Here is a 69,495-nt window from a genome sequence, read left to right on the forward strand (position 1 = left end):
GACTAGCTTATTTTATGATTTCTTCATTTCAGAGACATAATAAAAATGTAAAGCACAACAAGAAGTTCCAAGGTCAGTCCTTGTTTGCTGAGTGAAGATGTTTAGAAAATATTTTGGATAAAACATCTGCAGCGAAATTCTGCGGTCATTCATGCTGAAAGATATTCAGCTCTTCTTTGTTTTCAGTTTGGAATTAAGTGTCATATCCAGGAGGGAAAAAAGGAAGGACTGAATCACATTCATCCCACATTTTCTGGGATGCCTGGATAGCTGGAGAGTGGTGGATGGTCTGGGTGAGCAGGTGCTGCACAGGCATAAATTGCCTGTGAAAATAAATGTTGTAGGAGTCCAGTCCAGCCAAAATGCAAGATGTAGAGGTGTTGGGGTGTTGTTTTTTTGTTGTGTTTTTTTTTTTTTTTCCCTCAAAATGGAACTGTTTCCCTTTTGGAAATAGCTTGGATCTTTCCAGTGGGAATGTCAGGTGCAACTTTTGAAAGCTTTAGTTCTTCACCTTGTCTCAATTTGTTGTTGCATTTCATGAGAAAAATTCAGAGAAAATGCAGAAGACATTTTGGCCACGTAAGAAGCCTTAAGCTGTTCAGAAGAAGATGCTAAGGGAAGTGGTGAAGGGACAACTCCTGTCTCCTCTCCTTAATCCTGTCAGCCTTGGGATTTCAACATGGGCTGCTGAGGTAGGAGCATCATCTTGATTTGGAGCTCGGGTGCAGGGGGGTCGAACAGATGTAGCAGCCTGGGTTCAGCAGAGATTGTTTAAAGCAGTCATAACATGACAAGCTTTTAATTCTGGGGGTGCCCCACGTTTGCTTTCAAGCTGAGAGGCTGCAGAGATCAGGGAGGGTCAGGAATGGCTGGAGGAGGAAAAAGGAGTGTGCTGTCCAGAGCCTTGAATTTCCCTCATCCACCATCCACACAGAGCTGGGCTTCACCAGAGATACCTCTCCTTACTTTCTCTGTTTGCACAGCTGGGTTTGAAGCACGCTCTTGTAGCACATATGTTCAGAACAAATATTATCCCTATCCATCCTCCCCCTGATATTCCTCGTGTGCAGGATCAGCAGCTTGCAGCCCGCACCTCGAATCCTGCAAGGTGCTGAAGCCACTCTGAGAAACACGGCCTTGAAACACATCCTTCCCCAGGCCAGCCACCAGGACAGTGGGAATGGGGGCTGGAAGGTGCCTTCAGCCAGGCTGTGGATGCTGAGAGAGCTTTCAGTGTGCAGGGAGGAACAGCAAGGTGTGACAGGGCTGGCTTTGTGCAGCTCATTACGCTCCCGTCGCCGATTTCTAAACGGAGTCCTGGCGCTGAGACAGACCAGGTTTGCTTTCACTAAAAACAGAGGGGTGGGTTTTTTATTTTTCTTGTGCCAAAGTATGTAACTTTAGATGGTCATCTCTGTGCCTGGTCACCTCTGAGATTTTTTTATTTTTTTCTGCTGACATTCACCTTGATAAGCTACAAAGAGGTAAAAACTACAGTGGCTTGCTGTGTCTTGACTAGTGTCTTGCTTTGATAGAAATCCTCAGGGTAAAAAAAAAAACACCTTTGCAGAGAAAGCAAAGGCTGAAGTGGCTTTCATGAAGCAGGCTTAGTTCCCCTGGAGGACTGACATCCCCATTTTTGAGGCCTAATTGCATGAAGTCCCCTGTGATAATTTCTTAGACAGCGATGAAAAGCAGCTGGAGCCAGCCTCTGGCGTTGAGGGGTACGAGCCCAGCGGGTCGGATAGCATCTTGATAGGGCAACAAAGAGATCCAAAGCCTCCGACAACAGCGATCCTGTCGGATGTGGTTAAAGCCTTTCTTCGTCCATTGCTGACACAGATCCCCGGGGGTGATCAATATTAAAATGCTTCCCTGGAAGGTGTGTTTCCTGTGCAATTTGGGACGATATTGTGATGATAAGGGAGTGCTTTTGTATTAAGGGGCTGTCAGTTTGGAGCGGAGGCAGTGTTTGTAAGGGTCTGACACGAGTGTGATGACATCAGCCTGGCCACACAGGGTGATGGCAAGGACCCATCAGCAGCACCTGCCTTTGTGTGGAGGGACCACAGACCAGGCTCCCTGCAGCAGGAACCTGAAGGTTTTGTGCTCCTGGCTCCCCTTTTTTTCTCCATATTTCAGGATCAGGCAAGGCTGTGCTTGCTCCCTGTGTGTTGCCCTGCTCCCAGGGTTCCCCTTCCTTGCTTTCCCAGTGATCCAGTGTCCCAGCCCCTGGGCTCAGCCCGTAGCAGCGTGTGGGGTATTGATTTCTGTTCCACAGAACGATAGCCTTCAAAGGATGGCTGGGCATAATGAGCTGGGCAGCTGCCAATAGCTCCGTGTCACCAGCAGCTTGTGACTCTCTGTGTGTCAAAGCTCTGCTGCCCCTCAGTACTTCAGATGGCTTTGTGTCTGTAAGAGCAGGCACAATGTCTCAGCTTCTTGGGGTGTGCCTACATCTTCTGAACCCTTTTTGAAGCTATTTCTGCATTTGATTTGGCAGCCTAAAGCCCACAGAAGGGAAGAACATAGGTTTGGAGGCACACAACCCCTACGTTTAACTTGGACATCACAGCCCCCTCATAAACCCTAAGGAACAAGCGGTTCTGAAGGCGCTCTTCAGTACTGATTTATCATTTTCTGCAGCATCAGCATCACTTTGAAGAACAAGGGGCTTTGTAATGTAGTTGTACATTATTCCTATATAAGCATCCAAGTTCTTCATGGGAGCACGCGGTCGCTCAGGATGCTTCATAATTTTTTCCTTCTCACATTTTTCAGCTGTGCAATAAAATATTTGTGAATATCCAGGAATGAGGGTCCATACAGAAGGCATTGACATGCACCAGGCTCACATGAAAACCATCTTATGACCTGCAGGAAGGAGGAAAAGAAGGTAGGAATGAGTCTCAGTGTTTCCTGAACCTATGTGGTGGTTTTGAAACTCCTGAAAAGGTTTTAAACATAGTAATTTTGCTTCTTGAATCCTCTTCACTCTCAGTAGTGTTGTTTCTGTTTAAGTACTTGATAGGCTGCTTGATGTTGAACTGGTAGCATCAGGTCCTACAGGATTCCAAAAGCAGCTGTCCCAAAGTGTGAAGTTCCACTGGTAACTCAGAGAAGACCTCCATGACCAAATGTATGCAAGGGATTAGAAACCTCACTGGCCTCTTGCTGGTGAGAACAGGCTTATGTCATCCCAGATACTTTTTGAGAGTAAATAAATGGCTTTGTTTTACATTATTTGAGAGAAACCCAACAGGAAATTTGCTCTGTTGACTTCAGTGACCTCAAAAACACTCGTAGCCATTTAATCTGGCTCGCTCAAGTTCTGCATGGATTTGTTATGGGGATGTAAATGCCGGTTGAAATCTTACAAAGATAAGTTTTTTAAAGTGGGAAGGCCAAGAGACTGCAGTTCAGTGACTAAACAGAGAGGAATCTTTATTTCTGGATCCACGCTGGGATTTCTACCTCACTGCTCCTCCAGGCTGAATGCAGCAAATCCTTGAAGGTAAGGCAGGGCGTGGTGGTCCTTTGACAAAACAAGTCCTGAGATACCATCTGCATATCCCTGTCTGCTTAAATTAGCTCATGCAGAACTAACAGTGGTCGTATGACTCAGGTATGAAGTAAATACCAGTCACTGCTGAATGTTGATCTCTGGAGCACAGGAATTGTTTGTGGCATGATGACCTGCCCTGAACTCATGGGCAATCCCAGGAGTTATTGATAGTTACAGCCCAAACACAGTGAGCAGCACTTTTTGCTCCATGCAAGCACACTGTGAGACCAGTGCTGAGTCCCAGGAACCGCCCTAAATCCATCTTTGGTTTGCTCTGACCTCCCAGCATGTCCAGGGCACAAGGAACTATTCTGGAGCAACTGGCCATGGGCACCAGATGTTTGCCCTAACATGGCTGGCCATGCCTGCTACCCAAACACCTGTCTGTGCTAATTAGTACTTCATGCTACATCCTGAAGGATGAGCCAAAATGTCTTGATAGCCTGGGAAAGCCCCCAAAGTGTGTGTAGTGTCTGTTTTGCAAGACCAATCATCATGTGTGGGCCTCTTGCTCAACAATGGACTGCTCGGTGAAGGTCTTGCAGAGCAGTTGGAAGGGCCTTTTGCCCTCTCCTTTATCCATCTGGCCATTCATAGCTGGTTGGGGGATCCAGAGGATTTAGAGGGAGTGGCAGAAGTGGCAGCTGGCCTGGTGGCAATGCTGCTGTCTCCTGGTTCCCTGCAATAACCCATAAATTACCCTCCCTCACTTCTGGAGCCAGCGGTGGGTGTGTGCTGATTACAGCGCTGTGCTTGACTCATCACTGCAGCCTGGCTTCAAAACCAAATGTATCTTTTTCTTTTGCATGTCAAGAGCATGATTAAGTCCTCCTGTTTCTGTGCAAGAGCCTGGAGCAGCTGCCTCCGTTCTCCTCTGGCTGGACTGTGTTTCTCAGGATACAGGAGGGATGCCAAGGAAGCAATGTCTCTCCTGGGAGAAGGTTGGATGAATCACGTTAAGGGAGCTCCAGCAGAAAGTTTCACCCGCAAAGGGTGGGGAACAGCAGCTGATCTAGACCAAACGATGACTTAACCTCGAAAATTAAGACGTTGTTCCTTTAATTTTTGACTTGCCGGAAAACTGAAAACATTTCCATGACAATATTTCCGTGAAACCCAACTCTTTTTTTCGGCAGAAATCCTTTCTTCTGCCCAAAGTCTGCCTGTTGGAATGCTCCCCACCAGCTCTATTGGTGGGCTGGGAATTTTCCAGGACTAGCCTGAAGTTTCAATCAAGGAGTTGTTTGGTGTTTTTTGGTTTGTTTATTTGTTTGCTTTTAAGGCAGCCAAGCAAAACAACTGCTGGCAAGAACTTTAGTACCTGATTTCATCCCTATAAAATTCTCTGCAAAGTGAGAAGGCATTTGCTTTTAAAACTGAATTTCCTCTGCTGCTCCAAGTAAGAGTTAATAAAGGACTTAGAGGTGTTTGTTTCATTTTGGTGCCTAATCGGTTCTCAATTTGTTTCAGCTGTGCCATGTTAAATTTATCCCATGACCCTGTAATTACAATCTGTCTTTCCATCCCTTAAATAGCCACTCTGTCTTTTCAAGCATTATTTTGGTTCACCTTCCTGGCATCCAGTTCTAAGTAAATATTTTAAGCTCCGAGGAGCGTGGCTCTCTGCTTTCCACTCTCCTGGCTTCCTTGAGGACAGCATGGGCTCCACCAATTTCCACTGATGGGCTTCAGATCAGCTCCAGATTTCTTTCTGGCCTTTCATTCTGGTGGAGAACCACTTTTTGGCTATTTAGAGAGAGGAAAGGAGCCTCAGGGAATCTCCTTTTTCTCTTTGATGATGGAAAACAGGCACTTTCTTTATCTTTTATGCCTTGGTGCAGCTGAAAGGTGCTGGAGCAGACCCTGGAAAGGGAAGATCCTGCAGAAAGAGGAGAGGATGAGCCCATCCTTCCTGGAAAGGGTGGAGCAGGGTGGCATCTGGCTCTTCAGGATGTCATGGAACACCACCCATCAGATCCTGGGGATGACTTCAGGATGGAACACCACCAAAGGATGACATTTGACTTGGATTTTTAAAGTTCTAGGCAGAGCTTCTGCTCCGGGTCTGGTTGGTAACTGAGTTCGTAATTTTGGCTTTCCCTGCTTGGCCACAAGCAGTGTGCTTTGAAATGGGACGATTCATGAGGCAGTACTGGAGTTTTTCCCACCTCCTTCTCCTTAGTGCCTTCCCTTTCCTGCATTTCTTGTGCTCCTTCAGGCTTTATTGCACTGGTCAGGAAAGATGGATTTGAAATAGCCGCAGCTTTACTTTGAAGACTGCTGCATTAAAAAGAGCTGCTTAACTCCCTTTCTGTCAAGCTTATGATACTAAAATCAATAATTCTCCCCCTTTTCCAACTGGTTTTACTGGTGTGAGCTGTGGAGAAGGGACTCGCCGTGACTGCAATGCACTTGGCACCTGAGCAGAGAAAGGGCAGGTCATGGATAAAGACTGGACAGTTCTTCTCCTTGCTGCGACCTCTCCTGATGGCTCAAAAATTCCCAGGGTTGGTTTTATTCATTTTTTTGCTGTTCTAAGTGGAACTGACTTACAAAAGGTAGTGTTAAGATGGTTCTGCAAGCACAGAGGGGTTAAGCAGTTCAGCAACTGTGATGATGGGTGTTCTTTTGGGAAGGAAAGATGTGTCCATTAAAAAATACTTGCAGAGCAAATTCTCACCAGCTAGGTGAGGAGTGATTTTACAAGGACATGTAAGAAGGGCCAAGGGGCAATGGCTTCCCACTGCCAGAGGGCAGGATTAGATGGGATATTGGGAAGGAATTGTTCCCTATGAGGGTGGGGACGTCCTGGCACAGGGTGCCCAGAGAAGCTGTGGCTGTCCCTGGATCCCTGGAAGTGTCCAAAGCCAGGCTGGACAGGGCTTGGAGTGGCCTGGGATGGTGGAAGGTGTCCCTGCCTGTGGCAGAGGGTGGGAGCTGCATGGGCTTTAAGGTCCCTTCCAACCATTCCACGACTGTGCCAGAGCTCTCCAAGATGAGCAGTGGCAACTACCTGCAAAGCCCCCGTGGAGAGACTGATCTGTGCCCTTCTTCTCTCTGGAGAGAGACAAGTAAAGCCCTTCCCAGCATTGGTTTCTTCAAGATGGCATTGCCTGGCTGTGAATATTCATGTGCAGCTTGTTTCTGCAGCAAAAGTGTGAGCAGGGCTGTGGTGCTGCTAATTGCAAGTGAAAGTGTTAATTTTCACACAGTTGTAAAAGAAATCCCAATTCCTGAAGATTTCGCTTGAGTCAGGGGTGAAGTTCCTGTCACTTTTAAAAGGCACAGATGGGAAATGATGAGTTGGAATATTCAGGCCCCTCTTAAAATACTTTATTCCATCAGAAAGATTCCCAGGCTCTCTCAGCACGTTACTTTGTCAAACTCACCTTTTTTTTTTCCCTGAGAGAGGTTGGAGTCTCGACTTATTATTCAACTTTCTATTGCAGCTTTGTTTAGTGGAGTTTATACATTCTTAGATCAAACATTATACAGTCTGACCAGGAATCATGCAATCACAGTGGGAGATGGGGAAGAAACAGCATAATTTATTTTATAAACAAAGGCATCATCCACATTAAAGTACCAGTTGGTTAATAAAATGGGTTTTAATGCAATAAAAAAAAATAAATATGCAGCTTTCCCTGAGCTGTGTTTAGAAATAGTTGCACTCAAATGAGGAATGTGGTGCTCATGTCTTCCCACAGAGACTGCCTTCAACTCCTGAAAGCAGCTACCCTGGCTGGTTTTGTCTGGGAAGGCTGGAGGGATTTGACCAGCTCCTTATTGTAAAATGGAGTGGATAATGAATGCCAGCAGAAGGACTAAACTCCATTTAATATTTATCCAGAGATGAACCAGCTGCTCTAGGTTGGAAATGGGCAAAAGCTCCCGCTAGGAGAGCTTGGCAGGGACAGAAGAAGATGATGTCCAAGCACCACTAGATGTTGTCATTACCCACAGCTTGTTCTGGAGGATGCATTCATTAGATCCTCATGGGACAGCTTTGCAGGTAAAGTTGGAACTTTGGAAAAAGGGCCAAATTGCTGTGCTTGGGCTGCTGGGTGGGCAGAGGATCCTCCTCAGTGTTTGCTGGACAACTGCTCTTGTTGAGGAGCTGGAAAATTTGCTGAGTGGGGTTTGTGTTGTGGGCAAAGAGCTGGTGGATCAAACTGCTGCTTCTGGAGCTGAGGCCTGGGAAGGAGGAGAGCTGGGGGGATGTTCACTTTTTCTGAGGATGTATTGCAGTGTGGGTAGGGATCTGGGAATTATCAGCTGGATCAAAACTTGCTTTATCCAACAAACATTTTGACAGCTCCTGGAAGAGCAGAAAGGCTAACTTCAGTGAAGGCAGTGGTACAGTGAGCCAGGAGAAGACTTCATCCTGGAGCTGCAGTGAGTACAACCTGGACTGTAAACCAAAAGCTGCAGAGAGTTATTACACACACGTGCACACAACAGAGCTCAGAGCCCGGCCACTGAGACCCTTCCTTGGGGATCCATATAAAATACCTCTCACAAAAGCTGCCCTGTGTGGAAGCAGAGGAACTACTGCTAGTGACGTTAAAAATGATTCAAAATGATTAAAAAAAAAAAAAAAAAAAAAAATCCCACAACCCCTTTTCCACACACATCCAAGTGGTGTAACTCTTATCTTGCTGCCAGTCTGTTGGAGATACCAGCACAGCTAAACAGCACACACCATACAGGACACTAAAAACGCTGCCTGGGAAGGGCTTTTCAGTCGCTTCTCTGAACTGTGCCAATGTAAAAAATGTCCCCTTTGTCGTGGTGGTGAATGAATCCTCTTGTTCCCCTTTTTCCCTGGATTTATGTTAACCCTGGCTTTCAGCCGAGTTTGATCTGCTCACTTTATTGTATTGCAAACAGTAGTCAATGGCTCTTCAGCTTGAGATCGCCTGGATTTATTTTCAGGTCAAGTCAACTCTCCTTGACCCAAGTCTGAACCAAAATACATTCCCAGAAGATTCCCCCACAGGATATGGGATCCAAAGACAGAGTGACATTGTAATGAGTTCAAGGTTTTGGCTCAGTACAACAGAGCCCCTGTTGGTGCAGGGAAGGCACTGGGCAATCCTTATTTCAGCAGATTTTGTCACCCATCAGTCACTTCCCTTCACTGAGCAGTATCACACCATGCAACCCCAGGATGGTTTGGATTGGAAGGGACCTTAAACGTCATTTTGATTCGTAAGCAGGGACATCTTCTATTAGACCAGCCCAAACACACTGCTGGTGCTCGTGGTCTGCAGGGGAGCCAGTCCTTATGGATGTGTTTGCGTGGCTCTGACATGATGCCTGCGTGGAATTTGCTGTGCAGGCTTTAAGCAACTGATGAGATGGTCGGCATTCTTTTGATATTTTTTTGTAAGGAAAAGTGGGATGTGTTTTGGGGACTGCCTGGCGCAGCGGCAGAACCAGCTGATACTGTCATGAAGTGTAAAACACTGCTTTGAAGATTTGGGAATGAACTCATGGATTTAGCCTGGGTGATAAATCTTCCTTCAAAATAAGGCAGCCTTATGTTTGGTACAAAAGACTGTTTATTTCTTCTACGGGAGAAAAAAAAAAAAAAAGAAAGAAAAGAAATGGTGTAATCAGCTAGGATTAACTTTCCAGGGGCCCTGGACAGAAACTGAAGCCCATATTGCTTCCTTCTCATGCTCGCATTGGATAAGCTGAGAAGTTTAAAACCTCTCTGGCTTCCTATGGTTTTAGGCTATGAGTTGCTGCCTGTGTGCCTTGAACCTAAAGCCATTGCTAAGGACCCCAGCAGCAGAAATTAAATGTCCAAGTGTTTGGCTGGTATGAACTGCCTGTTTCAACTAGGAGCCTGGCCCAGGTGTGGAAAAAAATAGGGCTTTATTCCTGCTTTCCACCTCCAAGAGGTATTGAATCCACATGGCAAATACACAACTAAGGTCCATCTGCCTTAATGCTGCATTGAGTCTTTGTGGTTCAGGTGCACCGCCTTTGTTGTTCTGCCTGCTCGTGGTTAATGTTTCATCAGCCCTTTTTTAGTTTATCTTTTTATTTTATCTCATGTAATTAGCTAGGAACAGCCCCGTGTGCGGTTTGGTGATGCTTCAGATTTCACACCTTGTTGGGATGGATGCTGTGAAAGCTGTCAGTGAGAGAGCGGGGCAAAGGGAAGGAGGAGAGTGGGAAGTCCTGCAGGAGCTTGGATGTGTGAGCGCTCTTGGACAGAGTGGTCTATGCAGTCTGAGTGATAAGCAAATCCCATCTTTTCTGATGGGTCAGGTTGGGTTATCTGTGCCTGAGCTGGCTGAGAGTGTGACGGGGTCAAACAGGCATCGATTGTTTTATGGCGCAAGAGCTGCTCAGAGGTCCCTGTTATCTTGTGTGGGGAGCTTAAACTGTCCTCTCCCCTTGTTCCTCTGGAATAAACTCCTTTGGATGCTGAGGTAGCACAGGGGAAGGCCATGAGCACGAGCAGTTACCATACACTGAGCTGTGTGTTTGCTGAAAACCTTCCTGCAGCTATTCCCTGAGGATTTTTCTACAATCCCCAGGTTTCTCCCGAGGAAAGATATGTTCCAGGAGACAGGTAGGGAAGAAAAAAGAGAGCAGGGATGCTCCTCCTTACAAGATTTGTGTGGACAGGGGCCTGCAGCCAGTCCCATCCCACACTGTGGAAGCTGCCTTTGTGAGGAGACCTTGCTGTGTGCAAGGTGTCTGCCAGGAAAGGTCTGTCGGGGGAGACAGGACTTTATTTGCCTCCATATGATGGAATTTAGGCAGGAGATGGGGCTGGATCTGCAGCAGGGGCATCTGGCACGTGCCACTGGAGCCTCCTGGAGAATGGAGACCAGGCATGTAGGGAGCCTAGGCTGGGAAGCAGCTGGAGCAGGGCTTTGGAGAACCCATGTTTTGCAGTTGCCTACTGAGTTCTCCCCAAATCCTGCGTGTCTGGCTGGACTGAGAGCCAAGAGAGCTCAGCAATTCCCACTGCTGAGTCAGAAGCAATCCAGGAGATGACCAGACAGTTCCCAACCACCAAACATCAAATGAAAGCAGCTGTAATGTCTTTGTCTTCTCACCTGTGCTGGTGGGCAAACAGTGACTGTTCACAGTAAAAAATTACCCTTTGTGTTCACTTACTTAACATTTTCAAGGAGTTGTGGCTAAATGGAGGTGACCTTCACTCTCAGCTCCCATGCATGGGCTTAGCTCCAAGAACTGCAGTCAAACCATGCTGACTTTCAGCAGCTGGGACTTGGGCCCTGCGTTTAATGTCCCTTCCTCGGTGCTCACGCACTCGGTTTTCCTTGCCAAGATTATATTTGCTTTCCTTCCTCAAGGACTGCTCTAAATATCAGACTTTAAAACAATATGTCTTTTTTCCCCTGCAGAGAACAATATGATATGCCACCGTTGAATTAATATGTTCATGAGAAGTGAATATAATCTCCCCAGTAGATCCCCTTTCCAAAAGATTTATGATTTAATGAATTTTTTATTTCTTACCGGCCTGTAACATTTAGTTGTTTTACACCTAGAAGGGCTCTTTCCCATGGAAGCAAGCGAAGGTGGGGGGGATCCCATCATCCTAATTCCAGCTCCTTGCTTTCCTCTCTCTGTCCCCAGCCTGTCACTTGCTGCTGATGCAGATTTCCATAGCATGGCTCCTGTCAAAACCTACCCTTGCCATGTTCACATCTCGCTGCTAATCTGAGAGTGCGCTGTGAGGACAGGAGAAGTTTTTGAATAATGTTTACGTAAAAATCAACGTCTCTGAAAAAATCTTCTCTGCTGCCTGCTTAGCTGCTCCGGGCAGGATTTCTGGCTCAGGGTTTGATGTTATCCTCCTCATGGTCACATTCTGGCATGCTCTCAAATAAATGGCAGTAATGCCTCTGACAGCAGATTATGAAGCAGCAAATAACATTCATTGGTAACACCTTTATTTAGTGGAAAGGGCAAGATGGAAATGAACTGTGAAGGGGAGACCCATCTTCTATAATTACTGGCTACACAGGTCATATTCCTAATTCCACCACCAATTGATTTCTCCTGAAAGCTCTCATTGCATTGAAAATAGCAAATTGATTGCTCTCCTCAGTGAATCCTGCTGGGATTGTTGCTGTATTATTGCTAGGCTTTCGGAAAGCTGGCTGGGATTGACAGAAAATGCCCTGCCATGCAGGTGGACAAGACCTTAACCCTTTCTCCTGCTGTGTCTCTCTCCTTCATCCCTGGGGGTGTCCAGGGAATGCTTGGATGTGGCACTCCATGCTCTGGGCTGGGTGACAAGGTGGGGATCAGTCACAGGCTGGACTCGATCTTGGAAGCATTTTCCAACCAAAACGATTCTGTGAATCTGTCTTTGGGGGAACAAAGCCAGAGAATGGTTAAAAGCCTGGGTGGCCCAGCTGAAGAAGGCCACGTGAAGCACCGTGTGCTTTGAGTTGTCTCTCTGAATCAGAGCTGCTCACCGTCACTTGTCAGGAGGCGAGAGCTGATGGCAGCGTCCCCGGGCCGGACGGGGCCTGGAAAACACAGATCTCTCCCGGCAGCTTTTCGCAAAGCTTTCAGCGTGTGCTGCCTCAAATCACAGATGCTGGAGGCCTGTGACAGTCTAAGGAAGCTCAGCTTTGTGCTGGAAAATCTTCCTCTTCAATTTGGTCCTTATTGTTGTGGTGCTGAAGCTGAAATTGCAACCTTTGGAGCTGCAGCAGAGAGAGAAACCAGACCCCGAGCAGCTTTTTGCAATAAAAATATAATATCTCATGAATCTTTGAACTAACAGGTGGGTGATGTGGAGGAGGAAGTCCTGAGCTGTGATTTCTCTTTTATTGCTTGGTTTAGTGGTTTAGGCTAGGCTAGGGGAAGCAGGAGCCTTGCCCTAGGATGGGTTGTGGTTGCCCTGGCAGCCTCTCAGTGCATTTCTCTTCCTTTTTTCTCCACTTTTAAGATGTCAGCTTCTTTCTGCCACAATTTCTCTAGTGCTGGCTTTCCTGGCCCCTGAGCAGCTTCCTCAGCTTGGGGCACCTCTGGCTCGCTCCATCCTTGTGAAGAGGAGGACTCCGGTTTCCTGGAGCTGCCTATGAGCACAAGAACCTTTCCTGCCCTGCCGCTTCTCCCTGCTCTCTTCCCCTTGCTTTCCTCAGCGTGCGGCTGTTCCAGACCAGACAGGATGGAGCTGGACAGGAGACCAGCCCAGGGCTTCCCTGAGGCTGCTGACGCTGCTGGAGGCACCGTTTGGCATTAAATGACCTGATTGTTCCCTGCTGTTATGGGAAGTGAAGCCGGACCGCACTGTGGCCGCTGCCTGCTGGAAATGCACCGCTTGTTTCCTTTCTGCTGCCGTTTCAGAGGTGACTCCTGATGCAGTCATCTATTTATTCCTTTTGTTAGCGCAGGGGCTCGATCCTCCATCCATCCATCCATCCATCCATCCTGGCAGCGACGCAGCGAGGAACGTGACTGGGAGGGGACAGAGCACTGGTTGCCTTGGCAGACGGAGGAAGCGGGCGCTGCGTGTTCATCCTGCAGGAAGCTGGGCTTCACCTTGGGACACCTCATGGATCACAGCCTGCCTTCCTCCAGAGCTGTCCTGAGCTTTGTCATGGCCGGGTGGGTGTTTGCCCTCCTGGCACCGCTCTGTGTCTGTGCGTGAGGCTGCTCCCACCTCGCTCCTGCTGCACGCAAACCCTCCCTTGTGTGATTGGAGAAATGTTTCCCTTTGTCCCATTCTAATCCTTGCTGCTTGATCAAAATGCTCCCCCACCCAATACAACCTGCACTTTGCCTTCTTGGCCTTCTCTCTCACTCCCAAACCTGTGTCTTCCCAGCACTCAAAGCTGCCAGCTTGAGTTTTTTACTTTTTATTTTTAATTTCTCTGTTGATTTGAGTAAGCAGGGCTAGGTGTCAGCTTCCATCTGCCTCCCAGCTGGAAAGGAAAGCCTTAAGAGAAAGGGAGGGTGCTTTCAGACTCTGTTTTCAAAGTCAATAGGGAAAGGCTGTGAGGACTGGGAGAAATTCAGGATTTTTTTCTCTCCTCTAGCCCCATTAGTAAAAACTTGTGCTTTTGAAGAAAAAAAAAAAAACAAACATATTGCTGTAGTTCAGACAGTTCAACAAAATATAAATGCAAACGGAAGCAGTTAAATAATGATCTGTCTTTCAGTGCTGCATTTTGCCCAACACTGATATGTTGCCTCAGACTCCTCCATAACAGGGTGAAAACTGCAGTTTTGCTTTCCTAAATCATAAAATGGTTTGGGTTGGAAGGGGCCTTCGAGATCATCCCATTCCACCCCTGCCATGGGCAGGGTCACCTTCCAATATCCCAGGTTGCTCCAAGCCCCCTCCAACCTGACCTTGGAGACTTCCAGGGATCCAGGGGCAGCTACAGCTTCTCTGGGCACCCTGTGCCAGGGCCTCACCACCCTCAAGGGGAAGGATTTCTTCCCAATACCCCATCTAACCTGGCAGTGAGAAGCTATTTCCCCTTATCCAAAGCCCCTCTTCAGCTCTATTGGAACCCCTTCAGGCAATGGAAGGCGCTTTAAGGTTTCCCCAGAACGTTCTGTTTTCCAGGCTGAACAATCCCAATTCTCCCAGCCTGTCTCATTTCAGTGAGTGATGGATCACCTTAACAGCTGCATCTCCAAGGAGTTGCTGGCCACAGCAACTGCAATCTGTGATCACATATCTTGGATCACCTGCTTGGATTGGTGGCAGATACCAATTAATCATGGCAAGCAGGCAGCACCTGGACCTTTTGCTGATTTCATCTGTGGTTCCCAGCTCTGCCGGCTCTATTCTAGGGAGGTGGGTTTGCATCGTGCAGGTTTTTAATGCCTGAACACCAAGCAAAATCTAATTTTTGTAACAAAAAGGGACTTGGCTCTGGCTCTCCTGTGAGGAACGTGCTCCCTTTAAAATGATACCTGAAAGGAGGAACATGGAGAGGGCAGCAAGGACTCTGCCCTTGGCAAAGTGCAGCAGAGGGGAGGTTGCCTGGGACTCCTGGACATACAGCAGCTTTGTGGTCCCAGGTGCTGGCTGGTATTTTTGGAGAGCTGTGGAAGACTTTGCACTTTTTGGTGTTATTTTCTGGCACACCAAGTAAGGCAAAACCACTCCACTTGCTTCTTTGGCCAAGTGACCAGAGTGCTGCTAGAGTGCCTTTAGTTTTGTTTGGTTTTTGGTTTGTTCTAGTTTTTTTTTTTTTCCCCTAGGATTTTCAGAGCCTGATTTAGCCAAGTTCTTCAGTCCATGCTTATTTTTAAACCTAATCCTGTCGCTCTCTGACATCACCGTACTTCAATCCCACCAACATCCATGGACTTGGGCAAGCGCTCAGAATTCAAGTGGATGCTGAAACACATTGCTCACCGACAGCTGTGAAGTTGGGAGGATCTCATCCAGGGAGAGTGGGGGTCAGGAAAGGAGATGAGGCACCTTACAGCCCACCCATGGGATGGTGGGAGACGCATCCCTCTGCTCTTGTTCCCTGACAACCAAAACAGAAAGGACCCCAAAGTCCATCCAGTGCCACCCCCTGCCATGGGCAGGGACACCTTCCACTGTCCCAGGCTGCTCCAAGCCTCCTCCGATCTGATCTGGAACATTTCCAGGGATGGGGCAGTCACAGCTTCTTTGTGCCAGAGCCTCATCACCCTACCAGGGAAGATTTTTCTCCCAATATCCCATCTATACCTACTCTCTTTCAGTTTGAAGCCATTCCCCCCGCTCTGTTAATTGCCTGCGGATATAGGATTACGTGTTTTCTGGGGGCAGGTTCAAGGGCTGAACTTTAGCTCTGTATCTTCCCAAAAGTCCTGGTTCAAAGGCGCCAGCTGAGCTGTATGTCGTGGCTGGGCAGTGGCTCAGCCATGCTGAGGTGATTGAGGAGCTGTAGGGCTCAGTGGGAAGCTTTGGGGGCCAAGCTTGGTTTCTTGTTAGTTTTCCTTGCCCTTGGGGAGGGAGCAGAAGTAAGGATCTTCTGCCTCCCCTTGCCTTGTCTACCTCAACACTTTATTGTGGCAGGGAAAAAAACAAATCAAAATAGAAAACAACTAGACACGTGCTGTTTATTTTTTTTCCCTCTTACATATTTTCTGCTTTTTCACCTTTTGAAATATTTTTTATCTCCCTGTTTCCTCTGTTTTTTCTTCTGTGTTTTTTTTTTTCTCTCCTTTTTCTCTTTTTCCCTCCTTTTTTCTCTTTTCCCTCTTTTGTCACTTCTCTTTTTCCACTTTTCATTTTTCTCTTTTTCACCTTCTCTTTTACTATTTTTTCACTTTTCTCTCTTTGACCTTCTTTTTCTGCTTTCTTTTCTCTACTTTTTTTTTCCTTCTCTTCTTTTTCCCTCCCTTTTTCCATTTTCACTTTTTCTTTCCTCTCCTTTTCTTGTAATTCCTTTTTTTCTATTTTCTTCTTTTCCTCTCTTTTCCTCCTTCCCCCTCTTTTTCTCTCCTTTTTTCCTCCCTCTATTTCTTCTCCTTTTTCTTTTTCCTCTTTTCTTCTGCTTTTTCCCTCCTTTTCCCTCATTTTCCCTCTCATTTTCCCTTCTTTTTCCTCCATTTCTCTTTTCCTTTTTCCTCTTCTGCTTTATCTCTCCTCCCCCCTTTTCTCTCCCCCCCACTTCTCTCCTTTTCCCTCTTCTTTTTCTCCCCTTTTCCCTCCCTCTATTTCTTTTTCTCCCTTTTTCTCTTTTTCTTAGGATTTTTCTCTCATTTTCCCTCCATTTCTCTTTTTCTCCTTTATCTTCTGCCTTTTCTCTTCTTTTCCCTCTTTTTCTCTCCTATTTCCTCCTCTGCTTCTCTCTTTTCCTCTCCCTCTCATTTCCCCTCTTTTCCTCGTTCCCATCTCTCTCTTTCTCCCCCCTTTCCCCTCCTTATCTCTCCCCGCTGTCCCGCTATCACCTCCTCTCCTGCCCCGTGTGTCCGCACCCCTGGCTCCCGCTCCCGGACACCCGGCGGGGCCGATCCGAGCCGGGGCTGGCCCGAGCCGATCTGCGGCCGTCCCGGGGCTGGGCCGTGCTGATCTGCGCCCGTACCGGGGCTGGGCTGGTGGGGTTTGGGGCCGTGCAGGGGCTGGGCCGACCGAGCCGGGGCCGCCGGAGCCGCCCCCGGGAGGCGGGCTCCCCTCACGGCCGATATAAGGCGGCGGCGGCGGCGGGGCCGCGCTCACTCGCTCCTCAGCGCTGCCGCCGGGCCCCGAGGTAAGGGCGGCACCGGGGGAGCCCCGCCGGGGCTGCGGGACCCGCGGCGGTCGCACCGCGGCCGGCCCGGTTCCCCTGAGCGCTCGCAGCCTCCCCCGGCTCCCTCGCGTCCCTCTGGGCTCGCACTGGGTGGGGGGAGCCTCTTCTTGCTCCCGCCTGGATTTCCCGTGGCGGGAGGGTCTGGGGGAGCTTGGAGAGGTCACCGCTCCCCTGTGGGTGCCCCTGCATGCCCGGGTGCGGTCCTCGGCTCCCTTCTTTCCCCCGCGGTTGTTGTTTGTTTCTTCAGCTCGGAACTGCGGGTGAGTTTGAATGTGCCGGGCTCGGTCTCGCAAAGCCCCTTGCGGGCATGGGTGTCCTCTTGCGGTGGCCGCCTCCTCATGCTGGAGAGGCACGGGAAAGGTGAAGACGTGCCAGTGACAGCCCGCTCTGCAACTCTGACTTTTCCTGGCACGGCTCATCTCCTTCTCCGTTTGGGATGGGCAAAGCCCAGCTTGCCCACACCCCTGAGCAGTCGGGAGGCAGTCTGAGTGCGGGCAGGAGCGGGCTGTGGGATGCTCTGGGAAGCTCCCCAAATTGTTGAGGGCTTGGGCGCTGCCGTGCCGTGCCGGGCTGCCCTCCCAGGCAGGGATACCGGTGCCTGTTTACTTTGACACAGCCTGCAGCGGGTCCTGGGCAGGAGATGGGACGGGGAGGGTGCAATCCTGCGGGCTGCATCAGCTGCAGGGACAGTTCCGGGTGTCTGGAGCAGCATTTTGGGTTCATCTTCTTTCCTTCATGTCCTAACTCCTGTAAATAGTAGCGGCTGGACTCAGCACACGTGCCTGCCAGGTGAAAGGGGTGATGGCCTGCAGGAGTTTTGCAGTGTCGTGGACACAAATTACAGTCCCAGCTTCCTTCACGGGTTTTTCGGGTGCTGTGCTGTCTGCAGAGAGCGCTGAAGGTGTTTTGTTAGGAGCACGGAGTGGCTTTATTGAGTTTGTCTGGTGGGCTTCCCCCCGTAGCTCCCAGCTAATCTGGGTGGGAGTCGGAGCTCGGGTTACAGCAGCTAATCCCAGACTACAGCCCGGTTTGTGGGGCTGTAATCTGTGAGCACAGCCCTCCTCCCCGGCGGGACCTGGAGCCTGGGAGGCCGGCTGGGTTTCGGATTTTTATTGCCGCACTGGGGCTGCGAAAGGCGCAGGCAGATGGATGCACGTGTGTGCAGCAGCCGTGCTCTCGGAGTGCAGGCGGGCTGGGATCGGGCCGAGCATCCTTCGTGCTCCCTAACATCCCCAGGGTGGCTCTGAGCCAGCAGCTGGATTGTGTGTCCCCAGCACCGGCATGAGCCCCAGCCTCAGGGGCTCTCTGCTGCCCTGTTGCTGCCTCTCTGTCGGAATCTGACACCCTTCAGCCAGGTTTGAGTTTCTTCTTCATGAGGTATGTGCTGGAGGCTTGCTGGTGCTGTGTGATCACTGTCCTGTCCCGAATTGGGGTCTTGGGATGTGGAGTGAGCCTGTTCTTCTTGTTTTAGACCTCGTGCCTTTCCAGAGAAGCCCAGGGCCACCCATGCTACTTCTGTGGGGTAGCCGGGTGTTCCTCCTGCTGTGCTCCTCTTGCTGCCCCTAAATGCCAGCAGGAGCTGGTGTCCTGTGCCATGGAGCTGGAAGTTTTGTGGCTCTTAGGGAGTTTGCTTAAATTGCTGCGGGGTTTTGAGGTACAGAGACTTGAGGATGGTCCCTGTGCCTGAGAGGCTTGGGAAGTGTTTGTGCTGGGGATGAAGTGGGACCCTGGGTGAGGTCTGGCAGCAGCGCCATCCCTCTGTCCCACTTGCGGCCCTGGGATGAAGTGAACATCCAGGGGATGCATCCAGCCCTACTGCCTGCAGCACCAGGGTGGTGCTGACAGCGCTAGGGGGGCCTGTGTCTCAAGGGGTGGGGGGGAGATCAGCCCTTCTGCCCTGCATGGTGTGGGTTAAATCACTCTCTGCTTTTCCGAGATGAACACAGCATCGGCTGATGCAGGATGGAGAGCTGCCTCTGTCTCAGCTCCCTCCTTAGCCAGTGTTTTAGCAAAATCCGTGCTTAATTTGGTTTGACTCTCGGCTCCGTCTTTCATCAGGCCAGCAGGATGAAAGGCATAGGCCAGATCTCCTCACGGGGCCAATTTGGGCCTGTTTGTGGAAGATCTGATCTCCCCTGAATGTGTGCACGGCCCCCCTCATTGTTAGTGCCACCAGCTTCCCCTGTGCTGGGACAATAGTGCCTTGAGTCCTCTCGGGTAATCTCCCCCCTTATCTCCCTTCTCTTCCGTAGCCTCTGTCCCTGAGAGGCAGGAGGGTGGGAGCTTTGGGAAGAGCCAATTATGCAGATGGAGAAGGAGAGGTGCTGTGTCAACCGAGGTCCCTTTTTGGGGAGAGGGGGTGAGAAGAGGATGTTCAACGCATCTGAGCTCTTCCCTGCTTACCTCTCCTCTGTGCTCCTGGAAACCCTACCTAGAGATCCTGTGGTGGGGTCCAGGATATTTGGAGATCCCTTACTGCTTTCTGGTCACTTGACCACACTGGCTTTGCCCCAGGCTGGTCCCTCTCCTGGGGCTGCAGTCATGGGGTAGAGCAAGGTGACCATTGTTGGGGATGCTGAATGTGTCCATGGGTGGGCTGGCTGACCTGATGGTCCAGCTCAGGTGAAGCCATGAGGGAACAAAGATCCATCCCTTGGAAGTCACCTCTGCGGCTTTATTTTGGTGTCCAGTCCCAGGCTAGATCCTGTGTTCCAAAACTGGCCTGGCTGAAACGTGGTGGGCACAGGCCTGTGGCTGGGGGTGGTACTGAGGGTCCCAGGGAGGGGGGCAGCATTTTTGTGCCACCCCAAAAGCATAAGGGCAATTAGCAGACCCTCCTGGAGTTTTGTGTGAGCCGTTAAGGTCTAATGGGCCTTTTCTTTCTTCTAGTGAGGAAGTTAGCAAGTTGCTTTGTCCACTGCCTGCAGGTAGAAGAAAACACTGAAGAGGCAGCAAAAGTAGATATAGAAAAGCAAAAGGGTGGAAAGGAGGCAGTCCATGATGGGGGAGTGTTTTGAAATCAAACCACTCTTCTAAAAAGAAAACTTAAGCCCAGCAGATCTACACAGCAGTCAAGCTTGGAGGTTTTTTCTTTTCTCAATGCTGTGTAATAATTGTTAAATGCAGGGGATACTCTGTAAAATAGAATTCCATGGAAGGGGGGAAGGGAAGACAGAGCAGAATTTCAATTTAAGTTTGGATAGGGGTAAAAAGCCCCTTAGTTCCCCACTTCTACTTAATGCAGCTGTAGCTGGGCTTGACAAGATGCTGACCAGAGCCTGTGGTAAACGTTTTACGGTACCATGTATCAGCCAGATCAATTCTACTGTGCTTGAGGGAGTGCAGATAAAATGGCTTAAAGATTCCCCTGCTGAAAGTGATAGGACCATCATTTATGCCGGAGGAGACAGATTTAGTCGCCTGACATTTATTTGGCCACGGTGTACTTTGCAGATTTCACACCCGGGGACGACAGCCAACCTGATGATGTCAGATGTGAGCTGGAAGAGAAGGAGAAATCACACAAAATCTGCTGCAGCTCCTCTTTAGTCAAGCAGATGAGTTTTGCTAAGCATCTTGGTTGTTTTGCTCCACGGAGTGCTTTAATGGAAGGTGCCTGGCAAGAGCGGGATGTTACTAAAGCAGCGCGTCCCGGTATGACACGGCAGCAGAAATAGCTCTGTAATTTACGTCATTTCTTTCAATCCTGTTTTGCCTTTAGGTCATTTGAAGCCCAATCTGAGCGACCATGAGCGCGCTTGACTTGACTTCCATCCTGGATTTCCTGGAGACGGCCAACTTGACGGAGATCAACTGGACGTGCAACAACGGCGAGTGCATCACGGTGGACGCGACAACATGCCCCGGCACGCTCAACAAGAGCGCCCTGCTCTACACTCTGTCCTTCTTCTACATCTTCATCTTCGTCATAGGCCTGGTGGCCAACTCGGTGGTGGTGTGGGTCAACCTCCAGGCCAAAATGACCGGCTATGAAACCCACCTGTACATCTTCAACCTGGCCATCGCCGACCTGTGCGTGGTGATCACCCTTCCCGTGTGGGTCATCTCGCTCGTCCAGCACAACCAGTGGCACATGGGGGAAATCACGTGCAAGATAACTCACCTGATATTTTCCATCAACTTGTACAGCAGCATCTTCTTCCTGGCGTGCATGAGCGTAGACCGCTACCTCTCAGTCGCCTATTTCACCAACTCCAGCAGCCGCAAGAAGAAGATCATCCGCCGCTGCATCTGCATCCTGGTGTGGCTCCTGGCTTTCTCCGCGTCCCTCCCGGATACCTATTACCTCAAGACGGTCTCCTCCAGCAACGAGACCTACTGCAGGCCCGTTTACCCCGAAGAGAGCTTCAAGGAGTGGTTGATTGGCATGGAGCTCATCTCTGTGGTGCTGGGCTTCCTCATCCCCTTTCCCGTCATCGCCGTGTTTTATTTCCTCCTGGCCAAGAGCATCTCCGCCTCCAGCGACCAGGAGCGGAAGAGCAACGGGAAGATCATCTTCTCCTATGTCGTGGTGTTCCTGGTGTGCTGGCTGCCCTACCACGTGGCTGTCCTGCTGGACATCTTCTACAGCCTTCATTTCATCCCCTTCAGCTGCCAGATGGAGAACTTCCTCTACGCCACCCTCCACATCACTCAGTGTTTCTCCCTAGTCCACTGCTGTGTCAACCCCATCCTGTACAGCTTCATCAACCGCAACTACAGATACGAGCTCATGAAAGCCTTTATTTTCAAGTACTCTGCCAAAACTGGCCTCACCAAACTCATTGACGCCTCCAGAGTGTCAGAAGCAGAATACTCAGCTCTGGAGCAAAATGCCAAATGACTGCAACCCCAGAAAGAAACTTCACTGACTCTCTGAACTGATGTGGTTTTTTTGTGTGTTACGATTTGTTTGTTTGTTTGTTTTTTACCCCTTCCTTTCAATGTGCTTGTTATAAACGGGGCGTGAATTCCAGCCTACAAAAGAGAGAGGACAAAGTGTAATTTAAGAGTAGGATCAGTTGCAAAGTGGAAGTGGTACCAAAATGAAAACCTTTTCTCCTCCTAGCCCAGTGTGGACTCCTCAACAATGCTATGCAAATGGAAATGACTTCCTAGCAGACAAAGCCATTGTGTACCATAGATAACACGGATAAGCTTCTCCTTCCACGTCGTGATTCCCTCTTGTCTCCTTGTATATGTTGATATATATAGTGTGTGTTGTATTTAAAAGCTCAAGACTTTATTTTCTGCCTCTTGGTGTACCTTATACAAGTGTATTTGAAAGTTAAATATATTTTTTATCATGTATTTGAAGTATATTGCTGATGAGTGTATCCAGAGTGCTGTAGTCTGTGTGTTAGGTGGCCGTTTGGCTCCAGGAGGATGCTGATAAATAGGATGGAAATGATCTCTTGGGAGCATCCTCCCTGGCTGGCACACTTTACGGACCGTGGCTTTATGTGGTGTCACACCCACATGCTGGAGCATGAAATATATGTAGTGTAACATAGCTGCCATCATGTTAAAATTAACAGTATTGTCAGAGTCCTTAACTCCTACACCCCTGCTTCAACAGGCTGTATCCTCCTGCACAGAGTGAGTGATCTTACTGCTGAGAGTTGTCTCTATTTGTAAGTTATTTTTGTAAAATAAAGATCTGAGGAAAGAAAAAAACCCAAAACCTGTGCCTTCCAGTGGTTTGACTTGCTAGCCTTCTCAGGAAAAAACGAGCCAAAAAGGAGGAATCTCAAGGCCACCCTTTGGTGCAGGAGCAGACAGATAGGTCAGAATTTTCCTGGTGTTTGGTGGCCAGAAAGATCTGATGGAGGAATGGGAGATGGCACTGGAGCATGGTGGGGGGAGTGGGTCTGTGCTGGTGGGGAAGGTAGAACTGATGGATTTATAGGGTAAAAGCTGCTAGGAATGATGAAAAGCTGTGTTTGTAGCTTAGAAATAAACACAGGGAAGGAAAATACGGAAGTGTGCAGATGGAGCGGATATTTGGACTAATCCAGGTTCAGCCCTCTGTGGTTTTCGCTGGGGATGGAATTGGGGTGTTAGCAGTCCTGACAGCACTAAATCCCTTTTTATCTCTTCCTCCCTTTGTTGTGGATTTGCAGTGCCGTAGTGTCCGAGTGTGGGCAGGATCCAGGCGCTGTGGGATGCCTGAAGTGGAGCTTTAAGCAGCAGAGGACTTGAATCATGGTCGTGTTCACCTCAGGACAAGGTATTTAATGTTAAATCAGTGATGTCTCCCAGCCGTGTTTGCTGTTCCACTTAAATTCCTGTTCAATCCAAGCATGCCCTCATCGCTCTACAATCCCAAAAGCCAAAGCATTTGGGAATGACTCTATTTTGTGTCTTTCTACACATCCCATTACTGCCTCCTCACAGGTCGTCCTGTAAAAACAGACGTTAAGTCTGCCATCTCTTCCTTGTGCTGGTGTTGCTAAAAAAGCACCAGTCCGTTCCAAAATGGGGAGAAATCCCAAAAGAAAAAGGATTTCTGGTCTCAGGGAAGCTGTCAGGATGGAGTGCAGGCAAAGCTTTTTGTGCTGGTGCTTCTTGTACACTGTAAGTGTTTTGAGCTTCCTGTAAACCTTAAGGTGCTGCCGAACTGCAAGGAAAGTTCTCTCTTGTGCTGACACTTGAACGTGGTTAATGCTGAGAAATGAATCCCCTGCTTTAGCTGGGCGCTGCTTCCCTTCCCTCAGCATCCCTGTGTGCAGCTGTGTGTCCTCCCCAAAGGTGCTGGATACGGCTCTGGCATCCTGCTCCTGTCCACCTGTGGGGTGCTGCTCATTTTAGAGCAGCAGAACCGTTTCAGTTCAGGTTCTGTCTCAGGCAGTGGGTTGTTCTCACATGGTGCTGTAGCTTTACACTGGCAGAAACTCACAGATTTTTTTTTTTTTCTTTCGCTCTGCAGTTTGGTATTCACAGAGTGGCGTCAGCCCTGCACATAGCCCTGGTAGTGCTGAGTGTTGGGGAGATCCTGCAGAGCTGCTGCTCAAACCACACTGATAAAGTCTCCAGGCCTCTTCCTTGGGGAGGTGAATCGTGGTGTGATGGTGCCTTTTCCAAAAGCAGGGTCAGACAGGGAGCAGGGAAAGGTCAGGACCATGACCCTTGCTGTCAGTAGTGTGCATGCATGGATCCCTTCCAGCTCCTTGATGGGAAAACCTGGAGCTGAGGACTCACATTGTCCTTTGAAAGAACAAGTGGAGCCGGGAGGCAGCACCCACCACACCCGCAGTTTGGGAAGTGGGAACAATTCTCTCCAGGGATAGGCACTGCTGAGTGGCCCTGGGGTGGCCATGACTCTGTAGGAAGGGGGGTAGTGGGCAGGGGATGGGAAATGGGTGGAGGGCTGAACAATGCAGGGGGACAGGAGGGATGGAGTTTGTAGTTATGTGTTTCTCATTAGGACTTTGGTTTCGTGCTAAAAATTCTCAAAAATCAAACTGGCGGAGGTGTAATAGCTAAAAACTTGTCTCTGTTTAGGAAGCTTTTCTCCTGCGTGGCACAGTACCCCAGCGGGTGTTTGCACTGAGACCAAAGTGTGGATCTGGACTTCTTGGAAACTGAAATGAGGGAATTTATCAGCAGATAGCAGGTGAGTGAAAACAGGTGTCTTCTGTGATGTGACTGTGACTTAGAGGGATTGATGTGATGGCTGCTGTCACTTTGTTTGGCCAAAAGTCCTGAGCCTGGAACTTGGGGTGTTCAGGAAGAATTTCTTCATGGAAAAAGTTGTTCAGCATTGGAAGGGGCTGCCCAGGGGAGTGATGGAGTCCCTGTCCCTGGAGGTGTTCAAGGAAAGACTGGCAGTCAGTGCTCTGGGCTGGGTGACAAGGTAGAGATTAATCACAGGTTAATCTTGGTTGGAAAAGACCTCCCAGACCACCAAAATGATTCTTTGATTCTGTTTTATAAAGGCTTCTTCCTGTGCCTGGGGATCCCCCCCTGTTTCTCTGACACCTGCAGGTGTCCATGGGGATTAAGATCTTACCTTTTCCAGGAGGTCAAATTCCCTGTGTTAAGGCCTGGCTGGAAAAATGAGTACAAATCAAACGTAATCCATAACCTTGAGTGAGTCCTCCTGCTTAACTCTTGGGCTTTCTGGTGAAAGCATCTCCACGTGTCTCAGAGGCAGGCACTGAGCAAATAAAAAATACACCTGCTCCTGAGGAAGGCTTTATTTCTCTTCTTTCATGGAAATTGCAGTGCTGCTTTATTGATCCTTAAACACAGCTTTCCTTTTATGAGCCATAAGCGACGTTCAGGTGTAGCACGGTGACTTTAAATCAGCTCCTCTGGCTTTATGCAGATAATGTACTGTAAGAAACACCCAACTGGCCCCTTTCTCCTTGTGCTAATTCATGGTTTCAGTGACTTTAGGTACTCTCCTTTCACGAGTTCACTGAGCATAAAAGCCAGTTAAAATTCCTAAGAAACAAGAAATAACTCAGCTGTGAGCAATATTGAAGCACGTGGGGGCGGGAGCAGCGCTGCCAGAGCCCAGCTCTTAATTCTGTTCCTGAGAGTTTCTCCATGAGAAGAGTGGAGACTTTAAAAAGTGGAGGGGTGTGGGGCTGAGCAGGGCATGGTGTGGTGGGGATGGGTTTTGGGGGGAATTGGTGTGTGCAGAGCCCAGGGTTTGCTTTTAGCCTCCCTGCTCCATTAGGATATGTGGCTGAAGAGCATCTGAGCCAGAGTCTGCTCCGACTTACACCCCGGATTTACAGTAAGATAATGCTGCCGATTTAAAAGGAGCTCTCTGGGATTTATAGGGCTTTCTGTAAGCAGCATCAGGAATTTCAGCCATAATCCTGTGCAAATGTACGGCTGTGAGTGGTGATGTGTGCATCTGCATGGCTAATGCAGAGTAATACCCACGTCCAGCCAGAACTGAGAGATGAAATCACAGCAGCACAGCACAGGATAACCGTGGCAGTTTGCTCCCACAAAAGTACTTGCATTACAGGGTTATAATGGATTCAAACAAGGCTCCCAAAGATCCTGGCATGGATAAGCCAGCTGCAACTCTAAAACATGTGGCTGGCTTTCCAACACCCATTGTCACGAGAAAAACCAGCCTCCTTCCACTTTGGTAGTTGCTGTTTGAAAGCTTTTTTTTTTTTTTTTTTTAAATAGAAGTTTTGATATCTTTGTTTTTATTGTGGGAAATACATGCAGTGCGTAGTGCTGAGGAGACACCAACATCCCAGTGATGTGAATCCAGGGAGACCCCTCAATCCTAAAATACTGAGCAGGATGGCACTGGAGTGAGCATCAGAGTAAGGCTTTTTGGGGGTTTTTAACTTACTAAACAGGTACAGGAAAGCACTGGGAAACCAACCAGACCCTCTGCAGATGATGATTCTTGTCATCCTCTGGTTTGAAGCCAGCTCTGATGATGGATGGTGCCTCTTGCCTTTAGGTTAAGGGGGGAAAAAAACCCAAGCCCCTCTCGTGTTTGCTGTCTGTACAGTGCTATTTCCAGACTAAAGAAAAAGAGTTAAATTACATTTTAACAGAACAATACTGACAACAGCAAGGGTCAGCAAACTTTTACGTAAGGTCACCCTATCGATTGCAGCAGTGAAAGGAGAGACATCAAATACTTGGCCGTGAAAGGCTGAAAAGAAGTAAATTCAGCATGAGATATTGAAACCCAAGCCTCTTTCATATGTGGCAGAGCCTCTGACATAGCAGGTTTACTGTTCAAGCTGAGATATGTTGCCTTGCCAACATATATTCTGAGTTACCCAAGCAGATTTAATGTTTTTGCAGTGGTGACGTTTCCCTTTTATTTTTTTGGGGGGGACGCTTTTCTTTTTCTTTTCAAAAAAGAAAAAAAAATTGTTGCAGAAGATTTCAAACCTACCTAGGAAATGACCTTAATCAATTTAGTTCCACCGATGAGTATGAAAACTCAGATCTTTCTTTTTGCTTTCTCTGAACATTGTCTTGCCCGCATTGAGCAGGGTGACCGAGTCACAGCTTGAGGGAAAAGTGTGTTTTGTTTGTTGTTTTGTTGTGGGGTTTTTTTTCTCCATCCAAGTGGCAGCTCTGTTTTGTCCAAAAGGATTGACGTGACTGACAAGTGTTTTGAATTTCTAAGCTCTGAGGTCTCCAAATGCATGAAAAGCGAATGACACACACATAAAAATGTAAATCTTTGGAAAACAAGCACCAACTACACACAAAAAACATAACGATTCTGCAAAAGGGTGACAGACGCTGCATTCATTCTGGGCTTTTTTTTTTTCCCCTCCCTTTTCCTTTTTAATAAGCCAGTGTTTCTGGGCCACCTACAGGCACATTTGTGTCTCCTGCAGTGGGGAATCGGTGCACAATAAGGCAAAGTCATGGTTGTGCATCAGGGTGGGTATTTCTGCAGCTCCCATCATCAGCAGCTCGCCAGGATCTCTTCCCATCAGCTCCATGTCCATCAGGGTCACTCCCTGGATCTTGATCCAACGGGCCCATGACACCCCAATGTCCTCACCATTTGGGGTTTGGGCTGCTGGAGTCCCAGGGGAGTGAAGCCACAGGGCAGGACTGTTTCTCCCACCCTGAGCATCCCTGGCTGTGCTGTCCAAATGCTCCCGGAGCTCTGGCAGCTTTGGGGCTGTGCCCATTCCCTGGGGTGCCTGGGCAGTGCCAGCACCCTCTGGGGGAAGAAGCTGTTCCCAATATCCAGCCTGACCCTGCCCTGATGCAGCTCCATGGCATTCCCTCCTGTCACTGGTCACCACAGAGTGACCAGAAGGTGTGAGAGGGAAGGAAAGGCACATTTCTGGTCTCCCAAGCAGCAAGCTGGCTTCTCCCTTCTTCCAGGCATCCCATCGCAACCTTGCCTCACTGTCCTGGGCAAAGGCTGTTTGGCTCAGGGTTATCCGTGACAACCATATGGAGTTACTCTAGAGAGTATTTTTAACGATTTTTGCCTCCTGGTAACATATCTGAGACCAGAGCACCTGAATGTGACTCCACAGTGCAGCCCGGGAGCCCTCTGTGGCACGGCCCTGCTCCCTCCTGGCTCTCTTTTCCCTTGTGGCAGGATCCAAGATGTGGGAATGCTGCACTGTGTGGAGGAGGCTGAGCCCTTGATGACACAACCTGGAGCTCTTGTCCCCATCTCAGCCACCCTGTTCCAGGGCTGCCTGGAATCTCAAGGTCGTGCCTTTAGTGGGTGGCAGTTTTCTAAAGAGGAGTGCTGGTGGGGAGAGAGGTTTTCTTCCCGTTTCCCGTCCTGTCTGGCCTGGTGAATGCCACGTTTTGGTTGAGGGGTTTGAGAGAGCAAGGGAAGCAGTCAGCTGGAAAGGCCGATCCTGCAGCTTCCCCTCAGTTCAGCTCCAGTGCTTCCTCATGGCCGCTCTATGGGAAGTTGGCTGGCGCAGGAGAATCCATAGCTTCCCTTTGCACTCCATCCATAAAACACCGGAGTGTTTTGGATTCCTGCTTCCAGGAGAGAATGGCCCTCATTGTAGTCCTGGAGAATAAAACAGGAGAGGGAGAGGGAGACTCTTCCCGTGCACGCTCCGGCTGCCTTGGCTGAGAGGCAGCTTCGCTCACCCACGTTTGATTTCTGGCATTATTCGAGGCTTTCTAAACCTTGCCCGAGTTCTGTCTGTCTGTCTGTGGAGCAAATGCCAGGCATTCTTTGCTCAATCTAATTATGGGATGAGGGTGATTGAGCTTAGGAGATCCCTGGAAAAGGATGGAAAGTGGGTTTTTCTGTCAGCAGCCCTGGTAGTTTGCTGTCTTCCCTGGGCACCATCTCAGCTCCTTTGCACCTGGTGATCTCTTGGCCCTGCTTCTGCCAAAGATGCTTCAGGATGAGAGCCTGGATTTCAGGTTGGGAACTCCCCGACAGGTGAACACCCTGTGTGTCTGAGAGGGGTGACTGCTTGGCTCAGCCCCTGGGAGTCTGGATGCAAACCTGAAGTGCATTAAGCCTTCTGCAAGAGCAGAGAGTGGGGGATGTTCACACTTTGAAAAGCTTTCTGAGCTTTCCAGTGTCTGCTGCTTCCAGTCAGGCTGGAATCCAAAAGTGCAAAGGTCCTTGAAAGTGATTAATAAGGAACAAAAACCAGACCCTGGGACAGGTTCAGCTCCACGACAGCTCTGAAATGGTGGGCTTGCAGCTTTCCTCAGGTAGATTTGCTCTTGGAGCGCTGGAAATCCATTTTTCACTCTGCATTCACTTCCAGGTGCTGTTTGTATAAGAGTTAGGAATGTCTCCAGGTGTAAAATTTCCAGTGTCTGCTGGCATCCGTGTCTTATACTCCTTTATGTGTCCAGAAAGTCTGGTCCAGGCAGTTTGGGGAAGTGAAGGGGATTTACTTGCAGGGTGGGTAAGAGCTCCTGTACACGTGGCCTTCTCCCTGAGCTTCCCATGGATCTGGTGACAGTCTCTTTTCCCTGAAGTCAGTGAGGAATTCCAGGACACCTCTCTAGCCTGGATTTCTTTCTAGGAGGTTTCTTGATTCCCCTCTGCTCTGAGAGACCAGAGCTTGCTGCCTGTCGGGAAGGAGAGGCTCTTTCCCATTTGTGCCAAGGAATGTCTACACAGGAAAAGACGCCTTTGGAGGTGGTACAACCCCAAAGATGAGTTGTTGTCACATAGACTGTGAAAGGAAGCAATGTACAGCACCAGAAGTATCACTTGGGATCTCACAAATCCCTTCTCCTTTCCTTTGGTAAGTGACCAACCCTTTCCACTTTCCAAGCAGTTGGAATACGTCCACGTCGCCGGGGAGCTTAAAGCTGTCTCAGCTTGCAGGGTGATGGAAAAGGGAACTTTAAATGAACTGCAGGTTTGTGTTACACGTGTTGCATACGCTGTACCTTCCTGCAGGGAGTCGTCCTGAGCTGATTTAATCACCTTTCCCCTTCCACTGACAGCTGGAGTTGTGCATTAGAGGAAGATTGTAAAGGAGAACAGCTCAAAACAAGGCTCTGAGGTAACCCATCAAACCATTCCTGGTAGGAGAGGGATGGAGACAGCTGCTAGGGGAAGAGCAAAGCTGTTTGACTGTTTCCAGGACTTGTGGTTCACAGCTAAAGAAGGGGTTTTTTTCCCCTTTGATGCTCTAAGATATAAATTAGGCTGCTCTCTTAACCAGAAACACATTCAGTTCTGATTTTGAGTCAGCTGAGGTGTCATTTGAGCTTTATCATTTTGTGCAGCCTCTCTGGGTGCTCCTGTTGTTCATTTGCAAGGAATGAAGGTGAGAGCTTGGGTTTGGGGGAGCCAAGAAGCCCACATTGAAGTGGAAGGCTGTTTTTAGCAGCAGCATTTGCTCGATAGCCAGCACTGCATTCACTGGGATGGATAAAACTGATCAGGTGTTTTTCTGGATTGGCTTCACTGTTCTCTGTTTCCCGTGCTCTTGTTGCCCTCCTCCTGCAAACCTGAGGCTGGGAGAGCTCTTTTCCTCCGACTCCAGGAGCCTTATCTCTGCCTTCCAGCCAGGAACAGGGCCCTGTCCTATCTGGTGCTGCAGGCTCTGGGCGAGGCGGCCCCTGGAATCCAGCAGGGCTGGAACGAGCACCAAGCTCTCTGCTCATCTTTTCCAGGCCCTTTCCTGCTGGGGGATGTTTCTCTGGGGCCCTTGCTGCACGTGGCAAGGGGTGATGCTTTGTAAAAGCCATTTTGGGGCCAGTAAGTGCCTCAGGCCTCCCTGGTGCGCTGGTGGTCCCACTGCCAGCAGCATGGGTTTGTGAGAAGCAGTATCTCCTGTTAGATTATCCAACAGATTTGGGAAAAACCGGACAAGCCGCTCTTGAGGCTAAAAGCAGGTCTGTTTTCCCCCAGTTGTTGTGCAGTTGTGTCCCTGCTGGTTTTTCCAGGGGTGTCTGTGCCTCATGTGCTGATAAAAGCCGTGTGCTCCCCAGTGTTCCCGGAGGGATGTGCCTGCTTTGGCAGCAAGCCTTGAGCTGCTGGAGTCCAGCTCCTACTCCCTCTGTCTGGAAGCTCTTTGGTGGGTGATCCCAGCCCGGGTGGAGGCTTCCCATCCATATACAGCTGTTCACAAAGATGTGGAGGTCTCTTCTCTTGGCTGTCACTCCTGGAAGTGCCTTTCCCTCGTGGCTCCTGAGGGACAGGTTGCCCACAGCCCCTTCCAAACCAGGTTTGGCAGACTGAACCAGCTTTTTGTGAAACCCCTCCAAGAAAATTGAAGTCTCTTTTGGTTTACAGAGAAATCCACTGACTTTTTTATTCCTCCACCACCAGCAGCCTGTTGTTTCTGTGCAAGGCTAATACAGGTTAGTAATATGTCATGGGAAAAAGTTATAGGTTTTTCTCTGGTGCCAGACACGTGGAAGCATCTGGTGAGATAGAGAAGTACCCAGCATGGATAAATCATGTTTAAATAGCTTGCAAAATTTAACTGCTTGTTAAACTGCTTTATTTTTTCTTGTGTGTATGCTTCCACCTTGGGGGCATCTCCCCAGCTGGCTGGCAGTGAAAGCCTAGCCCAGAGGATGCTCTGCTGGAAAGGCAAGAAAGTAGTGGGAATGTTCTGAATTCAGTTTTATACCTCATTTACTAGGGATTGCCTTTAAAAGCTGATTTTTCTGGAAAAAAAAAAAAAAAATAGGTTTCCTTTACTCACTTGGCAAAGGAAATATTTTGTGCAGGGTTCTTGTCAGAGCATCTGTTCCCTTTGTTTAAAACCCAGCTTTTTGAGCTGTGCTTTGTAAATGTTTAGTATAGCATATTACTGATCTAGTAATTCCCTGCTCCTTCTAAAAACAGGATAGGATGTCCTCTCAACTCCAAATACCTTTGCCTGTTGGGACTGGAGTTTTCCAGCTGAGGTGTCTGCCTTGGACCAATTTCTCCTGGAGAAACACCAGGTCAGAGTGGAACAGCCACTCCTGAGAATAAAATTGTGGAAAATCAAATAATTTTCTAGGCTGAAGCAAGCCTGCCTCTTGTGGAAAAGGCAAAGGGGATAGAAGAGAGGCTGTATTAGAGCTTTCCAGTTAATCCCCTGACTCTGCCTCTACCTGAACTATGTCTGATCTTTCCTCTGAGCTGTCCTTAGTTTGTGCAAGCCTGAGTGCTTTGGCCACAAAGATGTGGGTAGCCTGTCCTTGGGGGAACTTCATCTCCATTTGGTGGCTTCCAGTGGGATGAAAAAGGGGCACTGAGCTGTCTGGAAACATGAGAAGTGTGCAGTTCATACTTTTATCAAATTTAAGACCATTTTTAAATAGAATTTTTTTTCTTTTTAAAGACAGACCATATCCCAAACTGGAAGAAGTTACATGGTTTCCAGAACATGTTAAAATCTGGATGAATTAATCACGCTGGGGTGTCCCTGGGGCACACCTAAAATCATCATCAAGTTTTGTCTCCAGTTCCACGAGAAGGACACTGAGGGGCTGGAGTGTGTCCAGGGAAGGGTCTGGAGCTCCAGGAGAGGCTGAGGGAGCTGGGAAAGGGCTCAGCCTGGAGAAAAGGAGGTTCAGGGGGACCTTGTGGCTCTGCACAGCTCCCTGACAGGAGGGGACAGCCAGGGGGCAGGACGGGCTCTGCTCCCAGGGAACAGGGACAAGAGGAGAGGGAATGGCCTCAGGCTGGGCCAGGGGAGGCTCAGGGTGGACATCAGGAGGAATCTCTCCATGGAAAGGGTGCTCAGGTATTGAAGGAGCTGCCCAGGCAGGTGGTGGAGTCCCCATCCCTGGAGGTTTTCAAGGAATGCCTGGACAGTTCAGTGCTCTGGGCTGGGTGACAGTCAAAGGTTGGACTCGATGATCTTGAAGGCCTTTTCCAACCTAAATGATCCTGTGATCATAAAGCCACCAGGACGTGGAGTTGCCCACTAGAAGGGCAGAGCTGACTTTGTTCAGGACCCTCAGTGGTGGCAGCCTGGCTGTCGGGGGCTTACCCCAACATTGAGGTGGTTTCAGGGTCCTTGCTCCTCTGCACAGCTCCGAGCCGAGCCGAAGGAAGAGACGGAGTTCTCAGGTTTAGATTTTTCAAGGTTGCATACTTCGTTTATTGTTTCTTATCTTACAATTTTCTCGGAGTCCGACAAGATGTTCGCAGCTGCATGGATTCCTCACGTCTCCCCCCTAGCTGGGCTGTCCTTATCTTTTATACTAATTACTACGTATTTCTTATTTACTATTTCTTACCAATGTCTATCACTATTACTAAAAAGGTCATCTTTACTTTGACCCAATCCTCACTAACTACTTTGTGCCACGTCAATGCAGCAATGGAGTGAGGGAAGAAGAAGGAGAAGGAGAAGGAGAAGGAGACAACGCCCCAGATTCTCCATCTTGTCCCCATTCACTTCAATGCTAGAAACCTAAAACTATTATTTTCTCATTCTGTGATAAGCTAAACAACTATTTCTCACATTCTTGTGGCATGTAAACCTTCTCTCAGTGTAGGAAGTTTTTCCCATGGACTGAAATCAAAGCCAGGGTCTCTCTGAGCTCTGGGCTGGGGTCCCTGACCCCCCTGCCCAGGTCCCTGACCCTCCAGGGCAACCAAAGGAATGCCCTGGACTCCAACACCTGGCAAGGACCAGTGGGCAACTGGTGTGGCTGCTGGGAAAGGAGCATCCCAGTTCTGTAGGTGATGGGCACCTTGGACTTTTGGGCCACCTCCAGCCCAGGGCCTGCAGAATGTGCCAAAGGGGCGGAGGCTGTGGGAATATTCTGCTGAGGAGCCTGTCACCCTGTCACATTGCAAATGGGTGCCAGGGGCAATTGTGTGTTGTTCCCCAGCCTCTGGTAGCAGTGACACGGGGCACAAACCTGGCTGCTCTCCCAGAAAGGAATCCGTGGTGTTTTTCTCTTCAGGGTAGCTCTGAAAGTGACGATATTAAAATCTAAACAACAACAACAAAAATATCACATTTACATGAGCTAAAGCTCCCGGCCTGTTGCTTTTCAGCTGAAATCTCCCACCAGGTTTTCTGCCCACACCTGACAGGACAGGAGGGTGTGAGTGGGGTATTATGGATAATTTCTGGAGGCATCATATCCCAGAGATTTACTCTGGGGAGTGATGCAAGGGGACATCTCCCCTGGAACTCCCTTTATGTTCGGTTCATGAGCGATTTGCTGCGAACAAATGAGGACGGGTGTGATCTGCATGAGAAAAGCTCGGATCAGAGAGGGCCGGGGGCTCCAGCTGCAGGATCCCACTCCATTCCCTGCCTGCTGCGGGGTGGGCTCAGCAAGGCCACCTTGGTGGCAGCCCAGCTTCCAGGGAGAGCAGCAGAGGCAGCTGAGTGGCTCTCGGAGCAGCTTTGGGAGCTGAGGGCAGAAAACTCGCTGGATTAACTCGTCCAGCAAGCCCTGCTCAGCAAAATCTGAGCTGATTCTGCAGGGCTTGGCCTCAGCATTCATGTTTTGAGGCAAAGAATGACCAAAGCCTGTGCAAGGCATTGTTGTCAGTCATCATGCACAGCAAAAATGAGCTTCTGTAGCGCTGCCCTTGCAGGGACAGAGGCAGGGGTGGTGTTTGGGCGATGCGGGGAGTGCTGGGACCAGGACAAACTTCCTGAGGGTTTAGGCAAAGGTGTAAAAAGGCAAAGAAAATTCCTGTAGGGTGTGAGAGGTGTTTCTGACTGCTGCCTTTCAGAGGAGATGGCCAGAGGTTGGGGGGGATCTGGCCACTCTTGCCAGTTTTGTTGTTTTATCCCTTCCCATCCCAGCGCTGACCAGGAGAGTTTGGTACCCCAGCTGCCATTGCCTCTGGCAACCTGTTGCCCTTGGCAACTCTCCTGCCCTGATGCTTGTACCCTTTTAACCAGAAAGAAAGGGCTTCTGCTGGGGTTACTTCTCTTGGAGCTGACATTTCCCTCCTCTCTCAATTACTCCATCCCCTGCTCCTTTTCAATCCAGCTGGAAATCTTTAGGTGCAAGGGGCATTGCTCAGCAGAGTATTTAGCCCAAGCAGATTAGGGAAAGGCAGGAAGGGCTTCTGATTGTGCTCTATCTGTAGCATAGGTGTTAAAGATGTATTTGTGAGCCAGTCAGAGAAGAATGCTGAGGAAATCCTGTTTGGGTTAATCTTGTTTAATTTCATAATAAAAACCAGATGGCTGGCCATCTGGTGCTTCTTGCAATCAAATATCTCACAATTAACAGTAATTTACTTGCCCTGAGACTTCCATGATCTTCATGTGCTTTTTTTTCCCCTCCAACCTGAGCCTGTGTGGTCCCTTCCCAGAGGAAGGCTGAACGTGAGCCTGCCTGTGGAAAGCTGTGATGGAGGGGCTCCCGGGAGGCATCTGCTTTCCTCCTGGATTTCCCCCCCAAAACCGAGGTTAGGCAGCACATCTTGTGGTTTTCTGACCCTGCAGGACCCACGTTCAGCATAAGCAAAGTGAAGGACCGTGTAAACCTATGGATGGGTCATTGCAAGGTGCATAAGGCAGCACTTAAGGGGAATATACAAATTAAATCTACATTTTTCACCGGGCTGTGAGATTTCTTCAGAGCTCAAGACGGTTGTACCTAAAGCAGCTTTGCTCGAGCAGTTGGAGTTGCTGGCTGTAATTAAGAGATGCAGGCCATCCTCAGCACTAGGAGAGCTTTCTGAGGGAATTAGCAGCAGAATGGGGTGCAGAATAAAATCCGTGGAGCAAATATAGAACCAGAGAATCACAGGATGGTTTGGGTTGGAAGGGACCTTAGAGATCATATTGTTCCACCCCTTGTCGTGGGCAGGGACACCTTCCACTATCCCAGGCTGCTCCAAGCCCCATCCAACTGGGCCTTGAACACTTCCAGGGATCCAGGGGTAACCACAGCTTCTCTGGGCACCTTGTGCCATGGCCTCAGCACCCTCACAGAGAACATTTTTTCCTAATATATGCTAATTTTTTGTGTAGTCTTTCCTCCAGGAGTTTGAGATTCGTTATTCCCAGAGCTGACGCTGGCCTCTTCAGGAACTTCAGTCTCTCGAATATGCCCTTCCCCAACCACCTCTGTAGCTGAGCAGCATCAATAGTGAACAGGAATAAATGAATTCCAGATGAGAGCTCTGCATGCCGGTAGGCAGGATCTCTCCAGGCATTCCTGGGTGATTGCTGCCTGTTTACTATCCCAATATTTTTTTTCCTAGCAGATTAAGAGAAAAGAAATGAGCTTTCCCCTTCCTTCTACTCCACAAAATCAGCTTGGTGCACACTCAGGGAATCAGGCCATGGAGCTGACGGATATATTCAGATACTGGGGTACCTCAGTGCTGCCGTGCTCCACCTCCAAGCTGTTTATTTAAATATGGAGGAGCCTTCTGGAGGGCTCATTTCACCAGGGTTCCCTGAGGAGCTGTCAGGGCAGCAGGGATAGGGTTTCACACTGCCCCAGCTGCCAAATGATCCCATCTCAGCCCGGGAGTGGATCTGACATCCAGCCTGAGCACCTTGCCTTCCAGCGCAGATTGGGGCAGCTGGGTGAACAGAGTGATTGGTGGAATGGCACCAGCACACGGGGCACTTAAATGGTTGTTATTATTCTTAATGGGCACTGATAGAGCACTGGGAAGAGGCTGCAGGTGATGGTCCAGGAACTGTGTTCATAGAATCATGCACGAGCATTTCTAGGCAAGTGCTGCTCAGCTCACGCTGTATTTTGGATCTGTTTCCTCCTTTTCTTTCTCCCATTTTCCAGGTGGGACCAGGGTAGACTCTCTGGCCCTTTGATGCTGCTTTCCCCTCACCTAATGCAGGAGGGGATTTTTTGTTGTTTGTTTGGTTTTGTTTGGGTTTTTTTTCAGTGTCTTTTTCTGAAGAACGAGAAGAATGGATGGGGCTAGGAGCGACCTGGTGTAGTGGTAGGAGGTGTAGGTGTAGAAGGTGTCTCTGCCCAGGGCAGGGGACTGGAATGAGGTTTTCAAGATCCCTTCCAACCCAAGAAATTCTGTGATTCTCTGATCCAGTGATGGCAGGTAAATCCACAGGGTTTTCCTGAGGGATGTGCCACTTGGGATATCATTAAGGATGTGATAACAAGCTTGGCTCCAAACTCTGCTCCAAATCCAGTGTTCCTGCCCACCCAGTGATTTATGTGGAGTAGATGGATGCTGTGGGGTTCTCCAGGTGGGATTGCTCCCACATGAACATCCCGCATCCTTGTTCCTGCTTCTGGCACGGCACAAGCACCCACCACGGGTGATGTTTGGTGTGTGTTCTGCCCAAGGGTGTGTGGAACACAGGGCTGGCTCAGCCCTGCTCTTCTCCCTGCCACTTGGACACTTGAAATGATTGACCCTGCAGGTTTCACCACGCCATTCCTGCCTCTCCCCAGGCTGGGGAAAGCCTGGATGCCCAGCATACCTCTGGGTTTGAAGGGTCCGTGCAGGGGAAAGCCAAGAGGCACTGGGGACAAATAAATGCTGCTGAATCAGCCATGCCAGGAAGTGAACCCTGTTCTTGAGGAGAGCTGGACCTTGCCAGCACAATAGCTGGATTACAAAGCCATTTCCTCCAATTACCTTCTCTGTCAAACCTCTGCATCGTCTGGCACCGGGAGAGCTCGGATTCAAATTCATTGTGAATCGGGGCAACGACACCAGAGATTTCTAAATTAATATCCTGCCAAGAGGAATTGAGCTTGTTTTTTCCAATCATGTCAGTTCTGATTCCTTTGCCTGTCAGGGAAAACTTGGGCCTGCCATCTGTTTTCAAGGGCACGGGGTAGGGGAGCTGTGGGTTGCTCAGCCCAGTGCAGTGAGTTTGCAGTGCAGCAGCTGCAGAGAGCTCTGGCTGAAAAAAGGGAAAAAATAAAGCAAAAAGGCTTAGTGGGCCATTCCTGGCACCTGGCATAGAGCAGAGGGGGAGACCAGAGGCACAGGGTGCTGGTGAGAAGGAAAAAGAGGGCATGACCTCTTCCTTGGAACAGTGGGAATGTGCACAGCAGAGTGGACTGGGATGAATTACTGCCCTCTTCACGTCTGCCCAGGAGAGAGTCGTCAGCCATTCTGGATGCATTAACCATGGTCTGCTTGCTCCACAGGCTGGATTAAACATATTCAGCTGAATGCCAAAGGGCTCCTTTGCACTGCAAAACGCACGGACCTTAACATTTCCAGGAAAGGAGCAGCTCCTGTGGCACTGGGCTGGGCTCTGTCTTACCCTAAATGCACGGGATTATAAACTGGGATGGCCTTGGGAAGGAGATCGCCGCAGCTGATGATGGGAATGCTGTGGGAAGGTAGGATGTGGAGGAGTAGCGGAAATTGGGATGGTCTGCATATCCTTGTCCTCTTGCAGACATATTTCAGAAAGAAGGGGGTAGGGCAGGGCTGTGCAGTGGCAGGGAACAGCCCGGCGCCTGGCATGCCTCCTGTAGGAGCAGATTTGGGGCGATGCTTTGTGTCCCTCCTTTTGGCTCCCAGTGGGTGGAGGAGTCTGATGGGGTGGCCCAGAGCTGAGCCTCCCCAGCCGGTGCCACTGTGGCCGCACAGCTCCTTTGTCACATCAATCGCTGTCCCTGGGCACCCAGCCAGGGCGTCACCCCTCTGCAAAGGCCCTGTCAGCCCGGGGTGCCAGCGTTCCCACCCAGCCCTTGGGAAGGGACACCTGCTTCCCCTGGGTGTCCCTGCCATCAGCTGCAGCTGCCAGCCTGGGGATTGTCCCCGTGCCTGGGGCCGTGTCCCTTCCCTCCGAGCCCCGCAGAGGGTCCGGGGGCAGGCAGTGCTGTCAGTGCCAGCTGGGAAGGGGGAGGCTGCTGCCGTGCTAGTGGGAATTTGGAGAGGTTTTCAGACCTCTCCCCCGTGAGCTGTTTGTACAAACCATCTGCGGGGCCCGGGCACCGAGCTGGGATCTGTGGGGAGCGTGGTGGAGCTGGAGAGACACAGCCATGGGTGATATCCTTCTCCCTCAACATTATTCCCACCTCCTGCCTGTGGCTGTCTGCACTGCTCAGCTCCTCGCAGAAGGATGGGAAGATGGGCAGCTCTCGGGATGCCCCAGCAGCTGGGGAGGTGTTGGCCACCCCGTTTTTATCACCCCCTGCACACCCAGCAGCCGCTCCTTTATCTCCATTCCCAGCATCCAGCCAGAGGCTGGAGCTGGAGAGACCTGTCTGTGTCCTGTGTCACCCTTGGGAGCTGTGCCCACCCTGCTGTGCCTGGCTGGGTGCTGGGGACATGGCGGGTGCTGCGCCTGGGAGATGCCGCTCGCGGCTGCCGCGGGCTCCCTCGGCCAGGCCTTTGTAAATCTGAGCAGATGTGGTTTAGAAAACTTCAGCTTCGAGGCACGCTCGCTCTTCAGATGGCTTCCGAGGAAATTTGCACTTCAGTGGCTGCGCAGAAAAATGGTGTTTTCAAAGTGAAAATGAAATGGAAACCAGCCTTCCCCCTCCCTCCCCCAGTGAAGCAGCGTTTGCAGAGTGGGGCCTCTGTTTTGAGATACTTGAAGCACACAGACGTCCTTCTTTCTGCTCCTTCCGCTTTGCTGTTCTTTTCTCTGCTTCTATTTCCCGTATTTTCTTTATGTCTCCAGTCCATTCCCAGGCAGCTCTCAGCCCCCCTTGTCACCTGTAGGGTGTCAGGAGAGGGCTGCTGAAGGCTCGTCCAGTGTGCAAAATCCTGTTATTTTCTTGGGGGTGAAATCTGCTCAGAACTGAAACTCTATAGAAACTTTCTGCTTTTTCCACAAGTCAGGCTTTATAATTTATGCCTGCTTCCCTGAGGCTGTGCCTGTGAGCCTTGGGTCCTGCCTTGCATGGGAAGGAAAGGGGATGGCTCCCCAGGAGCTGCTGGCTTACCTGTGCATAGGGAGCCTGCTTGCACTGGCAGCTCCATAAAATCCTCAAAACCCTCACATCCTGCTGCATATCCCTCCCTCTCCGGCTGAGGAGATGATGGGGGGGTTCCTTTTGGCAAGTGGGTGTTCAGGACAAGGGGCAGTGGATTCATTTTGACCGAGGGCAGGGTTAATGGGGTATTGGGAAAAAAATGAGGGAAAATTTGGGAAAAATGAGGCAGCGGTTGCCAGAGAAACTGTGGTTGCCTTATCCCTGGAAGTGTCCAGGGCCAGGCTGGATGGGGCTTGGAGCAACCCAGGATAGTGGAAGGTGTCCCTGCCCATGGCAGGGGGTGGAACTGGACAATCTTCAAGGTCCCTTCCAACCCAAATCATTCCATGATGCTGCGTGCAGCATTCCCGTGCCCACACAGCGGATTTAAGGACAAGAGCTTGTGCTGTGTGAACTTGTGCATGTGTACGAGCTCGGACACGGTGTCCTGAGCGTGGAGACCTTGGAGGGGGGATGCAGAGGGATCCCTGAGAGCTGGAATAGACGGAGAGGAGCAGAGGCCGTGCCGGATGCCGGCTGCACGTCCTAGATCCTGAATCCCGCGGTTGAGCCCTCAGGGATGGTGTGAGGAAGGCCGGGCCCGGCTCTGCGGATCGGTGGCCACGGGACGCCCGTGTCCGTGCTTTGTACGGGGAGCTGCTCCCGCAGCCTCGGCCGAGCCCGAATCTCCTTTCAGGGGAGGGAGAAGGGAGCAGATGTCTCATTCTTGCGGCTCACAATGCGGCCCTCCCGGCACAGCGATCCATCAGGGGGCTCGGCACGGCCCCACAGAAAAGTCCCTGACACGTTTTTACAGCAGGGCCAGGTTCTCACCACTTGTGTGCATTGGTGCCCCTTGACAAATAGCTCTTGGCTCCGGTTTTGTTCAGAGTCACGCTGGTGTCAAGCACGGGGCTCCCATTCAAGTGCCCACCAACAGTGGCCCACAACTCGCCATTTCCTCCCCTTTTCTTGCTTTGTTTCCCTGTGACAGTCACTCAGGATTTTTTTTTTTTTTTTTTTAATCTCACTGGGCATTTTTAAAGACAATTTTCAAGGAGCAGAGCCTCTGTAATATGCGCTATAAAATGCCCTGGGAGTACGTGAGGTGAGGAATTGCTGTTTGCATGGTTATGTTGCTGACACGACATTTAATTGTTTTTTTTCTTTTCCTTCTTTTTTTAAGGCAACTTTTCCAACAAGTTGATTTATGGAGTTGGCTGGCAAAGCCTTGAATGCATCGAGAAATACGACTCCTGCAGTGGACCAGAGCATCGTTAATGAATGGTTCCTCTTTAAACTGGGAGCTGTGCTGGTAAAATCCATGGAATCCAGTCATGCATCCCCAGGTGCACAGTGCCGCTGGAACGTTCTGTGGAGAGCTTCTGGTTGTTAAAAACTGGGTTTATAACTGAGGAGTCCTCTGGATCCCCTGGGCCGTGGCTTTGTGCTGTACCTCTCCGTCTGCAGTCCCCCTCTGACTTCAGCGAGCTTGTTGTCTGTTCTGAGAGCGTTTTCCATCACTTGAGCCTGGAAGGGAAGAGGATTTATGGAACGGGGAGCGTGAGGCACCAGCTCAGCACATACCAGAGTGAGTATGTAAGCGCTCACAGGTCGGAGATGCAGGAACACAAGTGGTCTTGATCATCCTAAGCCACTCCGTGTTCCCAGGTCCGAGGGCTGAGCTGAGAACGTGCAGCATAGTTTGCACAGGAACATTTTCAGCTTGTCTTAAGAGAGTTTTCCTTCTGCTCTGGTCTTACATCTCCATCTAATTAGTCTCAGCCTGTTAATGGACTTAGAGCTGTCCAGCTGAACTCGTGTTGACAATGCCGCAGGTTCGTTATCTCCTTATGGTCTTAGCCTCCATTCCCTTCAATTCTGGCAAGTCCACTAGGAAGTCTGTGACCTATCAGGGTTTCTATCTCCTTCTGACCCTACTGCCATCATCATGGAGGTTTTTGGTGGCCCTTCCTATGTCTTGCACTTCCACTCCAGCCTTTAAAGTCATCTCCTGCTTCTTTTCAGCCAGGTAAGGCCTGCGGGGATCCTGCGGCAGATAATGTGGGAGTCTCGCCTGGTAATTAGAAAGTCAGGATCTGTAATTAAATTTTCCATAAAGCTCTCGACCCCAAGGTGTGCCTTTATCCCTCTATTAATTAGCACAGGGAAGGGACGCTCCTGTCTAGAGGCAGAGGACAAAAACAGGAGTGGGGATGAAACAGAACTGGCTCCTTTGAATGATAAATATTGTTCCCTTCATGCCTTAAATAAAATGAGGGCTTGGCTAAAGCCACTGGGGTTTTAACTCTTGGAAGCACTGACTTTAAAAAGAATTGGAGGAAATAGTCCTGGAACAGTCACCAGAGACCTCTTCCAGTGGATTCCTGTCATTCCGAGGCGAGCTCTGCAATACCTGTGTGATTCTTGGGAAATGTTTGTTTGACCTGTTTCTGGGACTGCTGAGATGTTCTTTTTTTGCAGACAGGAGGCTCAGGAGCTCCCACAGTTCCTTGGGCTGGCGTGTTAACCCTCGTGAGCTGTGGCTTTGGGAAGACACCAAGTATTGGAAGCGCTGTTAGCACATCATTATTCGCTTTTTTTTAAAAAATTTTTTTGATTAGCAACTTGGAAGCAGTTTAAAAACTCTTCCCTGAGAGGGACTGTCTGAGAACATTTTTTCTTTCCCAAACCTTCATTCGGAATTGATTATCCATTCCTATTTACTGGAAGGAGAACTTGATGTACCTCCATATAAATCTACAGGCAGCAGGACTTGTGCTGCCAGATTCAAAGGGAAGAGAAGAGTCCCCTTGGGCTGAGGGCAATATCCAACAAAAGCAGATAGTGTCTGACAAATCTTGTTAATATTGAGGACTCAAAGGTGGCTGGGCTGCAGAGCACGGCAACTGGATATCTGTAGGATGCCTGCTTGAGGACCATGCAGCTGTGCCAAAAAAAATGGGGATTCCAGAAAGACAAAGTAGACAATTGAAGTATCTGTTTGTTGGCTGGAGTAATGTAGAAATTAAAAAACAACAACAAACAAACAAACAAACAAACAAAAACACACCAAACACACCCCCCCACCCCCCACGCACACACCCACAAGCTATTTCGGTTCATCCTTTTGAAGGATTTTGGGGGACAATTGGGAGAAACACCGTCCAAGTGATGGCAGCTGGACTTTCTCCCCTTGATGTGGGCTGATGGCCACCTTTGGAAGGGCTGCACAGTCATTCCATTCCCTCTGAGAGCCACACATCCCACAGGGAAGCCAACAGGAGAGCACTGCGAGCTGCTTTGCAGGCGTGGAGGTGAAAGTGTGTTAAGACATGACTTTAATTCACCACCGAGCCTTGGAATTTCTTCCAGGAGGTCCGAGCGTGCTCGGATGTCTTGGCTCTGCAGTTGCAGGGATGCTGAGACAGCTGAGCTCTCGTGGGCGGCTCTGACTTGTGGGGTTCCTCAAGACAGGCAGCTTCCCTGGTGGGTGTGATTCTGTTTTGGTTTGGGTTTGTTTTCCTCATTGCAAAACTCTTTGGAATAATGCCCTTCGCCTTTTCCTCGTAGTCCTGCTCGGTGACTCAGGTCGAAGGCATCTGACTCCAGGGCAGTTGTTTCATGGGGTGTTTTGTGCTTTTCCAGATGTGCAGGAGCTCTGGGACCATAACTGGGATGGGGATGAGTGTTATGAGTGATGCTGGTGCTCAGCTCTGGTTCTGCCAGAAAGGGAAAGGGGACGAGGCTTTGATGTGGCACAGAGGACCCTCACGTTCCATCCAGGCTGGTGACACCCCTTTGGAGCTGGGACAGCTGACAGGTAACCACTGAGCTGTGGTTCAGGTGAAACCCACCAAAGCGGTGTTCCCAAGTGGCCAAGAAGGCCCAGGGCTGGCCCTGCTGAGCCCCTCCAGGGCTGTGTGCAGCTCTGGGCCCTCACAAAGAGGGACACTGAGGGGCTGGAGCCCCAGGAGAGGCTGAGGGAGCCGGGAAAGGGCTCAGCCTGGAGAAAAGGAGGCTCAGGGGGGAACTTGTGGCTCTGCACAGCTCCCTGAGAGGAGGGGACAGCAGGGGGGGTCGGGCTCTGCTCCCAGGAACAGGGACAGGAGGAGAGGGAAGGGCCTCAGGCTGGGACAGGGGAGGTTTAGATTGGATAATCAGGAAAACGTCTTCCCTGAAAGGGCTGGGGTGTCCCCATCCCTGGAGGGATTTAAAAGCTGCATGGGTGTGGATGTGGCACTTTGGCACATGGGTGGTGGTGGCCTTGTCAGTGCTGGGTTAGGCTTCATGATCTCAGAGGGCTTTTCCAACCTTAACAATTCTGTGATTCCATGAAGGTAGAGGCTCCAGTGAACTCCCTGCAGGGTGTGGTGGTTCAGCACAGATCCTCCCTGGAGACACCGCACGAAATGAGGATCCAAAGTCCAAAACTGGAAACTGTCCAGGCCTCCCTGCTTGCCTCCCACGTCTGCTCAGCCTGCTTGATCTTGGAGCTATTAAAATTGTCTCAGGTTCTGCTTCTTCATCACCCAGCACCATCCCCCTGTCCCTACAAGGAGTGTCCAGGATTAAGCCACACAGGTTTCCAGCTGGACTCTCCAGAGCCAAAGCAAACCCTTAAATACTTCTAAACTCTTGAAAGGCCCTCAGATACTGTGATATTGAGCCCAGAATTGCTGGGGTTATTAACTACTAATGACCCTGGAGGGCTGCCAGCACTGGGAATGGCTCGTGCTGTCATCGCACTGTGGGGAAAGCTGGCTGAGCACCCGAGGGCCTTCAGGTAGGTGTTTCTGAGCAGCCTGGGCTCAAACTGGGGGGTTTGGCATCGGGAGGGACCTTAAAGCCCATCCAGTGCCACCCCTGCCATGGGCAGGGACGTGGCAGTCCACTATCCCAGGTTGCTCCAGCCTGGCTTTGGACACTTCTAGGGATCCAGGGGCAGCCACAGCTGCTCTGGGAAACCTGTGCCACAGCAAAGAATCTCTTCTTCCCCTCACAGGGAAGAATTTCTTGCTCCCTGGGATATGTGTTTCACTTTGCAGTGAACAAGACACAATGGCTGCTTGAACATTTGTGTTTTCCACCCTACAGCAAGCCATGTGCTTTATCCTTTTTCCCTTTTCCAATTTTTCTCCCCAAGCGAAAGTTTTTTCATTAAATTCCTACTGTTAGAGCTTCCTCCCTTTCGTGCTGTGCAAAGACCTGGCAGTGGGGTCAGGACTTGTGATCCACAGCTGGCCTCAAGTCTCATGATCCAAAGAAGATCATGAGGAAGATGCTGGAAAAGGGCAGAGGGAATTTCTGAGTGTTTCAGAGGGAGTGGTGTTTGATGTGAAGGCACATGTGCTGAGGTCCATGGAGCCAAGCTCCTTTGTCTTGGAATTATAATGTTATTTAGACCTGACCAGGCATTTCCCAATGTTGATATGCAATGATTTTTGCAGGTTGAATTTTCCAGAGGAAAGTGCGTTAAAAGAATGTTAATTTTTTGCCAAAAAAATATTAAAAAGTGTTTAAGAGAAGCAAAGCACCACAGCAAAAAAACCCTGAACAACCTTTTCAAACCCCTTTTGGCACACACCTCACCTGCCTTTGCCACATTCCCCCGTAAGTGACATTCCCAAGGTTCCACTAGACATTTTGGAAGGGTCAGGAGCAGGAGTGCTGCTTTTCTTTTCCTTGGACACACATCTGGTGTTATGGGATTGCTTGTTCCAGCTGGGATTGACCTCAGCCAGAGCTGGGCTTCATGGAAGCAGGGTCAATGTTCTTTGTGCCATCACCAGCACAAATGGAACGGGAGGGAAATGGAGCTGGGACCGTGCAAAGTGGTTATCACAGGAAAATGAGTCTGGAACCACATCCATTCCTGCCTCCTGTCTGTGTTTTTCAGCTGGATGGCTGACGGGAACAGTAGGAATCCAGCTGTCCTCTCTGCTGCTCTGTGTCAGGACCAGAGAGCTCTGAAGGAAATTGGAAATGCTTTTTTACATCTGGTGGTCCTGAAAGCTTCTCTCGCTTTCTCCTCTGCGCTGGCTCCTGGCTGTCGGTGAGGTGGTTGCTCTCCTGCTGGAATTTCATGGAATCAGAGTTCCATTAAGGTTGGAAAAGCCCTCTGAGATCATGGAGTCCAACCATTCCCCCAGTACTGCCAAGGCCACCACCAACCCACGTCCCCAGGTGCCACATCCATGTGGATTTTAAATCCTTCCAGGGATTGCAGCTCCACCACTGCCCTGAGCAGCCTGTGCCAGGGCTGGACAACCCTTTCAAGATATTTTTCCTAATCTCCAATCTCCTAAACTCCTGAGTGATGCCACCTTGGCAGAACCTTGCTTTTCTTAGCACTTTGGATGCCATCAAGTTACAGCTAACCCAGGAAAATGTGTGTCTTAATTTATTCCAGTTTTGGGAATATTCTCAGGCTCTTCTTACAATCACCCCCCTTCAAAAGAGGCGCATGAACCCTCATCCCCTGCTCCCACTGCCTCTAAACCTTGGCTTGGTGAAGGATGCTCATCCAATTCCCTGCTTCCCTGAGCCTTGAGCCGAATCAGTGTTCCTTATCTTCCTGCGGATGATGATAATGACTTTGCAGCCCATGTATTCCTAATAAAATAAAGAAGTCACTGGAGTCTGGAGAGAGTCTCCTTAATGTTTCTGTTTATAGGCCCTGGGGAGGTCCCTGCTTCCTGAAATGATCCCAGCTCCAGCCTGTGTGTTCCCTGTCAGTCTTGAGTTGACTTAAAGCTCATCCAGTGCCACCCCCTGCCATGGGCAGGGACACCTTCCACTGTCTCAGGCTGCTCCAAGCCCCCTCCAACCTGGCCTGGGACACACCCAGGGATCCAGGGGCAGCCACAGCTTCTCTGGGAAGCCTCCTCTGACTTGAGTCAGGACAGGATCTTAGCTTTAAAGGAAGCTCAAATTTGAGCCTGTCCCCAGTCCAGGTTAGAGGGTTTCCTGCACAGCAGAGAATCTGGGGGGACTAAAGGCGAGATCCTGATTGTTTCATGCCAAACCTATAAATTTATTCTGGATAAAAGTAGAGCTTGAAATCGTCTGACAAGGTTATCAGGGCAGGTCACCAACCAAAGGGTGATTCAGGCTCTCTTTAGTCTCAGCCCACAGTCTCCAAGGCTTAAGCAAAGCCTTTCAGACAAGGCCAAGGACAAAGATGTGAGGACTTTCCCATGGAAGGTCGCACTTTGGTTGCTATCTTGATTAAATTAAGCCTTGTACACGATGAACTCACATACAATTTATGTTCTCCATCCCTCCATGCTTTATCAGGGGCTTTAATTGTTTTACACCCTTTTCTACGCTTTGCCTTAGATGTGCTGAACATCAGGAACTTTCTTTTCCTTTCTACAATAGTTGGTGATGGATTTTTGACTGGAGTAATTTTGGCACCAGTTTTCTCCTTTGGGAAATGCCCCTGGGAATGGGCCAGAAGGAGTTGACGACATTGCTCTGCCCAGAGGCTGCTGCAGCAGGGGAAGTCTGTGATTAGACTTCAACAGGCTTTGGATCAAGTCTGTTCTAAGGAGACAGTGTCAACGTGCTGCTATTTCCTGAACATCAGCCTGGCCTGGAGCAGGGATCACATCCAGAGGGCTCTAATCAGTCCTTCTGGCCTGTTAGTGGGACCCAACCCATGAGCTCTGTGATTACAGGGGATACCAAAGGCCCACGTAAGGCCTGGACAATTTCTGTTATTTATTTTAAGCATTGTTCTGAGTATGAGCCTGGTCAAAGTAGGTGGAAGAGCAAAGAACCTGAGCCTCTCCACACGGAATGTTACTTCATTTTCCAGCTACTTCCTTCTCAAGAAAATATTGTTTGCAGATGGTGCAGTCACAAAACCATCATGTACCACTCTGTTATTATCCAGATGGATTTATTGCTGCCGGGAAACCTTTCTGTGTCTCATTTTGGGAACAAGGTTCACGCATGGAATGGTTCTGCTCAGGATCCATCCAGTGCCAAGATGTAAAAAGTCTCACAGGTGAGAGGAATTTCTTCCTGCCTACCACGGAGGAGACCCCCAAATTACCCCAGAGAACCGTGACTCCAAACGAGCAATCCTCTCATTTCCCACTCAAATCAGTGATAGGAAAGCAGCACGGCTGGGGCTCCAGGCTGGGCCCTGCATCTCCAGCAGGTTATTCTCCCTGCCCTGGTTACGCTCTCTTAAATTTCCCAACTTTTTTGGCTGGCAGCAGTGTTTTTGAAACAGCATCCACGGAAATTATGGTCTTGCTTCACTGCCCACACTTGGATGACAGCTGGCTCTGGCTGGAGCTCTTTAAATCTAGTGGCCTGCATTTAAATAAGTTTCATTTATTAAAATTGGGTGAAACGTAACTCTTCCCATAAACAATATTTCTTTTTTTTTTCAAGACCTGCTCGGTGACTTCATCTTTTCCTTCAATTCAGCCTTTTGATTAGTTTTGTATTTTTTTCTCGCCGGTTATTTATGTGTGTGCAGCCCATATTTGTGTGGGTTTGGTGCTGATCAGCTGCGTGTGTGTTTACAATAGCCCTTGTGTTATCCCAGCCGGCAGCCTAAAAACACTTCCAAATTATTCCACATCAGAAGCAATGAGGGTTTGGATAGACTCCTAGGGGAAAGTCTTGAAATGGTGCCCAAACCTCAGTCCCAGTGCTGTAAGTCAGGCACGTGGCTGATATTTTATCCACCCCAGCTTGGACTTTCGCAGGCTGTTTTGTTTGTGGAGGAAACGGGAACTTGGGAGCAATTTTAATCGGCGATTTCTTGGAGATGGGCTTCCTCCATTCCTTCATCATGTTTTCCTCTCCTGACACACGTGCCTCCACTCTGCCCGTGTTTTCTAAGAAATTACGGAAAATAAGTGCACAGAAGCACAAAGGGCAGGCTGGACTGGAACAAATCCCTCGCTGGAGAGGCGCTGACCCGGCTCGTGCCTTCGGAGCAATGCTGATTTTATGTACAAAATATACCAAAAAAAATTATTATGTATAAAACTTGGATGAGTGTAGGTGGGTGAGCACCAGGGATTTCAAGTCCAGCTCTGTTTGGTGTTCAGATCTAAATAGTGCTGTGAAAAAAAACCCTGGAAATGCTCCAGTAAATCCCAGAGTGCTTTGAGTTGGAAGGCATCATAAAAACCATCTCATTCCACTCCCTGCCAAGGCCAGGGACACCTTCCACTAGACCAGGTTGCTTGATGTGGAAAAAGTCAGTATTGTCTCAAAAACGAATTCCGACATGTGAGTTCAGTTCTGGAATTCTTTGCTTTTTAGCTGGACAAAATATGACATTGTTTTCCAAAAATATTGCCATTACTGTGGCTTGAAGACTCAACACCTGAGCCAGCTCTGGTCTTGGACCCTCAGTTACTCATAAATAATCCGCTGTACTATTGGAGTAAAGATCACTTTTAAAAAATGTAATTTAAAACCTGCATGCGCGTTGATTTAGGAACGCAAAATGATTTTGTTACTATCTCATCTCAAAACTTTTTCCTTGGCCGTCTGCAATTCTGAATCGCAAAATGCGTTCCAGAAACGCCCTTGTCATGTCCCATGATGTGAGGTAAGACATTCCATGGGGGGTGTTTTTCTCAAAAAACATGGGAACATCACAAGCAGTGGGGATTCCCCATCCCTGGGTGTGTCCAAGGCCAAGTTGGACGCTGGGGCTTGGGGCAGCCTGGGACAGTGGAAGGTGTCCCTGCCCATGGCAGAGGGTGGAATGAGATGACCTCTCTTCCAACCCAAACCAGTCAGGAATTCTCTGATTAAGAGTTCTCTCTCTCTCTCTCTCTCTCTCTCAGTTTGGTGACCCCTTTAGCCGAACACCTCACAGAGGTCGTGCACTGAGGCGGAGAGAAGGGCACACATTTCTTCTCCTTAAGGCGGTGCAGTTCAGAAAACCGATGCAGGATCACCCTGTCCTTTCCTCTGCAACCTTCTAGAAGAAACCCAGGGATCTGGTGACACTGAGTGACCTTTCAGAGAAGGGCAATAATCCCTCTGGAACCCCGGGCCAGTCCATTCCCTCATTAGGGCAATGAAGCTTTTACCTCTCCTGCAGCAATGATGCATTTTTAAAGCGTCTCACACCTACTTTAAATCTCGGTGGAGGCCATGAAACTCCTTTGGCCGTGGCCACATGGTATCTATTGTTAAGCAGACTGTTAAAATTAATCAACCCAGATTAAGCAGCCAAAATTATCACTCTGCTGAGTCTGCTCCCTCAGAGACAGCTCCTTAAAGAGGCTGAGTGCTGATTAAAAGTCCGAAAAATCCTGGCAGGAATTGCTTGTAGAAAGCATGGGGAGGGGTGGGGGGGGAAACGTGTGAGATGTGAAAGGCTCGGTGTGTTGGTCTGCTTGAATCCAAACTGTCCCTTGCTGCAAAGCCCTTCATCAGCAAACCTCCCCTCTGCCCAAGGAGAGCTTCTGTATCCCAAATTCCCGTGCCCTCTCCCCAGGGCTGTTATCCTGTGAGCTCATTATTGCTGCTGGCTCTAAGTCACACCCCAATACACAGAGCTATCAGCAAAAGAGATTAAAAAACAAAAAAAATTGGTAAATAGCCATGATTTGCCTCAGAGCTTAGGCTGGAGGCTTAAACTCATCTTTGGAGGAAGTCCTGCTGCATCCAGGGAGAATGGGAAGGAAAACCCAAGCCCGTGTGCCTTTACGTGCATTTGTTGGAAGTGGAGGGCAGGAGGATGAGGAACAATTCACTTGTGAGTTTTCCCACTGGGCTGCTGAAACAGAAGCACCTGGACCACTTCTAGAAGGTCTGTTGGGCAGGCTGGATCCCTGAGGGAAAGGGTGCTGCCTTGTGCTAGCTGAGTGCTGGGGAGAGGGATATTGGGGAGAATTCCTCCTGGAAAGGCTGTGCAGGGAAATGGTGGAGTCACCTCCCTGAAAGTGTTCAGAAAACGTGCGGATGTGGCGCTTTAGAACACGGTGGCAGTGCTGCATGGATGGCTGGACTCGATGAACTTAAGGATCTTTCCCAACCTAAATAATTCCACAATTCTGTGGCTGCAGAAGCTCCTTCCTCCTCTCCTTTCCCTGGTTTTCCCTCTCTCCGTCTCCGAGAGCACCTCAGCAAGTCTGAAGGCAGCAGTCACCCTCATCCGCAGTGGAATTTAATCTCCTGGTAATTAGAGACGGAAAATCACAACATTGGGAATGTTTCCACTTAAAGAGAGGGGCATTCCTGCCAAGACTTGCATTGCCTTGGAGTAAGCAGAGTGCTGTCAGGATCACAGGATGCCGAGCTGGAAATTTGGTTGGGGGGGGCACAGGTCCTGTGGCTGAAGAGAGTGGTTGCAGTGCCACAGACTTGAGCAGAGCTCTGGTTTGTGTCAGCTGGGGTTGCAGCGCCTCTGGAATTGTGCTGGGATCCTGCTGGGGGGAGACTTGAAGACTTGACTTTCAAAACCCAGCAGATGATGCCTGAAACCCGGGAATCTGTTTAATGTCATGGACAGTTCCTCCCCTCCTACCCCAGCTCTGGGTAGTCTGGCCCTCCAGCCCATCTGGTGCCAATAGTGGCTTTGGAGCGCTTTGTGGTTTTCTGAAAGGCAAACAACTTCCATGCAGGGCTAATGGAGGAGCTCCCATCGCTGCTGCTGGACGTGTCACACAGCCCAAAGCTGAAGAAACAGAGTGAAATACAAAAATGCTCACAGATCTGTACTTCTTACAACACCTGGAATGTAGCACCTGCAGTCCTTTTTTTTTTTTTTTGTCTTCCCCACTGTAAAAATTTGTCCAGAACCTGCTCAGCAAATTTTGACAAAATCCTGGAGTGCCAGGACAAGGGGTTTCAAAGTGCCAGAGGGCAGGGATGGATGGGATATTGGGAAGAAATTCTCACTGTGAGGGTGCTGAGGCCCTGGCACAGGGTGCCCAGAGAAGCTGTGGCTGCCCCTGGGTCCCTGGAAGTGCCCAAGGCCAGGTTGGACAGTGGGGCTTGGAGCAGCCTGGGACAGTGGGAGGTGTCCCTGCCCATGGCAGAGGTGGCACTGGATCAGCTTCAAGGTCCCTTCCAAACCTTCTGAGTGATTCTGAATTCCCTGAGAGCCCGGCTGAGCTTTTTGTGTGATCCGTGTGATCTGAGGATGTCTGGAGGCTCCCTTCTCCCCTGCCATCACCTTTTGGCAGGAAAAAGCAGCGATGGAGCCGCAGGGAATCAGCTCCACGGTGGGGCCAGCAGCAGCTCCTGCAGCTGGAAGCCAGGGCAGCCCTTGGGTCTCTGCCCACTTGGCAACCCCCTCCCTGAACCCAGGGCTCATTGCTGGCCGGGCAGGGGCTGGAGCTCCCAGAGCCAGCCCAGAGGGCCCGGCCAGCAATTCCTGGCACTCCCCAGGGCTGATTTGCATCTCCTTTGGTCCCACCAGCCCACCTTAATGAACAGCTCCGCCTCGCCTTTGACTCCTTTCCAATCCTGGAAAGATTTCGGAGGCTGCAAAGAGACAGAAAGTCTGCCCAGTTTGCTGGGGAGGAAAACATTGAATCAACCCCTAAACCAGAGCATTTTCCATGGGGCTCTGGGAATGCTCCCGGCGTTCCCTGGCTGAGCAAGTGAGGATGGGATGGCAAACCCTGCGGCACCTGCCAGATGCTGGATTCCCTCCCCACTCCCGATTTTACCCCCACAGCTTCACTCCAGGCTGAATATCCCGGCAGAGCTTGTCAAGAGAGAGGGAATTTGTGTGTTCCTGCTCTCTGCAGCTGAGCTGAGGAGATTATTCCGTGGTGACTCTGCTCTGCACTCCCACAGCTCAGCAGTGACCTGAACTTGGGTAACTCTCCCAAGTTACAGACACAAAACAGGTGCTTGGAAACAGATATCCCCATTTTCCAGACAAATGACAGTTCTCTTTTTATGTCTTCGGGGCTCTGCCTCACTATTTTATATCCTTCAGAACCCACTTCGCTGGTTGCTGTTGTGACACCTATTTTACAGTGTTGTTTTTATCTGTCAAAAGCAGTCTTTTCTAAAAGTTAAATTTCCTCTGTCTGCACTTCACCTTATGAAAGACTCGTTTGAAACTCTGGTTTCAATCACTCTGGTGTCAATCACCAGTATTTTCTACAAATGAAAAGGAGAATAATTTGAATTCAAACGTGGCTTCAAAACAAAGAGTTTAGGGTTTTTCCCCAAGGTAAAGTAGGTGTAATTTTAAAAGTGGGGGGTTTTTGTCTGTGTTAATGTCAAAGTGAAAAACTTAACTGCTTTTTTTTTTTTTTTTTTTTTTTTTTCCTGAAGCAGAAACTTGAAGCTATTGATAGTGAGACTTTTGGGCAACTCATCTTGAAAAACTGATGCTTTGAAAGCTGTGAAATGTCTGAGGAAGGGTGTATTTTTTTTTTTTTTTTTTTTTTTTTTTTTTAATGGGCTTAATTAAAAATGATCATGGCTCTGGGAAGGGGCTTATTTATCCTGACTTCTTGTTGGTTGTCTCCAACCTGTCTTGTCTCTGGTGATGGGAACCTGTCTCTGGTGATGGAAACTCATCCCAGAGCTCTCCTCCTGGACAGGACTTGCTTCTGGAAGTGCTGTCACCTGTAACCAAAGCCTGTGGCACCTATAACTCGCTTGGCATAAGCCAGCCTGGCATTTTCCTCAGCGGAGCCTATCCCAGACTGGTTTAAAAGCTGAAAGGCCAACAAAAAGGAGGATTAGACCAAACCAGTTCCAGGGCACACGTTGTACATACTGATTTCTTGTTGAAACAGGAGAAAGCTGGAAAAACACCGCCCGTGTTTAATGAGAATGCAGTCTTGCTTCCTGAATCCCTGCCTCCTTTGCCAATCAGATATTCTGCATCACTGAAGGAGCCAAGCTAATGAGATTATGGGTTGTCACCTCAAGAAATAAAACCCTACCACTGGAAGAGCAAGATTTCGGAGGGAATTGTGCTAAAGCCTCGGTTTGATCGCTGGGCTCTCCTCCTGGGGCTGTTCAGGGGGAAGCACCGAGCCTTGCGAGTGTTTCCACATGGATGACACCGCATCTCCAAGCAAAAGAACCCGAGCTGGAGACACTTTATATCCTGGGTTTTACCTCAGCTAAGCCAAGGGCTGAGCAAAGTCAGACAAAATTCAAATGTGGCACATCACAGATCTTGTTTTGCCCCAGCTGCCTGCGCTGTGCTTGCTGCACCACGGAAAATGTACAGTCCTTGGGATTTTCCACAAATCCAAAAGTACCACGGAAAATGTACGATCCTTGGGCTTTTCCACAAATGCTGCTACCTTGGGATTTTCCTAAATGCTGCACAGCCAGATGTGGGGCAGCAGGAACAGGCTGCAGGCAGAGGAGCAAAACCTCCGCAGCAGCGATCTTCATGAAGGAAACCTCTCCGGGTTTTTCATCCCGACTGAGGCAGTGCACATCTGTAGGAACAGCAGCAGCAACCACTCCTGTTTCCTCACCTCTGGGCCTCTGGCATCTCCCACTCCCCAGGCACAGAAATCCCAGGGAGGGTTAAGGGATAGGGAGTGCTTTTCCAGCTCTGTGCCTGTTTCTGGTGGGTTTCAAGAGCAGTTGTGCAGTTGGATTTCTGTACCTTTTTTCCCTCTGCTGGCAGAGCAAAGAGTGATGCTGTGGAGAGAGATATCATAGATTATGGAATATCCTGAGCTGGAAGGGACCCACAAGGATCGTGGAATCCAACCCCTGGCCCTGCACAGACACCCCAACAATCCCACCCTGAGCATCCCTGGCAGCGCTGTCCAAATGCTCCTGGAGCTCTGGCAGCTTCAGGGCCGTGCCCGTTCCCTGGGGAGCCTGGGCAGTGCCCAGCACCCTCTGGGGGAAGAGCCTTTCCCTGATCTCCAGCCTGACCCTGCCCTGGCACAGCTCCAGCCGCTCCCTGGGTCCTGTCCCTGTCACAGAGAGCAGAGATGGGAGCTGCCCCTCCAGTTCCCCTTGTGAGGTACGACAGCAACCTAAAACTGCTCTTGGTGGGGAGCAGCGTTTGTCAGCACGAGGAGCCTGCATGGGGGGTTTGGTGGGGGAGGATTTATCTCTCTCCAGCTGTTTTCCCTGTTGGCATGCTCAGGGCCTGGCTTATGGGGTCAGGGGATACACCAGCAAGCTGAACTTAACCTCTAGTGCCTTTCAAACCTTCTCTCTCCCGTGGTTTGCTCTTCGCCAACAAGAAAAATATTTGCAGAAGGGCAGCGGGTAAAGGATGGATTGCTTGGGCTGTGACACAGGCCATGATCCTTGGGGATGGCTCCCAGGGCCACCAGAGTCAGGGACACGAGTGCCACCATCACTCAGGCTCTGCTGCGCTGGCTCCTCGCTGGGTGTTGGGGACATGGAGAGAAATTCCTGATATTTAGGGACTTTTGGGACAGTTATTATTGGACACGCAGCCGTGGGTTGGCACCCTGCCCAATCACCGCTCCTGGAGCATCAGCACTTTGATCCCTTTGGGGAATTTCAGTTTTCATCTCTCCTGTGTCCAGATTTTCCTTACAGAACCCCAGACCAATCTCGGAGCCGGCAGCAGTGCCGGTTTTCCCTCAGGAAGCTCAGGGTAAATCCCCCCTTCTTGCTTTATCCAGACAAACCTGGTGTGCCACATTCCAGGCCCAGGAAAGCCGGAGTGTGAGGTGAGGAGAAGCAAGGTAGGAGAGAGGGGAAAAGCTGGAGGATTTTCTGCCTGGGGAAGAACTGGTGTTGTGGGGCAAATCCTGGGGACGTCAGTCCTGCCGCTCCCTTGGGTGGCACTTGGAGTGCTAAGTGCTCCAGTGAAGCTCTTGGAAATTCCCTTTGGGGTTCAGCATTATTTCATATTGGTTTATTTAATTTATTTTCATTTGCAGAATGCGCAAGCTGAGCCATGAAGCCCCAGGAATCAGCTTCCCCTTGGGGCACCATCCTGGCCGCCCTTAGCGCAGGAGCAGTGTTTAAAATCCCAGGATTTTAAATATAAATGTGTTTGGGTTCTTCCTCTTCCGTTCCTGGCTCTTTAAAGAGGCAGTTTAGAGAGTTGATTCCCTCCTCCTTTAACAGAGCTTGTCACCCACAACACAAGAACAGGAGATTTTAAGACACAGGTACCAAAGCAGAGTTTTGAATTAAAGGCCTCAGCGCTCTGCTCCCAGCTCTTCTCCCCCTCTCCCTCATCCCACAGGGAGGCTCTGATGTGGCATTTGGGATTTCTCCGCTCTCCATGGTTTGTCCTCACCATCCTTACCGTGGGTGCCACCATCCTTCCTGCTGGAGCTCTGCTGGCTCTTAAATCCCGGGGATGCACGGGAAGGGAGTGGGATTTGCATCTCCCCATGGATCAGGCTGGGGCATCCCCCCCGTCTGATCTGCAGGCACCGGGAGCATCGGACCGCCCCTGAATCCCCCATCCCGAGGCCGGCGTGGCCCATGCCCCTTCCATCCCTTCCTCCTAAGGTGTCAGGGTGACTGTCAGGGCAGGATTTGTCCTTCAGCCTCAGAATTCCTGCGATGGCCCATTTACACTTCCCTCCGGCGGCCGCTCCTGCCGATTTTTGGGATGCGCAGCGCCGAGCGCCGCCGCAGCTGGGGGACGAGGAGATGAGAGAATTTCCTGAGAGAGCTCTCCTCCAGCAACAAATCCGGGATGGAGGAAAGCCTGCCCTGATCCCTGCAAACAGCGGGGGATGCTCTCCAGAAGGGGATGCTGCTTCTTCGTTGCTTTCCCCCGCGTTGGTTGTTTTTGTTGTTTTGGGTTGGTTTTTGATTTTTTTGGTTTTTTTTTTTGGGGGGGGGGGGGCTGGGGGGGATGCTGGTGTTTCTTTGGGGATGCTCTCTGGAGGTGCCGCTCTCTCGGAGGTCTGTGAGCACATCCAGCTGTCAGAATGTCTCCCCAGCCCCTTTTCTCCCTCGGTCACGCTTGAGCGCTCTCTTGTAGAGCTGGGGCTGGAGCCGGCGGGGATTACAAAGGGAACGGGGATTACAGGGAAAGGCGGGATCTGTCCGAGCGGGGCTCTGATCAGCGATTAGGGCCGCACAAATTGCTCCCGATGGAGATGTTCCCTGCCCCGCGGATGCCGTGGTGATCCTCGCCGCGGCGGCTCCGGGCGGTCCCTGGGATTCCCCGGAGCGGAGCCATCCCGGAGCCGGTGACAATAAATACACAGCCACAGGATTTTCCTGGTTCGCCCATCCTGGGGTACAGCAGGAGAGGCAGGCAGAGAAAAAACTGCCTGGTCATCTCCAGTGGTTGGGAATGCGGGGGCAGGATGAATCCAGGGTGGATCGACCAGGAGATGGAGAGAGCCTCTCCCTCTTTCTCTAGCACGGAAAGGGGATGAGGTGCCTCTCCTGGGCCCTGAACTCATCTGTTCTCACTGTGCAAATGGGGCAATAATGGCCTTTAATGGACACCCACACAGAGCCCGGCAAAACGCATCCCAAACCATCCCGCAAACAGAGCGGCGAAAAGAACATCCCGAGTTTCAGAAACATCAGCAAGAAAGGGAATAAATTCTGGAGCCTTTTCTAACCCTCTGCAAGGGCACAGAGTCTGGCTCCATCACTTCAGTGTATGATAGACGTGACTGGACCAAGCTCAGAAGAAGTTAAAAAATAAGCCCATACTAACACACAGAATTTTATATGTAAGTTATTCTTTGTGGTTTTGAGGTCCCTGTCCTGTTTTATCCAAAATACCTATCAGGCACCTCCTAAATTTTCCTGCTCGCTGGAACAGCCAAGTAGTGAACCTTTTGTTTTGAAGGAAATGCTTTTGGCTCTCCTCTAATTTGGAAAGCCTTCTCCTGTTTGTGGCTTTCTCTGCCAGATTACCGATTTGCTCTCCCAAAGGAATTGCAAACTGCGTAGCAAAATCTCTACTTAGGGCAGTAGATAAATTAAATATTTAAGTTATTTGAATGTGCAATGGATTATACTGAATTTTTTTTAAAAAAATTAATTTTTAAAAGTATTTATTTGGTTTTGGGTTTTATGTTTGTTTGGTGGCTTGGTGGTTTTTTGGGGGGGAGGGTTTAAACTTTTAGTGAGGGTGCAATCTGTTTTCTGGCACCTAAACTGTGATGTAAAATGCTTGTTTTCCCTCCTTTCTAGTGCAGAAGGTCTTTATTACTGACACTTCCTCATGCTCTTCTCCAATTCTTCTGTAGAAGAATTGACTGGGGTTTCTTTGGTTGTTTGTTGGTTTGTTTTGGGTTTTTTTTCAGTGGAAAAGCACTTTTGCCCAAATGTCAGGTGGATGTTTCAGGCAGAACTGCTCTGCTGATGTTCCTGGGGATGGTTCATCTCCTCCAGCAGGGAATTTTGGTGGTGTTGGGGTAAGAAGGGGATTGGTTTCACCTGAAACCACCTGGTGAAATGTGCTGGAATTGGGGTGTGGGGTTCATCGGGCCCCAGACTGTGCCTGGCAGTTTTGGTGAGGGAAGCCATATGGATGATTTCTCATTCCTGAATGCCGGCAGCCCATTAATTTCTGAGGAAGAGGAAAAGAGAGGAGAATTGGAATGAAACAAGCTGGAGCGACCCTGAGCCTGGGGAGTCGTGTCCCGTCTCTCCGTGTGGTGCCACGAGGCAGCCACGGCTCATCCATCACTCTGAGGGATGTGTCCAAGCCTTCTAATTAAGGAATATAACCGGGGGTCGGGAGCTTAAACCGGTTCTGACCTGTATTTTTTAATTAAGGCATTTTTTAATACAACCCTTGCTTCGGGTCATTCTGGCAGTGCTCATCTGGACAAAATGCCTAACCTTGTTAACCCTCGATTGTTGCTGCTGCACTTTAAAGCCAGTCTTAAGGAAAATCATCCCAAAAACTGAACACCAAGCAGTCACAGAATCCCAGAGTGGTTTGGGATGGAAGGCACCTAAAGATTGTCTCATTCCACCCCCTGCCATGGACAGGGACGCCTTCCCCTGGACCAGGCTGTTCCAAGCCCTGCCCAACCTGGCCTTGGAGCATCTCCAGACTCTTCAGGATCATTGTTTTCAGCTGGCCAATGGCCCCTGATTCCACTTGGATCTTGCTTTTGACAAGGGCTCTCTGGAGGAGAGCCTTGTTCCTATCAGCACATGGAGCAACTGATGAGCTCAGGGGATTAAGGAGAGAAAACCGAGCACTGTGCAGTTTATAGGAATATTTTGTACGGGTTTTTGCTTAGCCTGTAGTGTCCTGCACGTAGCAATATTGCACAGAGAGAAACTGCTAATTCAGTGGTTTTATACAGGGGAAACAGCATTTCTGAGCTTCACTCAGCCCAGAAACCAAAGCCATGAAAAGCACACGTAATGTGCCCTGTCAGGCTTGGCTCTTTGATCTGGGATCGTTAAAATATTTTCACTAAGGGGAAGAAAAGTTGCTGGGTGCTTTGTTTGTTTCTCTCTCTTTTTTGTTTTTTTTGGTTTTTTTTTTGTTTTGTTTTGGTTTTTGTTGTTGTTGTTGTTGTTGTTGTTGTGGTGGTGGTTTTTTGGGTTTGTTTTGTGTTTGTTTTGTGTTTGGGTTTTTTTGGTTTTTTTTTGGTTTTTGGGTTTTTTTTGGGGGGGGGAGGTTTGTTTGGTTTTTTTTGGACAGAGGTGTTTCCAAGGTGGGGAAACACCCACCTTCCATGTGCCAGGCAGCAAGGTGCTCTGCAGAGTGGCCCTTCGGAATGGTTTGGGCTGGAATTCCCTGGCGTGGAGCCACCCTGGAGCCGGTGACAATAGATACACAGCCACCGGGTTTTCCTTGCTTACTCATTCTGGGGTACAGTCAGGCACAGAAAAAAACTCCCTGGTCATCTCAAATGCAATAAAAAGAAATCGAAGAATGGGAAGAGCAAAAATTTGAGAAAGAGGCTCCACCCCCCACCTCCCACCCTCCCAATAATTCCCACCAGTTCTCCCAAGTCCAATGTTTCAAACACTCAGGGTTCAATTTACCACCTCCTTGGTGGGGGGGAGTGTTTACGACACATTCCCTGCATTCCTTTGCCAGAAATGCCGTAAAATTGTACTATCTTTTTTTTTTCTTCCCCTTGTATGTGATGCAGAGAGCCACTCACATCTGGAAAATTCGCCTTACACTGATCTCTTCTCAGAGCAACTTCCCTAAAGGGGACATCAAACGTGACCCTGAGTGTGCTGCCCCGCGAGAGGGGGTGTGTGCAGATGTCCTTTTGTGTGCTTGGGGTCAGTTTGAGTGTTGATGACAACAGAAATGGAGAGAGAGGGCTGAGATGGAGGATTTACATGTTCTAGCAGAGGAGGACTGAGGAGAATCAATGTCAGGTTGTGCCCAAGGGTGTCTTCTCCGTGGCCGTGGTCATTTGTGCTCAGCGTGGCAGGAGTGGGAAGGAAAGGCTCCATGCAGAGGAGTCCTCAGCCCGTGCCCATCCCTGGAAGTGTTCCAGGATGGGGCTTGGAGCCACCTGGTCTAGTGGAAGGTGTCCCTGCCCGTGGCAGGGGGTGGAATGAGCTTCAAGGATTCCCCCTAGCCAAACCTTTCTGGGATTCTATGGCCCAAGCAGAAGGCCCAGCCAGGCACTGGAGTCAGGAAATGGGCATCAAATTACTGCTTTCCAAAGACAAGAAGGGTTTAACCATCGGAAGAGGTGCCCCCAAAGGACCCTGTGCTTTTATCTCAGCTCCATCCTGAGTTTATATCCGTCCTGCAGTGGCAGATTCTCCTTGTTGGGCTTGGTGGAGGAATTTCCACCCTGACACGGGGGGCCAGGCTGGGTGTTTGTACCGATTCCACCCTGCTTGCGAAGCTTCTGCCTCCATCTGCGTCTCTTCCCACAAGCTGGGAGCCGCGCCCAGAGGGTGGAGTTCCATAAGATTCACCCACCATTAACTCCACCTTCCTTCCTGCAATCTGCCTGATCCCAAACTTCAATGGGCTCAGGAAGGGGAATCTCTCCCTTCCCAAACTTAAGACAGTAGCCCCAGCTTCCCATCCAACCTGCAGCACAGCTCCTGCTCTTCCCAAGTCCTGCGGAGTTGCTGCCTGGTGATAGATGAGGGTGTCAGGACTCGTTATGTCACGTCAGGGGATGTGGTGGGATAAGAAGAGCTAATGGGATGAGGCAGGAGTCGTTTGGAAATGGAAGAGGGAGAGAAGGCTCTCCGTGCACCAGAGCACACATCTGTTTTGTGGCATAATTCAAATTAACTCGGGGGAATTCGCTGCATCTCGTGTGTCTTCTGTGGTGACACACAACACAGAAATTAAGGCTTGGAAAGCTTTTATGAAAGCTCAGCAGCCACGGCGGGTTTAAATTGCCTTTTTTTTTTAATTTAAAAAAAAAAAAGAAAAAAGAAAAAAGAAAGAGAAATTCTGATAGCAGTTTCCTACTCTTGACTGATTCTACATAATTTGTGCTTGCAGTGATTGCAGTTCTATAAACTCTGTATCTCTCTACAAAGGGAGGAGATGTTTAGCTCCTCACTTTTCTCCCGGGTGAGATGTGAATCGCTGGTAATTCATCCCTGGGGATGCAACAGGGAGATTATTTCCAGGCTGAGGGAGCGTGATCTGGCTGCTCTTGGGCTCCAGTGGTATCTCCCAGCCTGGCCCAGGCTGGCAGCATCTTCCTGCCCAGGACAAAGCGGGACGGAATAACGCTCTGGGGGACCTGTGCCAGGAATTCGGGATCTTCCAGGGATAAGAAAAACCTGTCCAGTCCTAAAACCGCCAAGAGAAAATCCCTTTGGGCATTGGGTGCTGGTGGTGTCCAAGATCTATCTCAGGTGGGGCTGATTCAGGAGATGCTCAGTAGCAGCAGGAGAAGTGGGACCTCAGGTGCTTTGGGATCTGTGATGGGAACCTGTGGCGAGGGTTCCTTCTGCCAATAAATAAAACTTTGGTGCTCCCCACCCCCTAAGCTCTGCTTCTGAGGAGGAGCCTGCTGGACATAGGTCCAGGTGGAAGGGTCAAAGGCACACAGTTAGGGCCTGGGAATGTTGGAGTTGCTTGGTCTGGAGAAGGGAAAAGGGATTTTGTGAAGTGAAGGCAGCTGTGGGCTTGTCCTCCCCCAGTGAGTGATGAGTGGGTGCAATCCAGTGAAGCTGGAAGGAGTCAGGGAGGAGACACAGTCTCCATCTGCTCCCGGAATTATTTTCTTCTGCTTTATTTTTGAAGGTATTTCGCCATTTCTCAATCGTTTGGGGTTTTTTTGTCTCTCCCCTGTTCCACCCACCCCAAATGTCACTGCCGCTGCTTTGAATCCAGCTGAGCAATTCTGTCCGTGGGAAGAAGTGCTCCAGGAGAGCCTCTCGTCCCCAGCGCCCTGGAGAAGACTTACTTCACTCTTATCTGTCTCACATGTGGATGCCAGAACCTAGAAGAGGGATAACTGTTGGATTCTGTGCTCCCTCCTTGCTCCAGGAGCCTGTGCAAGGCCGTCTCCATCGCCATCAGCTCCCTGTCATCTGAGGAGGTGTCCGGGGATGTATTGAGAGGGGAATTCTTGGGTTTCCCAGGTTGTGTTTCTGAGGGTCAACCTGAAAAATGGGAAGAGCCTTCCACCCTCTGCTCCTGGCCAGCTGCTTTCTTCCTCCCACAGAGGAGACTTTGGGGCTGGAATTTGGATTTTGAGGCCAAAGGCAACGGTTCCAGACAGCCCCTTTTTGCTTTGTGAGTGGGTTATCTCTTCTGGATGGTTTTATCAAGCTCTCAAGGCTGCCCAGCCCAGAGTTTGATCCTCGGGCAGGTTGTGTTTGGCTCTGATTATTTTCTTTCTTAATCTCAGCATTTCCTGGCTGGTGGCTTTGGTAGCTGCCTCTTGCCATCCTGGCTCCCAGGGTTTGGGCTGGGGAAGGCAGCTGGAAGCAATCTAACAATGCAATGTCTTAAAAAAAAGAGGTGGAGATTTCCCTTTTTTATCATCCTTGCCCTAATCCTGCTCTCCCTGTTTATCTAGTGCTGGCTTCAGCACTTGTCAGCCCCTGATTTAACTCACTAACCTGGCAAAAAAGGGAGCCAACAAAAACAGCAAATGATTTTATTTCTTTTATCCCTTTTTCCTGCTGTGTCTGAGTTAAAACAGCTCCGTGTGGCTGGGTGAGGAGCCCAGCTCTGGAGTTTGGTGCTGCTGGTGGTGTTGGTAGAAGTCCTGCTGGCTTCCCAAGGGGGTGGACCCAGGGTGTGCGTCCTTTGGCTGTCCCAAATTTACACACATTGCCCAGGTTGAGTCCTGGTCCATTTGCCGAGTAGGAGCTTTGGTGGGGAGAATCACTCTGGGTTCGTGGTGGTCCCTGCTCCCGTCCCTTGCTCTGCTCCCTCCCTTCCCATGGCACCCACTCCCGTGTGCCTGGGTTTTGGGGATGAAGGAGTGAGGAGCCCTCTGGAAGCAGGCGTAGCCTTGGGGGTGTTTGCGACGTGCACTTGAGGGATTCGTGTGGTGCCCAGCTCCACAGAAACGCAGGTTCTTCCCCAACACCCTTTGTTTTCACTGGGAGAGGAACACCTCTAGCTCCACCGCGAGCTGGTCTGGAAAGAGATTCCATTTATTTACTTATTTGTCTGTTTGTTTGTTTACAGCTAACTTTTTGGGGTTCGTTTTGCAATTTTTTTGGAGTTCATTTTGCCCTGTGGAAAAAAATACCCTTAAGCCTTGCACCCTTGGTTCTCAGAAGGGAGGCATGTCTCCAGCAGCTGGGTGCCTGTGCCTTTCTTTGGGATGAGGGAATTCATCAGGTGGTTCTGGCTCTTCTCCCCTCTCTCCTGCGTGGTCAGAGGGTTTGAATGAGGAGGGTTGCGTCCACTGAACCGGGAGAGGTTGGTTTGCTGGGGTCGTGGTCTCTGTTGGGCGGCTTTTCCAGGGAAAAGGTGTCTGGGACACGAACAGGGCTGGATGGTGCAGCTCCCGAGTTGGCAGGGAAAGGGTGGCTAAACTGGAGGCAGGTGGAGCCCAGTAGAAAAAGGACCTGCTCCCCATGTGCATGACCTGCAGCAGGAGGGTCCCCTCCTCCCGAGGGGGGAAAAAAAAAAAAGGCAGGAAAATCGGCAGGGAACAAATAGGTTTTGTTTTCCTTTCCTGGATGGAGCATTTCAGCTTCACCTTCCTCCTGATGGCTGTGGAGAGTGAGTTCAGCAGGCTCCCAGGGCTCAGCTATTCAAGTTTTCCAACAGAAAAACTTTGGTTTTCAGGACTACTTTCCTCCTTAAACAAAAGGGATATTGTCCAGGGAAGGATTTTGATTTTATGCTTCTTAAGTCGAGAAACTTCTTCCTGCAGAAGCTTTCCAGTGGCTTTCACAGCACGTTTGCTCCTGCCACCTCTCCGGGGGTGCTTGGCACCATCCTCGAGCTCAGATCACTGCAGGGAGCTGCACCCCTGGTCCCTCACGTTATCCTGGCTCCCTCAGGAAAGCAAAAAACCCCTTGGAACAGCCCTCAGGCTGCACATCCACCCTGTCCCTGGGGCATAGACTGGCTGCCACAATGCATCCCGGAATCCTGTGGGATAATTTATTTGGCCTTCCCCTTCTGAGGATCTATCCCAAGGTGCTGGGTGACAACCAGCCCTGCAGACAGAACTGGTGTTGTGACAACGACTGCCGTGATTGTCCAGCTCATCTCCTGGTCTGTGGTGTCACTGAACATCCAATGTGAGTTCCTTGTTCCCTGGAGCTAAAGGGAAAAATGGACTTGGGCTGGGATCAAGAGACAGCTGCCACAAAAGAAAAATGGAATATCATAAATAGATATACTGTTGTGATTTTGGGGGGGTGGGGGGAGTGTTATCCTCACATCTTTGTCCCATCTTTGCTTCCAGCCAGTCTGGAACAGTGAGAGAATCCCAAACTCCCCTCAAAGGGAGAAGGGAAGGAAGGAGGGCTCTTGTGCTTTATTCCTAGGAAAATGGCAGGCATTTGTCATTCCACAGAAGCCCGGGTGTAAGTCAGGCTGCCAGACGTTTATGACAGGAATTTCTGTGATTCATGGCCGGGATTGCTGCTCAAACCCAGCAGGGATTTTGGAGCAGCCGTGCTGGAGGCTGGCCTGAAGGAAGGCTTGGCACGCAGGAAGGTTGTGCTTCCATGTGGCTTGGCACTACCTCCCCAAAGAGATATTCCAGAGCAAGGGAAGATGGTCGATATCAATCTTTTCCTGCTGCTGGCAGATCCTAATCTCCCAAAGGAGTGGTTGGGCTCGAAGTGGAGCTGCCACAGCTTTCCCTTCCTGGGGCACCTTTCCTGATCTCTGGCTGAGGGCCCCCTGCTTGTCCTGGAGGCAACCAGATGTTGAGATGTTGCGGGCTGCTGGTGTCCCACGATGGATCACCCACATGGATGCCCGTGAGGGGTGTGGCAGCAGTGCTTTTTGCAGGGAAAAGGCTTAGCCTGGGCCATGGAGACCCCCTCCACGCCCTCCCCTGGGGCCCACTGCAGTCTGGTTCTGCTGTGAAAACATTTGGGTTTTTCCTGCCTGCTCCTGGAGGGACATTCTCCTGGCACTCAGCTGCTTGGGATTGCCGTGTTTTAGTCTCCTCCTGCTCCCAGCAGTGTCTGCTTTGTGCTTCCTCCCCCTCCCGGGGCTTTATTGTGCGTGTGTGCATTTATCCTTTTTCCGCCCTCCTCTGCTTTTCTAAACATGCTGAGCTTCGTTAAACTCGATGATTCCCGGATTCCCTCCCTAAGAGTATTAAAAAATGGGTTAAAGGGGTGAGACATCTCCACCCGTGTCCAGATACAATTGTGATATAGTGAGGAAGGAGGGAAGGAGATGCAGCCACCACTGATGAACTTTATCTCTGGCCAGTTGTCATCTCCAGCCCTTTAAATCAAGGTGGCAAAGGAGCAGCATCCTGGCAGGGTTTTGCAGCCCCATCAGGCAGGGGATGAGCTCAGCTAGAGCCCCCCACCCACCCGAAATGAGGTGAATTCCCTGCCAAAGGGTGATCCCTCTGTGCAGGGTCTTGTGCTCAAAGCAGCCTTTGGCTCCACTGGAAGGCGGCAGGGGACAGATGTTGGAGATCTCATCCTGGAGGGGACAAAGGGGGAAATTCTACTCTAAACAAAATCCTCCCTCGTGTCCTAAAGCTTCCTAAAACTGCTCACTTGTGACCTGCAGATATTTATCTCTCCCCTCCTCTCTGCGTTTGCTTGTTTATAAATGTATACATTCAAATGTATGTGGAGAGTGTTTTAATCTGCTATCAGTGACTTTGTGTTATTTCAACAATAACAGCAGGACTGGGGCCAGAAAATTCATCACTGTGAGGGCTCAGCCCTAAAATTCATCACTGTGAGAGCTCAGCCCTACAAACACCATAATCTTCAGGATGTCAAAACATTGGTGTCCTCTCTGGTGTCTCGTAAGGACGCTTGATGCAAACCATCCTTATTGCCTCATCTGCATGAGGGCCAGTTATCAAATTAATGTACTTTGGTTTTAAGCCCATGACCAGAAGCCACGTGCCCGGTTCTGTTGGAATCACGGGGAGATTTTGGCAGGTGTCGAAGGACAGCAGCTGGGTGGGAGGGAAGGTGGGCCCAGCCTAGCAAATCTGCCCTTGGTGACTCTTGGGACCAGCCCTGTGGGGAAGAGCAAGACCCAGGAGCGAGGCAGGAGAAGCAGCAAGGAAAGGGAACCCGGAGTGACAGATGCCACAATGGTTTGGGTTGGAAGGGACCATTTCAAGACCATCTCATTCCAAGCCCCTGCCATGGGCAGAGACGCCTTCCATGAGACCAGGTTACTCCAAGAGAACATTTGAGGGCTGGCTCAGGGGTGTCAGAGCAGCTGCCAAAGGAAGGTGTTGCCGAGGGAATTTTCCAGTTCTGAGCAGCCCTGCTTCCCTCTGAGGAACACAAAGGTATTTTTTCCCTGACTTCCCCTCTGGATTTCAGGTTTGCTCTTGCGGGTGTTGAGGCAAGTCTGTTTATTACAAAGAATCTAAATATTGTGCTGCGTGTGTATTCAAATCCATATGCAAATGGGAGTTGCCTGATTTAATTTTTGTTTTCTCCTGCAAACAATTTCCCCTCTTCCTGCCGTGTAAACCAGGAGTATGTTCTCCAACGCTGATAAATTCTGGGCTCATCTAACCCTGGTGGGGGAAGAACTGGACTCTGTGTTTATAAACAGAGAGAGAAAATATATTTCTCTCCACAGAGAGTTTACATTCCACATGGGTTCTCTGGCCAGGGTGTCCAATAAAAGAAAAATATGTATTTCTTGTCAAAAGGTGCTGCAAACATCTGGCTGGGTGGCACCGTCCCCGAATCCCATGAGAGGGATCCAAGTGGGGCCAAGCCCAATGCAATTTGGGGTGATTGCTAGAGACAAATAAATGTTGTGATTAAAACCAATCAAAAGCAGGAAAACTGGGCCCTGGGGCCCTTAGGAGAGGGCTTGGTGGTGGCTGAACATATTAATTAATTTCAAAAGTGCTCTGATGCCTTTTTCCTCGTGGTTATCTGTGCACAGTTGTCATACTGTGTGGTTCTAAACCCACTTGGAAGAATTTTTGGCAGGTTCCTAAGAGTCTGAGATGCAGAGAAATTATTTTAATCATTAATTATTGCTGTTGCTTGCCCTCCTGTCCCACCACTCTACTGTTCTTTTACCAGGTGTCCAGGCAGCCTCTTAGCAGGGATTAGAAAGGGATTGGCTGGAGATGAGGAAAGGCAACTTTAATATCTATGGATAGGGAGAAACAAAACAAAAAAACTTTAGCAGTTGATGCATCCGTCAGCTTCTGCATCTTGGGCCAGGGGTTGTGCAAGCTCTCGCTGCGATTCTGATGCGACAAATCTTTTTTTATGCAACATTAATGTTCTGTTCACTCTGTAAAACTGTCTGAGTAACCTCTGATTGGACTCCAGGGGTGAAATACAGCCAGAAAAATCCAATTCTGTGCATAAAGCACAAAGTTCTCTCTAGTCCAGCACTGAAGTGCTCTTTCCAGCAAAAAACAGGTATGAAACCACAGACATTCCTGGATTAGTCTGAGGGCAAATGTTGGGAAGGTTTGGAAGATGGACATAGCATTTAAGCCCCACAGGGCATTCTGAACGCTTGGCAGTTGTGTCAGGACAAGCTTCAAGCTTCTTTTTCCCTTTCTTTGCATTTCAGCAAAGCAAAAGTAGTTGAGGTGTTCATCTTTCACCTCCGTGGAATATTTTCCTTCGTGATCCATAGTTTGGCTTGTGGCTCTTCATTATCCACTGCCCTCTTCACTCGGCACGTACGGCCCCATCCTCGGGGGTCCTTGGTGGGAATCTGTTTGACAAACAAATGAGGTGGTCCTTCCTCCTTCTCCAGCATCCTCAGATTGGTTTGTTTCTAAGAACAAGTGGGCTGGAGGGAGAGAAGATGCTCCCGTTGGTACGTCTTTGATAAATGATCCAGGGCGCCGGCCCTTCCGTCGGGATCGCTGACCGGATCGTTCTCCCTTTGTGGAATGAGGAGGACAAAAGCAGGGTTTCAGGGAAGTCCCCAGCCTCATCATTCTTCCCACATTTCCCCCATAGCTGTTAAGTGTGCGTGGGGCATCTCGTCGGTCACGAACCCTGAGGGCCAGCCCTCGGCTGCAGAGCTCCCTGAAGGAGGAATTTTCCCACTGCTAATCTTCCTGGCAAGGAGCACGGGCTTGCTTCAAGCAATTGTTGTTTTTATCAGTCGCTGAACGCTCTGCAGCTCGAGCTGGGTGGTCTCTGAGACGTCGCACACCACTCACGTGGGCTGGGCTGGGGAGAGGAGAGGTTTTTATGGCTGGGGGACCGGCCAAATTCCTCATGGAATCTGGTGAAGCCCCTCCTCATGAGGTTTGGCAGAGGTGAACTGTAAGGGGCTGCCTTGATGGGAGTTGTGCTGTACATCTCTTTCAGGAGCAGCCATGGAGAGCCATCATTCCTGGCATGGATTGCATCAGGTCAGCAAATCTCACTGGAATGGTCTCTCCAGGAATGGGGCTGATGAACTCTAAAAGAAGCCACCTGAGCAGCGTTGACTAAATTCATTTATCTTGGGCAGAGCCGACCTGAGAGGACTTCTAGACCTGGAGCCAAGGCAGGCCTGAGGGGATCATCTTCAGGTCCCTGATTCAAATATCCCCATCTTGCTGAGATCCCACCACTGGGAGATCTCCCGGCCCCGAAGGGCGGCTCCTCCTTCCTGCACTTGGGCTGTGTGTGGTCACCAAAGTGACCCTGTTGTCCGATGACCAGTGGGAATGACCAGCACTGGTTTTGCCGGAAGGAGTTTGGGAGCCAACTCCAGCGGAGAACTGGACACGCTTTGATGGCTTCCATTTTCCCTACGCATTTATTTAAGAGCAAATCAGGAGGAAGATGGGGTGGAAATTATCTTCAGCAAGGGATTGCTCTTTTCCCAGCCTTTTTTCCCTGCTAGTGAAGGCATCTCACAAACAACCGGTGAAGTTTTGCATCATCCCGTGCCAGCAATGGAGATCACTGTTATACTTCCCTCTTCAGCCGGGGAATCTCAGCCAGTCTTCAGCAAATCAGGAGGTGCAGGTGGTTAATGGGACATCTAATTGAAAAGAAGGGAAAAATAAAATCTCCCTATGCGTGGAGAGTTATGGAAAACCCCGAGAAGGGGATTGGCGACAGGTAGGAAAATCCCTCCAGTTTTCCAGGGATGGATACAGCAGCTGTCACTGGCTTGGCCCCAGAGCCTTGGGCAGCAGAATTCCATCTGCCAGTGGTGTCACCTTGGGGTGTCCCCTTGTCTGAGGAGGGACAGCCCACCCCATCCCATGGTTGTCCTGGAGTTTGACCGGATGTAGTTGCACATCCCATCTTGGGAAGAAGGCCAGTTGGATGCTGCATTACAATTTAAGGTTAGATCCTGCTTGGGCTTGGACTCCCTCTTTAATTTCTTTTGTGTGGTCTTCTCTTGGGAAGCTTTAGAGAAAACCAGCAGTTTGTTACAGGAAC

The 69,495-nt window shown here is 49.9% G+C and overlaps 1 protein-coding gene and 3 long non-coding RNA genes across 8 annotated transcripts; all 4 read left to right on the plus strand.

Annotated features, from left to right (window-relative positions):
• The first annotated feature begins 484 nt into the window (after nucleotides 1-484).
• LOC120755310 (uncharacterized) lies at nucleotides 485-4,935 on the plus strand. The gene is made up of 3 exons (XR_005701724.2): nucleotides 485-692; nucleotides 2,782-2,896; nucleotides 4,380-4,935. It is a non-coding gene; the product is annotated as an uncharacterized LOC120755310 (long non-coding RNA).
• Nucleotides 4,936-5,144: 209 nt separating this feature from the next.
• LOC120755309 (uncharacterized) lies at nucleotides 5,145-10,346 on the plus strand. The gene is made up of 3 exons (XR_005701723.1): nucleotides 5,145-6,072; nucleotides 7,416-7,577; nucleotides 7,881-10,346. It is a non-coding gene; the product is annotated as an uncharacterized LOC120755309 (long non-coding RNA).
• Nucleotides 10,347-14,363: 4,017 nt separating this feature from the next.
• On the plus strand, nucleotides 14,364-22,492 carry ACKR3 (atypical chemokine receptor 3). 5 transcript variants are annotated; one of them, XM_040070091.2, is made up of 2 exons: nucleotides 14,364-14,384; nucleotides 20,543-22,492. In XM_040070091.2, the coding sequence occupies exon 2, from the start codon at nucleotides 20,570-20,572 to the stop codon at nucleotides 21,662-21,664; it is 1,095 nt and encodes a 364-aa protein (XP_039926025.1). In that variant the 5' UTR covers nucleotides 14,364-14,384; nucleotides 20,543-20,569; the 3' UTR covers nucleotides 21,665-22,492. The 5 variants fall into 5 exon arrangements, with proteins under 5 accessions (XP_039926025.1, XP_039926026.1, XP_039926023.1 ...); XM_040070092.2 differs by lacking the exon at nucleotides 14,364-14,384 and adding an exon at nucleotides 14,592-14,611; XM_040070089.2 differs by lacking the exon at nucleotides 14,364-14,384 and adding an exon at nucleotides 16,723-16,782.
• A 1,830-nt stretch (nucleotides 22,493-24,322) lies between these two features.
• LOC120755354 (uncharacterized) lies at nucleotides 24,323-43,397 on the plus strand. Its single transcript, XR_005701742.2, has 3 exons — nucleotides 24,323-24,436; nucleotides 40,796-41,200; nucleotides 43,258-43,397. It is a non-coding gene; the product is annotated as an uncharacterized LOC120755354 (long non-coding RNA).
• The last annotated feature ends 26,098 nt before the right edge of the window (nucleotides 43,398-69,495 follow it).

The sequence above is a fragment of the Hirundo rustica genome, chromosome 7 (assembly GCF_015227805.2).
Source record: "Hirundo rustica isolate bHirRus1 chromosome 7, bHirRus1.pri.v3, whole genome shotgun sequence".
Lineage (NCBI taxonomy): Eukaryota > Metazoa > Chordata > Aves > Passeriformes > Hirundinidae > Hirundo > Hirundo rustica.

Excerpts from the sequence above, each read along its gene's own strand:
- ACKR3 (XM_040070091.2), top strand. The coding sequence starts at position 20,570 with ATGAGCGCGCTTGACTTGACTTCCATCCTGGATTTCCTGGAGACGGCC.